This window comes from Lycium ferocissimum, chromosome 8 (genome assembly GCF_029784015.1).
Source record: "Lycium ferocissimum isolate CSIRO_LF1 chromosome 8, AGI_CSIRO_Lferr_CH_V1, whole genome shotgun sequence".
In the NCBI taxonomy this organism is placed as follows: Eukaryota; Viridiplantae; Streptophyta; class Magnoliopsida; order Solanales; family Solanaceae; genus Lycium; species Lycium ferocissimum.
Genome location: NC_081349.1, coordinates 37,373,089 through 37,445,177, shown reverse-complemented (window position 1 = coordinate 37,445,177; position 72,089 = coordinate 37,373,089). Strand labels below are relative to the sequence as shown.

At 35.1% G+C, this 72,089-nt stretch overlaps 2 protein-coding genes and 1 long non-coding RNA gene across 14 annotated transcripts; 1 reads left to right on the top strand and 2 right to left on the bottom strand.

Moving 5' to 3' along the window:
* Positions 1-15,976: 15,976 nt before the first annotated feature.
* On the bottom strand, positions 15,977-36,717 carry LOC132068311 (scarecrow-like protein 14). Of its 4 annotated transcripts, XR_009417369.1 has the most exons (4): positions 19,934-20,128; positions 18,371-19,036; positions 16,263-18,241; positions 15,977-16,119 (listed from the first exon to the last, which is right to left on the bottom strand). XR_009417369.1 is itself a non-coding variant. In XM_059461875.1 (3 exons), exons 2-3 carry the CDS (start codon positions 19,029-19,031, stop codon positions 16,326-16,328), a joined length of 2,577 nt encoding a protein of 858 aa, XP_059317858.1. In that variant the 5' UTR covers positions 19,032-19,036; positions 36,694-36,717; the 3' UTR covers positions 15,977-16,325. The 4 variants fall into 4 exon arrangements, 3 of the variants coding, with proteins under 3 accessions (XP_059317858.1, XP_059317857.1, XP_059317856.1); XM_059461875.1 differs by lacking the exon at positions 19,934-20,128 and adding an exon at positions 36,694-36,717 and having other exon boundaries at positions 15,977-18,241; XM_059461874.1 differs by having other exon boundaries at positions 15,977-18,241; positions 18,371-19,031; positions 19,945-20,128.
* Positions 24,109-28,347, top strand: LOC132068313 (uncharacterized). Of its 5 annotated transcripts, XR_009417374.1 has the most exons (5): positions 24,109-24,305; positions 25,625-25,693; positions 25,986-26,099; positions 26,881-27,030; positions 27,560-28,347. It is a non-coding gene; the product is annotated as an uncharacterized LOC132068313 (long non-coding RNA). The 5 variants fall into 5 exon arrangements; XR_009417371.1 differs by having other exon boundaries at positions 25,625-26,099; XR_009417372.1 differs by having other exon boundaries at positions 24,109-25,693.
* On the bottom strand, positions 31,512-36,880 carry LOC132068310 (scarecrow-like protein 33). 5 transcript variants are annotated; one of them, XR_009417367.1, is made up of 3 exons: positions 36,694-36,821; positions 32,814-35,476; positions 31,512-32,028 (listed from the first exon to the last, which is right to left on the bottom strand). XR_009417367.1 is itself a non-coding variant. In XM_059461872.1 (2 exons), the coding sequence occupies exon 2, from the start codon at positions 35,469-35,471 to the stop codon at positions 32,877-32,879; it is 2,595 nt and encodes an 864-aa protein (XP_059317855.1). In that variant the 5' UTR covers positions 35,472-35,476; positions 36,754-36,880; the 3' UTR covers positions 32,578-32,876. The 5 variants fall into 5 exon arrangements, 3 of the variants coding, with proteins under 3 accessions (XP_059317855.1, XP_059317853.1, XP_059317854.1); XR_009417368.1 differs by having other exon boundaries at positions 31,512-32,003; XM_059461872.1 differs by lacking the exon at positions 31,512-32,028 and having other exon boundaries at positions 32,578-35,476; positions 36,754-36,880.
* Positions 36,881-72,089: the final 35,209 nt, after the last annotated feature.

Below are 72,089 nucleotides of genomic sequence, written 5' to 3'. Positions count from 1 at the left end.
TAGACAAAACCTATTTTTAAACTGTATTCGATAAAATCCCAGGGACTGGTAAGAACGATTTTTCCTTCATAAATGGACAAAAACCATTAAAGTAAAAACAGATCCGAACAGAGGATGGCGAAAGGAAACAAAATCCAAACCTTTTCAACCGTTGAAAATCTGAGCAAAGTTCACGTGATTGATTCGGGGTTACCGAAAATGGTTCGACCATTTATGGTTCGTGAGGATTCATCGGTTTTTAATATGCTGGGGTAAGTTTAGGGAAGTTTACACAAAAATGGGTGGTCAAAGTCTGCCATGGTTGAAAGTAGGCTCAGCTTTTACTGATAATGGAGAGGAGAAGATGACGACAGTGTAGACAAAAAATTTTTGCACGAAAATGGGATAACCAGCCTGTAATGGCGAAAGATTCATTGTGTTTTAGCCAAAAACGGTGGAGAGAGGGAGTGGAGATGACGATGAGAAGAGAGAGAGTAGAGAGAGGTGAGGGCGGCTGAGAGAAGAGAGAAGGGGGGGGAGAGATGAGATTAGGGATTAAGTTGGGAAATAAGATTGGGCCGAGTCGAGTATATTCGGGTGATGGGCTGGCCTGTTGGTTTTAAAAACGTGGGCTACAGATATTGTGAGCTAGTCATGAATTGGGCCTGCATTTGTGGCCGAAAATTTGGATCCTTTCCCCCTTTATTTTAATCACTTTTGGCTTCTAATTTAGTAACTAGTACAATATATGTGAAGATAAATAATAATTAGTATGTATAAAGTAAAAATTTAATAAAGTATAATTAATTTAACGAGCACAAAATCCTAAAATGAAGCGATGACGAAATATTTGCGATAAAGTAATACTAGTAAAAATAATGAAAATGGAGGCGGTGGTATTAATAGTAGTAGACATAAGAATAACATGGGGCGAAAATATTTAGTTTCGTTAGTAAATTTAAAAATTTCCAGGGAAATAAATTGGAATAAAGGAGGGGCAAAATTGGCTGTCAACATCTTTTAAATTCGTTTCAATTTTGAGGCATGTTGGCGAGAGAGTTCTTTGCTTGTACACTTACCGTGAGTTTCGAATTGGGTACCGTGTCAAGATTCTGTCCGGTAGTATAAAATATAAGTTAGGTTCGACGTCGCAAAGAATAAGAAATCATATATGTCTTTTGGTAATTGTAACGACCCATTTGGTCGTTTAGCACTTTTAGGCATAATATTCCTAAAACACCCTTTTCGTGGTCAAATCTTGTTGTCTATAGTCTGCGATAACGGGTGATTCGGTTATTTAATTGACGAGTTTTAGTCCTCATTTGACATGCGAGGACGAATGTTCTAAAGGAGGGGAGAATGTCACACTCCATAATAATCCTTGCTACTTGTATTAAAACAAGAAAGAATGAGTTAAGAAGGTTCAAGGAAAGTTAATCGAGTTAGTAAGAATATCGTTATAAATATGGTTGTCTTAAGTATCTCGAGGTGACACGGTAACCTAAAGGATTTGAAATCGCGTTATGAGTATGTATATGAGGTAATGTGAGTGACCTTTTAAAGTATTTGAGATTATTAGTAATGATATAGAAGATGGACAAAAGATAGGAATATACTTTTTCGATTGGAGTTTCGTCGAAGCTTTGTGAGTTCTACTTATGGTTATTGTGATTCTACGGACCCTTCGAGACATGTATATGAATTGTTATGGATGTAAATGACTGTGTATATGTATGTATAAGAGGTTACATGAGGTTGGAAGAGGATTAGAAGTTAAACGAAATGAATCGGAACAATTTCAGTAAAATCTCGGACCCGATTTTAGCCTATATTGTAGGAGGCATATCTCCTAGTATATGAGGAGTTTTAAGGTGTTTCAAAAGCCTAAAATTAAGTTCATCGAGTCTAGTTTGCAACGCAACAAACAGATCGTCAAAATGATATCGGGGTAAGGAGATATGGATGATTCAAGTCGGGCTGAGTATTAAGACTATCTCAAGATACAAAGTAGAGACTTTAACTTCCGATTTCGTTTGAAGTCACAATTTATCTACAAATTTTGTTTGGTATAGAAGCATTAATGGAAATTAGGAACTACTTAATCGTGGTGTTAAGTTAAAATTAGTGGCAACAATGAGCCAATATGAACATTAACATGACATGTCCAAAAGATGACTCAAAGTCATCTTAAATAAGACTACTATGGGAGACATACAAATATACATTTAAATGTGATTCATCCACTACACTTACATTATATTGTGGACAACCAAATTGAAAGAAAGGAGTATGGAATTCAGCCAAGTGACTGAAAATAAGGCATCCATGTGAGGCATGCATTTGAATATTTAAGCATCTACTACTTTATGAAAGTATACATTGTTTTAGGAGGACATAACATGGTGGAGGGATCATTTCACATTAAATATTGCTCATTCATCTTGGCATAATTACAATGGACAAAGGGTGGTGTATGAATCATTCACCACACATACAATTGTCTTGTAAACAATTGAAAAGAAAGAAGAAAGGAGAAACAAGAAGGTGAGGTTGGCCAAAAGTTGTAGAAAACAAATTAGAAAATTTAAAGTGTAAAGTTAATGGAATGAATCATGCCATAAGTGGAGCATGTGACCAACTTGTAGGCATCAAAGTTGAACCAAATAATGACCAAGAAATCAGCCATCACAATTCATTTCAACTACACAACACAAAGAAAGAAAACCTAAGCCTAGAGAGAGAGCATTCGGCCAAGGGCTGATTTTTGAGACCTTTGAGTCTTGATCCAAAAATTATTTTCCAAGGTGTTTCAACCCTTTAGAAGGTCCCTAAAACGTGAAGATAGTCTTTGGAGCAACAAGAACCATTTCTATCTCAAGTCACAAACTCTAGCCAAGTAGAGAAGTCAAGTTGTCAAGGTAAGGTCTAACTTTCTTTTCATGTATTAAGGGTGATGTAGATGTGTGAATATAAGTTGTATGCATGAAATAAGGTGTGTTGATGTTGGAACATGATAGTAGTTATGGGGTTATATGTGTTGATGTTGAAGTATGGTTGTAACTTGACGAACATGAATCGCATGCATAAAATCATGAAAGTTTGTGTTGGAATGTTAGTTGGACGTAGGGACTGTTTTGGTGAAATTAATGGACTGATTTTCTTTAATAAATATGGTTGTTACTATCATAGATCTCATGGTAAAAAGAATGAAAAGAATTGGAAGGTTAAAGGTGAAGTTATGTTAGTATGAAAATGGTTGAATCTATGATTTTATGTGAGTGATGTTGAAGCATGGTGTAGCCGTGTGTGGACTGTTTTGTGAAGAAGTTAGTGAACTGTTTTTACTTGATATTTTGATTGTTATTATCATGAATTTTATGATGAAAATGAGGTGTTTAATGGTTGGAGTTGAAACTAAAATCATTAGTGAGTTGTTATAAGGATTATAGAAATGACGATATAGCATAGTTGCGTATGAATTGATGTTGTACTTGTCGTGTGGATAGCTGGTCATAATTTACTGAAATTATATGAAAAGAAGACATGAAATGATGTATAAAAATCGCATGTGGTTGGCTTAGTATGTTCGTAAACGTTTGCAAGAATTCCGAACATTATTATGTTATCGGTTAGGGACTGTTTTGGACATGTTGTGGTAGTGGACTGTTTTGGACTTGTGTTTTCATTAAGTTGGAAAGAATAATTATAAGTTAAGAGTATACATCATATTGTATGTTGGATGGGCTGTTATAAGTTGTTACATGAAAACGTTAAGGCTACAAACTAATATAAGTAACTTGAGAATGTCGAAGCCGTATGTGAATCGTTATTGCATGTTATGAATGTGGGTTGTTTAGAATATTGTGTGGGCTGTCCGGATTGGTATTGAACACATAATTATTGATGTTGTATTGGTAGTATGTGGTTGGTTTAGATACAAGACAAAACATCGCCTAAACATCTAGAAAGGAGTTACTAACGTTAGAATACGTTTGAATCTCCCCGTAGCTTAACCATAGTTGTTGGCGTCTTAATATAGGTTGAAGTATTATTGGGTAGCGTACACATATTGTGTGACGAATAAGCACTAAAGACCTTGTCCGATCGGAAGCACTTCGTAAGGAAAAAGCTTTGGCATGGGAGTTCGTGACACCTGGTCGGCATTGAGGTAGGTTACGGTTTACCTTATGGTGAGACTTTGATTAGCGAAGCGTATGTTTAGATGATATTGTCGGAGAATGCATATAAACCTGCGGGTATCAAGTTGGGTTAGATATTTTCTTAGGTTGGACCTTGTTGTATGATTTGGGGGATACACATCCCGTTGTGTTGTTGACTTATCTTGATCTATTTTTTTTTTTTGTGCTCGTTGCCACTTGAGACATTGAGTATCTGTGACTAATGATATATCATGACTATGATATTGCGGTGCTTTACTTGATTGATATGGAGATGAGAATGGTGATCCCATCGTGGCTTTTTGTGTAGCCTTATTGCTGATATTACTTGTATTCCATGTGTGGTACCGTTTCGGATTGAATTGGTTTTTTTAACATTACATTTCATCATACTCATATGCATTTCCATGATACATTGATATATGCATGGTTATGGCACTAATGATGATATGTGAGAGAGTGTAGCCTCCGAGGTCTTTGCCGGAGAGGGTAAAAGAGAGATGAGTGTTTGTTGCCCGAGGTTTCTTGCCGGGAACGATGGAGTGTCCGATGCCCGAGGTCTTTGCCGGGATCGTGAGAGTGTGCTCGTGATCCGAGGTTATATTCCGGAGCGAGTGGTACATGGACTTCGCGGGTCCCCCATGGGTCATGATCGCCGAGACGTGGAGTTACTCCGTCCGGGACATGTTGTACAAAACTGCATATGCATTGCATTCATCCTACATACATTATTGCATTGCATTATATCTTGGTTCCCGTTGATTGTTGTGATACTACCGTGATGTACCGATTCGGATTGATTATACTAAGACTTGGCACAATTGGGTTTAGATGCTATAACATAAAAGATGACTTGTTCGTGGATATGGATTCATATTGACTTGTACTTGTTGGTTTATATGTTTTTCTTGCTTGTTGTCTTTATATACGTTATCTAGTCTTAGTCGGCCTATGATACCTACCAAGACTCGTTGTTTGTACCGACCCACACTTGTCGCATTCTTTTATGAATGCGAGTACCAGCTCGAGATCGATTTCTACTCTTCGTGGCTAATATTCGAGGATTTCGATTCGAGTCCTTCGGGATGACGAGCACGAGGACGATCGATGCCGATGACTCTTTTTATCCTTATGTCTTGTTTCATTCGGGACATGATCTTTTAGGCTACTATGTATTATTATGATTCGGACTTATAGTATTTAGTTAGATGCTCTTGTATGACCCGACCGTACATCGGGGTTGGATTCTCATTATTTCTATATTTCTTTATATTATTATCTTGAGACTTACGTTATTTTATCTTCTTCCGCTTTATTTATATATTTTTGATTGTTGGAATAAGGGTTCTCCTACCGAGGTGGGAAAGGTAGGTGCCCGCACGACTTAGTGAAAATAGGTCGTGACAAGTTGGTATCAGAGCTTAGGTTACCCGGTCTATAAGTACAAGAGCAATGTCTAGTAGAGTCCTACTTATGGGTGTGTTGCGCGCCACACTTATAATTGGGAGGCTATGGGACATCTAGGAAAATTCATATTCTTTCATTATTTCGTGCTACTTCATTCAAATTGGTATCAGTTGATCCCAATTGGTATCCGAACTTCTCTCGTTTTACCTTCTCCGGATGATGGGAACTCATCCTTAAATTCTTGCGCGAACGGTTGTTTCCGACATGTGGTACAAGACGAGTTGTGTTGTCCTAATTTAGATGCGTGACTAAGTTCGGTTTCTAGATATGACCCAAGGTTTCGGCTGTGTGGAGTCGTGGTTAGGCTCGTTATTAGTGAGGTTGGTTGAAGAGATGGGAGAGGCGATTCATAGGCATTACAGGATCTCCATAATTATAGTATGGGTTTTTCGAAAGAGGCAAGAATGCATTTATGGCTTAATAAGAGCGATTTGTTCGATGATATGATCGGTTTTGGGAAGCGTAAAGCAAAGTAAGAGTTCTTATGGTATTTTGGTAAGAGTGTTATTGTGTGACAAAGGCGTAAAAAAAAAAAAATATATATATATATATATATATATATATACACGGTTAGTTAGATGTGTACGGTTCGGTATAGTTAAGTAAGGGTTGGTTATTCATATGTGAGCACCCTTTTGAGGACTATTGAATAAGGCATGGGTCAATGGAATTATTTACGGTAATGTAATGAATGATGATGGTGTGACTAGCACTAATGGTGAAATACTTTTAGATATCGTTGATCACGTTAGTGAACTTATGAACTAAGGAGAAAGGGGAATTATTTCCATTAAGGATTTTTGGCAAGGGTACTTCGACGAAAGAATATGAGAATATTAAGGTTTGAAAGAAGCGGTCGTTTGAAAATCGATTATCTTTTTGACGTATCGTCCATTCTAGAAGCTCCATAGTATTTATTTTGAAAGCAAAAATTGAAGATATCATTTGATCCACTTTGAGAGAAGGTTTCATTATGAAAATTTTGGAATTCAATTATTTGGATAAATTATTTATTTTGGGGAAACATGTTCGATTGGCGGCCAAGATTTCGTTAGATTTGAAATATTATTTATGACCTGTAGAAATTGGGGTTTATCCATGAAAAGTGGGTTTGTGGATTCCGTTGAGTTAAAGTATGATTAAATTAATGGGTTACGTTAGTACTTGGTAGTGATTTAAGGTACTATGGTCGCAAAGAGGTTATAGGGTGATCGGATGGTGTCCTACGAAGAGTATTCGGTGGTATGCTTCCCGCATTGTGATTTGGAGGTGTAAGTAAGACTTAGAATTAGCAAGGTCGGATTGAGTGGATCACCTTGTTGGGATCGCAAGGTTGCTCCGCTAAACAAGGAGTCTTTCGTAAGAGATTATGTTGTGGCTTCGGTTGGTCTTCATGTATTCCTAAGAAGTCGTGGACGAAGAAAATTTAAGAATGGTGAGAGAAGGGTTAGTGAAATCAATATACTTTACCGGTTCCCGAGTGGGCAAGGTTTGTGTCTTAATCTAAGGTTGGTGTGGTTCTAAGGAAAATTGTGGGGCCTATCGATAACGTTCATAGGTTTGGTTATACGAGCGGAACATTTCCGCTTATATTCGAAAACCGAGGATGGGGAAAATTTGAATTTGGAGAAAATTAGGTCTTTTATCTAAGTTAGAGGGAGTTCCGCTAGTAAGGCGAGAAATGTTTATGATGCACCGTAGAGGTTTCCCGCATTGTCCTATTAAAGATTCTTTAGTTACCGTCGCCGTTCATTCTTCTCTTGTCGCTCGAGGACGAGCGATTGTTTAATTGGTACTAATGTAACGACCCATTTGGTCGTTTAGCACTTTTAGGCATAATATTCCTAAAAACACCCTTTTCGTGGTCAAATCTTCGTCGTCTATAGTCCGCGATAACGGGTGATTCGGTTATTTAATTGATGAGTTTTAGTCCTCATTTGACATGCGAGGACGAATGTTCTAAAGGAGGGAGAATGTCACACTCCATAATAATCCTTGCTACTTGTATTAAAACAAGAAAGAATGAGTTAAGAAGGTTCAAGGAAAGTTAATCGAGTTAGTAAGAATATCGTTATAAATATGGTTGTCTTAAGTATCTCGAGGTGACACGGTAACCTAAAGGATTTGAAATCGCGTTATGAGTATGTATATGAGGTAATGTGAGTGACCTTTTAAAGTATTTGAGATTATTAGTAATGATATAGAAGATGGACAAAAAGATAGGAATATACTTTTTCGATCGGAGTTTCGTCGAAGCTTTGAGAGTTCTACTTATGGTTATTGTGATTCTACGGACCCTTAGAGACATGTATATGAATTGTTATGGATGTAAATGACTGTGTATATGTATGTATAAGAGGTTACATGAGGTTGGAAGAGGATTAGAAGTTAAACGAAATGAATCGGAACAATTTCAAGAAAATCTCGGACCCGATTTTAGCCTATATTGTAGGAGGCATATCTCCTAGTATATGAGGAGTTTTAAGGTGTTTCAAAAGCCTAAAATTAAGTTCATCGAGTCTAGTTTGCAACGCAACAAACAGCTCGTCAAAATGATATCAAGGTAAGGAGATATGGATGATTCAAGTCGGGCTGAGTATTAAGACTATCTCAAGATACAAAGTAGAGACTTTAACTTCCGATTTCGTTTGAAGTCACAATTTATCTACAAATTTTGTTTGGTATAGAAGCATTAATGGAAATTAGGAACTACTTAATCGTGGTGTTAAGTTAAAATTAGTGGTAACAATGAGCCAATATGAACATTAACATGACATGTCCAAAAGATGACTCAAAGTCATCTTAAATAAGACTACTATGGGAGACATACAAATATACATTTAAATGTGATTCATCCACTACACTTACATTATATTGTGGACAACCAAATTGAAAGAAAGGAGTATGGAATTCAGCCAAGTGACTGAAAATAAGGCATCCATGTGAGGCATGCATTTGAATATTTAAGCATCTACTACTTTATGAAAGTATACATTGTTTTAGGAGGACATAACATGGTGGAGGGATCATTTCACATTAAATATTGCTCATTCATCTTGGCATAATTACAATGGACAAAGGGTGGTGTATGAATCATTCACCACACATACAATTGTCTTGTAAACAATTGAAAAGAAAGAAGAAAGGAGAAACAAGAAGGTGAGGTTGGCCAAAAGTCAGAGAAAACAAATTAGAAAATTTAAAGTGTAAAGTTAATGGAATGAATCATGCCATAAGTGGAGCATGTGACCAACTTGTAGGCATCAAAGTTGAACCAAATAATGACCAAGAAATCAGCCATCACAATTCATTTCAACTACACAACACAAAGAAAGAAAACCTAAGCCTAGAGAGAGAGCATCTGCCAAGGGGCTGATTTTTGAGCCCTTTGAGTCTTGATCCAAAAATTATTTTCCAAGGTGTTTCAACCCTTTAGAAGGTCCCTAAAACGTGAAGATAGTCTTTGGAGCAACAAGAACCATTTCTATCTCAAGTCACAAACTCTAGCCAAGTAGAGAAGTCAAGTTGTCAAGGTAAGGTCTAACTTTCTTTTCATGTATTAAGGGTGATGTAGATGTGTGAATATAAGTTGTATGCATGAAATAAGGTGTGTTGATGTTGGAACATGATAGTAGTTATGGGGTTATATGTGTTGATGTTGAAGTATGGTTGTAACTTGACGAACATGAATCGCATGCATAAAATCATGAAAGTTTGTGTTGGAATGTTAGTTGGACGTAGGGACTGTTTTGGTGAAATTAATGGACTGATTTTCTTTAATAAATATGGTTGTTACTATCATAGATCTCATGGTAAAAAGAATGAAAAGAATTGGAAGGTTAAAGGTGAAGTTATGTTAGTATGAAAATGGTTGAATCTATGATTTTATGTGAGTGATGTTGAAGCATGGTGTAGCCGTGTGTGGACTGTTTTGGTGAAAAAGTTAGTGAACTGTTTTTACTTGATATTTTGATTGTTATTATCATGAATTTTATGATGGAAATGAGGTGTTTAATGGTTGGAGTTGAAACTAAAATCATTAGTGAGTTGTTATAAGGATTATAGAAATGACGATATAGCGTAGTTGCGTATGAATTGATGTTGTACTTGTCGTGTGGATAGCTGGTCATAATTTACTGAAATTATATGAAAAGAAGACATGAAATGATGTATAAAAATCGCATGTGGTTGGCTTAGTATGTTCGTGAACGTTTGCAAGAATTCGAACATTATTATGTTGTCGGTTAGGGACTCGTTTTTGGACATGTTGTGGTAGTGGACTGTTTTGGACTTGTGTTTTCATTAAGTTGGAAAGAATAATTATAAGTTAAGAGTATACATCATATTGTATGTTGGATGGGCTGTTATAAGTTGTTACATGAAAACGTTAAGGCTACAAACTAATATAAGTAACAAGAGAATGTCGAAGCCGTATGTGAATCGTTATTGCATGTTATGAATGGGTTGTTTAGAATATTGTGTGGGCTGTCCGGATTGGTATTGAACACATAATTATTGATGTTGTATTGGTAGTATGTGGTTGGTTTAGATACAAGACAAAACATCGCCTAAACATCTAGAAAGGAGTTACTAACGTTAGAATACGTTTGAATCTCCCCGTAGCTTAACCATAGTTGTTGGCGTCTTAATATAGGTTGAAGTATTATTGGGTAGCGTACACATATTGTGTGACGAATAAGCACTAAAGACCTTGTCCGATCGGAAGCACTTCGTAAGGAAAAAGCTTTGGTATGGGAGTTCGTGACACCTGGTCGGCATTGAGGTAGGTTACGGTTTACCTTATGGCGAGACTTTGATTAGCGAAGCGTATGTTTAGATGATATTGTCGGAGAATGCATATAAACTGCGGGTATCAAGTTGGGTTAGATATTTTCTTAGGTTGGACCTTGTTGTATGATTTGGGGGATACACATCCCGTTGTGTTGTTGACTTATCTTGATCTTTTTTTGTGTGCTCGTTGCCACTCGAGACATTGAGTATCTCTGTGACTAATGATATATCATGACTATGATATTGCGGTGCTTTACTTGATTGATATGGAGATGAGAATGGTGATCCCATCGTGGCTTTTTTGTGTAGCCTTATTGCTGATATTACTTGTATTCCATGTGCGGTACCGTTTTCGGATTGAATTGGTTTTTTAACATTACATTTCATCATACTCATATGCATTTCCATGATACATTGATATATGCATGGTTATGGCACTAATGATGATATGTGAGAGAGTGTAGCCTCCGAGGTCTTTGCTGGAGAGGGTAAAAGAGAGATGAGTGTTTGTTGCCCGAGGTTTCTTGCCGGGAACGATGGAGTGTCCGATGCCCGAGGTCTTTGCCGGGATCGTGAGAGTGTGCTCGTGATCCGAGGTTATATTCGGAGCGAGTGGTACATGGACTTCGCGGGTCCCCCATGGGTCATGATCGCCGAGACGTGGAGTTACTCCGTCCGGGGACATGTTGTACAAAATCGCATATGCATTGCATTCATCCTACATACATTATTGCATTGCATTATATCTTGGTTCCCGTTGATTGTTGTGATACTACCGTGATGTACCGATTCGGATTGATTATACTAAGACTTGGCACAATGGGTTTAGATGCTATAACATAAAAGATGACTTGTTCTCGTGGATATGGATTCATATTGACTTGTACTTGTTGGTTTATATGTTTTTCTTGCTTGTTGTCTTTATATACGTTATCTAGTCTTAGTCGGCCATGATACCTACCGCACTCGTTGTTTGTACCGACTTCTACACTTGCCGCATTCTTTTATGAATGCAGAAAGTACCACCGAGATCGATTTCTACTCTTCGTGGCTAATATTCGAGGTTTCGATTCGAGTCCTTCGTGATGAGTACGAGGACGATCGATGCCGATGACTCTTTTTATCCTTATGTCTTGTTTCATTCTCGGGGACATGATATTTTAGGCTACTATGTATTATTATGATTCGGACTTATAGTATTTAGTTAGATGCTCTTGTATGACCCGACCGTACATCGGGGTTGGATTCTCATTATTTCTATATTTCTTTATATTATTATCGTGAGACTTACGTTATTTTATCTTCTTCCGCTTTATTTATATATTTTTGATTGTTGGAATAAGGGTTCGCCTACCGAGGTGGGAAAGGTAGGTGCCCGCACGACTTAGTGAAAATAGGTCGTGACGTTGCACGGTGCTACGTCATACGTATGCTCGGTGTCTCGTTCGAAATGAGGTTTAAAACATTGCTTTAGGAGTTATCTTAGTCTGGTCTGTCTATGCTAAGCATGTATTACATATTGGTTTAACCATGATTTATAGGCTATTTTGTTAGTGTTAATTGTCCAGTCGTTGTATAGTGAGATTTAGATGTTGTCATTTTCAAATCTGGCTGCTAAATGAAGGATTGGTTTAAGTTCTTGTATGCCATTTGTTTAAATGGGTGACCTTGTTATCAATCTTGTTAGTCTGGGATCATGATTCTCATGATAGGTAGGTGATACCATAGATAAAGATTAAATATGTGAGAATCTTGTTTGAATCATGCCGTTGCTTACGATAAGTCGTTCCATGATTGAAACTGTTACCCTACCCCGTAATACTTTATGTCTTTTTTTCCATTTTCTATTGCATTCTAGGTGTTTTGTGCTCTGTTGTTTCTTTTCTCAGCATGTGTATCTGGAGATTAGCTCAGTTATGTGTTTGTTGTTCAGATTCTGTTTAGTTTATTGACCATGCCTAAGTTTAGTTTAATGTCATTATTTGCTTAGCTTAATATTCTCGATTTGCTTAGCATAGTTATTATATGGCTCAGTTTCATTTACTTATCTTGTTCGAGAATGATGCTAGTTTCTTGTTTTAAATCTAGTGAACATATGAGTGAAAGGTTAGAATCCTATTAGTGTGTCCGAGTCCCGCTTTCCATTATTTTTGAAAGTGGTATGGATTTCTATCATTGTTTGTTATATGTTTGAATGAAAGGTCGGCCTCTCCCCCGACCGAGCTTTCGGTCGTTGTCACCCATGCGAGGTTTCTTGTTTAGTGAAAATGTTGATTTACCTCTCGTTAGCCTAGGAAATCGAGGTACAATCGTGTTTCGAATGCCGTTTAACGTAAATCATCGTGGTATCTAAATTTTGGTAGAATGCTTTTTTTTTTTTTTCGAGTTCAAATTGAATGATGACCTTCGTAATAGTTGATGTTTCGGTGGTTAAGTGTTGAATTCAGTTTCTTTACGTATTAGTGACTAGTTTGTCATGTTGAAAAATCTGATCCTATTCCTACTTTTCTCTATGTCAAGATTTCTATACTCGCTTATGAAAATTATATTTCGAGGTCCTGTTGTAGTCGAATCTGGCAGTTGTCTATTAGTTCACGATGAATATTATAAGTTTAATGTCATTTGCAATGGAACCGAAACTTAAGAACTCTCATTGACAAAGAATTAGATTTTCATGATTACGTTACCATGACATTTGTAAATATTTGTTTCGTCTGCAGGTTTGCAAATTGCGTGTTTAATGTTCATTGATTATATACTAATCCTTTTCCTTTTCATTTTTTATGCATGAACATCGCGTATGAGTCCGCGGGGATTCGTCTTCTTTCGCATTCGGTGTTGGGCTAAAAGCCCAACGAAATCTCCTCGAGTCATTCCCATCAGCCCATCTGCGGCAATAGACAACAAACGGCTTTTCCGTCGAAGCCCAACGACGGGGATAATAGCAATCCTAAAATGGGCTGAGCCCACTTAGATCATTTTACTCTTCCATTTTTATTTGTGCATTTAACTTGCAATTACATGACTGACACTTTATTTGTTTTTATTTGCTTAGATTAGGTGAACCTTAGCAGAATTAGTAGAGTAGTACGATGGCGGTGTTAATTTAAAGGAGAAACCGGCAATTAGCCCATAGATTTCATTCTCTTTTTTATGATAAGATGATTCATAGTCTATAATATTTAGAATGATGGTTTTTCAAAATAGCATGACAATATATTTTGAGTAAAAGAATCAAGATTCACTCTTACTATTTTATAAATTCAAAATGTTACATATTTTACACTAACGTTAACTTATAAAAGGCAAACTACTTGTGGATAACATCTCCATTTTAGCTCTTTTCGACATTTGAAACATATTCCTTGTTAAAACAATCTTTACATAATCTACATTAAACTAGTGGCCTTTTCTATAAAAACTTTAAACTTTACCGGCATTAATCTTATGATAACGCTTTTAAATTGGTTAGTCATCATAATCTACCACACGTAAACGTGATAGATCTCACTTCTTTCAGTTTGTTTATAACTAAGCTTTACGCACATCATTTTTACAAGTTTTATTTATAATAGCATGTTTATATTATAACCTTAGCAATACTTATAAAATATTTCCTTAAATATTATAAAAACGTTACTTACACTTAGCCTAATTAGATTTAAGTCGGTCGTTAACCATTGTTAATGGATCTTAGAGGATACCTAATACCTTCCCTCTAGGTTAGTTGAACCCTTACTCGATCTTTTGGTTTCGTAGATTTTAAAACGAGTTGACTTTAGATAATTATTTTAATTAACCTTAGGTGCCCTAATTCACCATAAATAATTAGGTGGCGACTCCTTTACTTTAAAATAACCCGGAATTACCCGGATGTTGTAAACTATTTTGACCCGGTTAAAATAGGGTATGGCAAACGTTGCCAAATCAATAAATTAGCCCGGTTCTCACTGTACCCCACTGACCTTCATTGGTATTCCCTTAAACGAGTCTTACGTTACTTGAAGGCCACGTCTGAATATGGCTTGTTTTACAGTCGACACTCTCCAATATCTCTCCATGCATTTTCTGATGTTGATTGGGCGGGGAATCATGATGATCGAAGCTCCACTAGTGCAAATGTGGTATTTATGGGCCGCAACCTTATCTCGTGGTGTTCTCGCAAGCAGCGGTCGGTGGCTCGATCATCTACAGAAGCTGAATATCGATCAGTGTCCTCCACCACTGCTGAAATTTGTTGGCTTATTAATTTGTTTCAGGAGCTTTCTATTCCCCGCTCATCGCTCCCGTAATCTCCGTGATAATCTTGCGGCCACCTATGTTTGTGACAATCCAGTGTTCCACTAAAAAATGAAACACATTGAAGTTGACTATCATTTTGTTCGCTCAAGATTCGTCGCTAAGGTTCTTACCATGTGACACATATCTCATCTAAAGAGCAACTAGCACATCTCCTAATGAAAGCTCTTAGCGAAAGGATTTTGAGCGTCCTTCGTGTCAAGATTGGCGTTTCTCTGCGACCGCCATCTTGAGGGGGCGTAATATGGAAACCAGTACCAAGATTGATTCTGATTGATAGTAGCTACCTTAATTAGTTGATTCAATCTTGATTTTGATCTTCTTTGATTGCTTCTAGAATGTTCATATTCTGATTTTATTTCTTTCCTTTTCTTTACATTTCAATTATTATCACTCATTGTATTGTATATAAACACCACTTGGTTCCGTAGATTAAAGAATCCACACGTGCTAATCAATATGTAAGCAGTGACGACCCTTCATGTTAGCAAAACTATCTGCCTATAGCAGCTGGCATGACAAAATATACTTCTTTATGAAAATAGTCTTAATAGGCAGAGAGAGATCACAAATAGCACAGGTTCATGAGCTTAGCAGAGGAGATATAAACTGTAAAACCTAATTAATTTAGCCCTTATAGAACAGGTTCATGAGCTTAGCAGAGGAGATATAAACTGTAAAACCTAATTAATTTAGCCCTTATAGAACCTCATGAACCGGGCATACTATTTACGAAGTGTGAAGCCAGGTCGTACAAAAGAATGAAAAACAGTTGGTTCATAAGGAAGATTTTTTGTTTTGTGAAGCGGAATTCTCCTTTGACTCTATCGTGGCCTAAAGATTCTAGAACATCACAATATCACTACTAACGTATGCAATAAATCAAGAATTACAATCCCATTCCTAATCTCAAGAAAATTGACCACAAAAACCTTACAACCCACCAAATCTTGTTCAACATACTTGGTCATCAAAAAAATTCCATTATAGAAAGTAAACATTGGGCATCTAGTTAAAACATCTCGTGCACTTGTCCATCAATTAAGAAGCCACAACAAGAAAAATCTTCCCTGACTTCTGAGGAACAAGAAAATCATCATAGTTTTTTGCAAAATTCAAAATCAACATCAATACCCAAATGCAACTAATGAAATCTCATCAGGATTGAAAAGAATATGCAAATGAACAATCAGCTTGTTGGAACTCGCCTTTATTAGTTAGAGATACCTATAGCACCTTCACAAATCATAACAAATGCTATATCTAACTAACATGGTTGATATAAAATACAAATGAAAAGAAACCAATACACATATTGCTTATTTGCTCAAAACTTTTAATGTTGTGTCCTGGAAAAATGAGTTGTACCAGACACAGGTGCTGCTCCAAAATTGTTGTCATTCCTCTAGAAGCAAAGCAGTGATATTAACATAGCATTCACTGTTGCACTTGTCAAATTAACACTAGAAAAAGTGACAATTTGTTGCAGGGTACTAGAAAAAAAGGTAGCCAGATAAATGAATAACTAGCACTTGGAAAAGTGAATACCATTCATCAGCTCATTGTTTACAAGGGGCAGAGAGATATCATGGCTGCTGGACGTAAACAAATTTAATAAGCTGCCTTCCATGTTGAAAGTGCACATCCGATACGACCCTTCCATCCCTGCAGTAGCCATTCACTATCTACATCAATCATGAAGTTCTTGTCAAACACCTTGAACCGTTCTGTTGTCATTCTCATGATCTCCTCATCCAAAGGAAGCTGTCGAAAACCAGCCTTCATAATTCGGACTTGCCACTGCTTGTATGTTTCTGGCCTCTCAATTCTCTCACCACCTTCGCACGCGATGACATTCATTGCCTCCTGACCAAGTATATTCTTTTCAACCAGCCTTCTCTCGGGTACTTCCCGGGGAATAATAGCATCAAGCATATCAAACATTGACGAGTAGTGAAAAATAGCCTCGCGGAATCGTGAGATAAAGAATGGGGCATTATAACCACCATTTACAATCCCCTGTATGAAAACATCTGGATTCAACCGCCTGATAAGATTCAGAACAACATCTCTTGGACTATTCACCACCACAGTCTCATCAAGTAGATTCTTAAAACGGTACAGACAGTTTACCACAAGAACCTCACCCTTATTGATCTTAAGATCCTCAAGTTTAACCGTTTCCCACTTCTGTGCTATAGCATTGAACTCGAAAGGAACATTGAAGCTGTCAGCATAATTAGCTAACCGTCTCCCCGTTTCCTCAACCCTTTCTGCTGGTCGGAAACCAGGATTTGGAAAATCAATCCCGGTTATACGAAGCTTTGGAGGTCCACCTGATCTAGAAGAGAGACGTTGTATGAGGCCAGGCCATTGAAAACCATACATAATGCCAATGTCTATAATATGTACTGTCGAAGCCTTTTCAGCTAGATTCATAATTGTCTTATTCGAGAAAAAGCTAGACATCGTCCGAAACGGGCAGGCAGCAAGCAGTAGGTGGTAAGCTTTCAATACATCAGATGCTGATACGGGCCGTGTAATAAGGGCTTTATAAATATGAGTACCGGAACCAGCCATCCGGGCTTCAAGCCCATCAGCGAAATAATGGGCCAGCCTCTGCATCCCATCACCCAAAGGAGAAGAACTTTGCCTGATCTGCTTCAGAAGCTCATTTGCTGTTCTTTGATTACCTGCAGCAACAGCTTGTGCACAATTTGTAAGGAGAGTTCTCAAGTCTACTACATCTCTTTTACCCCTTTTTTTCTTTCCTTGTAACTTCTTGCCATTAGATCCCTTTGAAGGGCCATTCTCTAATGCATTTTGCCTTGATATAGCCTGAAAGGTCTCACGAAGAGCAGATTCATTTTTTCCTGCATTGCATAAGAGCACGCTATCAAACATTTCTGATCGAACAATTGATTCAGAAAACACTGCAGATTGCTTGTTATTTTTCCCTTCTGTTGAATCTACTACATCTTCATGAAGGGTATTTTTCTTCCCTCTCCACCTTTCGGGAGATTGTTTTTGCCCATACTTTAGTACTGCATCTTTTCTCTCTTCATACTGCTCCTTTCCCGCTACATTATATCTCACATCAGCAAGCAAGCTATTGCCCGTAGGAAGGAACTTACTTGCCTCCTCCACCCCTTTCTTAAACTGCATAATAGACTCTCCATCTCCAAATATGTCGGGAACCCTAAGTGTGCTCACAGGAGAATCCACATGCACATCCGTGATAGTACCTGATGAACTGTAGGACGACCGAGAAGTTGAATGCAAAGCAACACGATCGGAAATATGTGACACATCATCCTCACCGAGATCAAGATTCCAATTTGGGTATAATAAGCCATCACTAGGACCATCATTTCCGCTACAGTAAAAACTGCTATGGTCCATAGTATAATGTCCATGTTGACCTAAATTGCCAGACGAACTATAGGATGACCGAGAAGTTGAATGCAAAGCAACACCATCAGTAACATGAGGCACATGTGACAGGTCATCACTACCATCATTTTCACCTATGTTACTCGAACTCTTCAAAAATATCGACGGGTGTGTGTCAGATCCTCCAAAAGTAGTGTATTTTTGGAGGATCCGACATGGGTGCAGCAACATTTTTGGAGAGTCCGAGCAACTTAGACTTTCACTATAGGAAGAACTGCTATGGTCAGTATAATGTCCATTCTGACCTAAATTGGATGGTTTCTCATGATTTTGGGGAGGAGGGTACTTATGTCCGATAACATCATAAAATGATCTTTCTGCAGCTTGAAGAGCTGCAGACTCTTGAAACATGCAATTCTTTTCTTCAATGTCCTCTTCCATAAGCATCTGACTTATATACTTAAGCACCACATCACTGAAATCATAATACTCGTGAAAGGCATCATCTGCAGTTGATGGGACTGGTTCCACATCAGATTGGAATGGACTAATATCACCATTCCTGTTGACTAGATTATCGCTATCTCTGAGATTATTAAGATTCGGATCAGGGAAATATGAATGGGCTTCAGTATTTGGTTCCATAACAGATTGAAATGGACTAATGTCAACATTCCTGTTGACTAAATTATCATTAACTCTGAGATTATCATCAGGGAAAAATGAACGGGCTTCGGTATTTGGTTCCACAACAGATTGAAATGGACTCATGTCAACATGATTCGTGTTGACTAAATTATCACTAACCTTGAGATTATTAATCAGATTCGGATCAGGGAAAAATGAACAAGCTTCATCCTCTAATTTAATTGTCGATCCTGCCTCATAGTCATATAGCCCCATGAAACCTTCATCAATTTTCATCTGATCTGCAAGAATCAAGTATTCAAAACCACAAAATGTCAACTCTAAATAAAATCTTCTTCTTTTATCGATAAAAGAAGAAATTATCTTATCAGCGTGCTAATAATACAAGAAAATACAATACCAAGAACTTAAACCCTGAAACAAATGACAATTAATTAAATTTAAGCTACATCACCAGAACTCAATTGACTATCAATTCAGCAAAAATCAAGAATTCCAAATCCAAAAATGTCAACTCCAAATAAAATCCTTTTTCAATAATAAAAGTAGGCTAAAAGAACAACTTTTCTGATCAACATGCTAATTATAAGTCAAAATACAAGCTGTAAGCTTTAAATAAATGAAAATAAATTAAAGTTTAAACTTCATCACCAAAACTCAATTGACTATCAATTCAGCTAAGACAAACTTTTTTATCTTCCCAAAAAAAAAAAAAAAAAAAACTTATTTAGAAGAATTCACCTAAATAGCCCACCACCCAACCGCTTAAACAAAAAATAATCGACAGATGTATAATAATATGTACACCTGTTACAAAAATTAATCGGTAAATTGACAGCTATATGGGTAAATATCCCAAGAAAACAAAACAATAAACAGAGGAATGTAAAGGAATCAAATTCAAGCAGAAAACTGAAATCTTGATAGATGAATTATTAAAGTGAAAAAAAAAAAGAAGCAAATTTTTATCTTTTTTCAGTATTTTCAAAAGAACAAAATTTCAGATCAGCATACTAATAATACATGAAAATACAATATCTCATAACTTAAAACCATGAAAGAAATGAATATTAATTAAAGTTTAAACTACATCATCAGAACTCAATTTACTATCAATTCAGCAAAAAACAACGTTATTTTCCACAAAAAAACGTTTGAAACAATAAACAGATAAATACCTAGTATTGACAAACACTTGTTTTGTTGTTAATAAATCAAATTCAACCAGAAAGCTAAAATCTTGGTGGATGAATCCTCAAGAAAAGGCATAGCAAATTGCTATATGTATATGTATTTCAAAATAGATGGACTTCGTTTACGTGTATGTACAAGATTAGTCGTGTGTGTGTTAGGAAATACTCCCTCCGTTCCATAATAAATGTCACCGTAGTTTCTAAGACATAAATTGACTAATTTTTTTCAACTCTACTCTTAGATAAAAAATGACAAATTAAAATAATATATTTAAATAATGATTGAAAAAATCACATAAAAATTTAATATTAATGAATTCACAATATCAAAAGATTTACTACTTCTACATGTTCCAATAAAAAAAAATTATTTTTATTATATAAGAATAATTTAATAAATTTTAAAAATTACATTATCCTGCAATTCTGGTCAAAGAAGAGGGCAGAACATAGGGTAAAACAGAAAGAGACAGAAATGTACTATAATGTTCAACTGTCCAGGTCTTTACAGGAAGGAATAAAAAAGGCAAAAAAGTGTCACGGTCACTATATTTTTCCACTGGTGACAAAAGTGTACCAGGTCTCTTTTTTTTTTAATATTATTTATTATCTGAAATAGTCATTTTATACGTTATTATGCACTTTTATACAGATTTATACATTATCTATCGTAAGTGTATGATGTTATATATCATATTTTAAAATACTATTGTGAAAAAAAAATGTTGGCTATGTGGATTGAAAATTAAAAATATAACTACGTGAATGTAATTTTTTATGCTGAATTATATATTATTGAAATTATCCCACTTTAAAAACCGATTACCTAAACCAAATCACCCGTATCGATTTTTAGATTTTTAAAAATTAAATCTTAAGTTTTTATAATTTTATAACCATAACGAAATGATTCGATAGCTTTTAATTATATTAAAATAAATCAAAAAATTATAGAACTGTACCGAATAAATTTATATATAAAACATGTTTTTATATATTAAGTTTAAAGATAACAAAATATTATTTTTTCTCCTTGGGCCTGGGTTTACAGAAATGTCTACAAGCCAACATGTAATTAACACCCAAAGTCCCAACTCCAAAATCTATTCTACTACTCCTATTGAAACCGAATTATTTCCGTCATTTTGAGTAGCAAGCCAGGTATTGGATATCTTTCTCTTTTATGCTTTAGATTTTTCTCGTTGGATTCTTAATCTTCTAATATACTCTATTCTTGAGTGATTCTAGCTCGATTAATATTTTTTCCACTTGTATAATATGTATCGCTATTGTCTCGGCTAATTTATTAAGTCCATTTTTCATGTTACCTTGATTCATAACCTTTCAAAAAACAAAAATGTCTACAGAGTTTTGCCAAAGCCTAATTCAATATGCATCTTATTGCGTTCTAACTTCTACTAGTGACTCTCACATAACATTTTTTAAAAAAGACCGAAAATAATCGAACCGTACTGATATCAAAGAGAAACCAATATGATTGAGATGGTTTTGAAAAGTCTAATTTTGATTATACAAAATAAAATAACAAAAAATTGATATGGTGTAAATTTTATAAATTAATCGGCCGAACCCACCCATGCACACCCCTAGTTTTACCCATTTGGACATAAACAATTCAAGTATATGTAAATATGGAATCTAAGCATTTATAAACAAGTATTTTAGCTATGAGTAATTTTTAAAATTGAATTTCAGCACATAAATATATTTTAGCTATCAATATTTTACAAGTTGAATTGCAATATTTGTCAAGTCATTTTGAAATATACTTGTTTCAAGGCGTATTTCAAATAACATACACCAATTTTCACTCATAAATTTTCGACAAATTACTAATTCCTTATCTATGTGAACGGTGTCAATGTTACGCTTTGACAAGTTATTTTTAAAAGATTGTATCATATTAATTTTTCGGTTACTCTACACATAATTCAATATAGACTTTTTAAAAGAGTCTCAATTATCTCGGTTTCTCTTCGATATCAATTTGTTGTGAATTCTAGAATGATGTGTTTCAATGGGAAGCATGACACTTCTCATTATCTTCTGTTGTCTTACTTGATCATGTTGTGTTGGTATTGGGAAAATATTCAAGTTTGACAATCTTAACGTTTAGGTCATTTGTTGAAAATCTTAACGTTGGACTTTATGCTGAAAACAATGAATGTCTTGATTCTTCCGACGAGTATGGTTTTCTTTGTGGTCCAGTTTGTGTCATGTACGCTGGAAATGTTTTCTTTATGGATTATGACAATATCATAAAAGTGATGTATTCGAGTAGAAGTTTTTTTTATTTTTTTTTATTTTTAATAATACTAGTCTCTGATCACGTGTGTTGCACGTGTATTCCATGTCAATGGGCTTAAACATTTTAAATGTTATATATATTATTAAAACTTGAAAATTACAAGGTCAAAATGATGAATGTTATCTTATTTATTTTACTATAATTAAACAATTAAATTAAAAGCATCAAATAATAAAATTTAAAGGAAAAATAGCAAGTATAAAATGATGAAATGTTGTCTCATTTTATTACATTTAATCAAAAATAATAAATTAAAACATCAACAAATAATAACGACGAACAAAATAATACACAATATTTCCAATTGACATAATCAACTATCTCATCTAACCCTTCGAAGAACAACAATGCAAAAGGGGTTTTTAATTGTAAATATAAACAAAGAAATATCCCTAAATTATGATCAAAGATTCAAACAATATCAATTCCATGCCACCAAGAGGAAGATTTAAGATCATTCATTAGGTTCCGAAGAGTAAAAGAAATATAATTTGATAATCATGCCTTTTATTGCTTTTTCAGCAGGTCCAGGATTTTTGCCAACCCTGGGTTTGCAGCTGCTACTTCTTCTTCATGCTCATCATGGGAGTTAAATCGTTTCCCGTATACTTGGATTCACGAGGAGAAATCTGGGCTTGATGATTCCCCACTCTAACTTCTCCTGTTGCCGGATTCCTTTCCTATGCATTAGTGTTGTTCAATACTCCATCAATATAATTTGCTTTTCAATGTTCGTCATCAAAAAACTACCTAGTGACAGAGATTAAAAAGTAATAAGTAAAGTACTTAGAGCAACAAAACAATATTACTATTATCCTTAGCCCCCACGGTGAGCGCCAAATTATTTACCCTAAAAAAGAGTACAGTTAAATTCATTTGTGGTCTAAATGATACTTGATTTGATTTGTTATAAATAGTGAATAATAAAGCCAATAATGACTAGAGAAATAGAATGAATAAATTAGTAAAAATTATTATAAAGCAATAATCTATATATAATATAAAACTAGGCATAGATAAGGTGATGTGGCACCTCTCTATGGCCAGCATTTACATTTATCTTTTTTCTCCTTTTTTTGGTTTTTTTTACTCATTTTTTCTGATCAATCATATTTATATTTATCTTTTTTCTCTTTTTTTTTTTTGGTTTTTTTAACTCATTTTTTTTTTAGGGGTGTTCTCTCGGTTATTATAAAACCTCGGTTTTTAAATATCTAAAACCATAACCAAACCAAGTAAAATAATAACCATCGATTTGGTTATTGTCGGTTTGGTTCGGTTTTTCTACAATTATATATCAAAAAAGCGGAAAGACATGCTAATGGTAATGTAAAAATGAAAAGAGATAGTAGGTTTTTACTTTTTATCCTTATGCTTACGACTTATTAGATTAAATTGTTGGACTTGTACATATTCTATAACTTAAAAATAAGTAGACTAAAATTAAATTAATAATTAAAAGGTATAAAATATCTTTAATTATTTATGAAAATAATATTATACATATAAATAATTATAAATTTTATGTATATAATTATCGGTTTGGTTCGGTTATTTATTCGGTTATTTTTTACTATAACCATAACCAAACCAAATATTTTCGGTTTTCAAATTTAAAACCAAACCAAACCAAAAAACCAAATGTCGGTTTTTTTATTCGGTTTGGTTAAATTTTCGATTTGGTTTTGGTTTTAACCAAATCGTGAAATGCCTCTCTTATATATATAAAGCTCTTCGACGTGGCACAACTATAACACAGGATTCACATTTATCTATTTTTACAGATTTTTGCTAGATTCACCAATTTTCAGCATCAGAAAAAGACAAAACCTTCCTAAAAACACCTCTTCGGCCCAATAAACACTGCTTTCACAATTTAAAACTCAGTAAGTCACGCCTCTTCCTCTTATATATTGGACTCTCTCGCTTTTCCGGTTGAATTTCACGCCTAACAAGTACTTCCTGAGGTTGGACGCTCTCACTTTACCGGTTGTTGATGTTGCTTTTTTATTTTGCATTGATTGACAGGTTGGTACTACTTACAATTCGCTTAGCCAGACTTATCTTCAACAATGATATTTTGCCTATTAAATGATGTATGAAGTGCAATTGGTTTGTTCTTATAGAAAATACGCTATGTCAATTGACTAATGAAAAATATCATTCTTGTAATGGTTTGTAGGACCAATATTATCGAATACCTAAGAGAAGGCTTCCTAATTACTTTTCAGGGTTATTATTTTGGGATTTTGGCTTTTTGCGGTACGATCAAACTTGGATGAATACTTGCTGTGTATTTATTAACATTACTCATACTGAGCCATGTTTTTTTTTTTTTTATTCATTAAGAAGAGATATTGAGCCATATTCTCCTCCAAAAAGTTATTTGACAAATCAGATTTTTTTGAATGCCGTATATTTTTTAGGAGTGAATTTATCATTTTCTTCCTCTGATCTTTGTCTTGAATGAGTTCAAGAATATTTTTTTTTGCTAATTAACACAAATTTTGATTGCCCCAAATCTTGCATTAGTAGTATTTTAGTGTTTGAAGTTTGAAACAATAGCAATATCTTTATTACTTGGTTAATTACTAAGTTGTTACTTTATGAAAACTTGGATGTGAATTGATTTTCTATCTTTCAAAGAAAATGGGTTAGCCTGCAAGTTGCATTATCTGTTCAAGTAATATATTACTTTGTGAATGACTATGTGGTTAATTATTTTTTCTGAAAAATCATGTGAACTCAGTGTAGAATCCATCTATTAAGAGAACCTTTGCATATTATCTCGAATATTTGAGTACCTGCTGAATCTAATATGACACTGTTTTTTCACCTTTCTGTAGGCACTTTATTTGATTTTAGGAAGAAAATTTTGACGGATATGGATTCTTACATGTGAAGTTTTTCCTAATGATATTTAAATCGGCTTTGTACAGTTAGATAAAGCATGTGATAAGCCAAAATACAAAATCTCCTGAAATCTCCTGCCAATCTCTATATGTATATATAACTGGAGGACATGAGCCCGGTGACGTGGCGCAACCCAAAAACAGGAATTGTATTTATCTATTTTTACAAATTTTTGAAATTTCCTCTGCTTTCCAGCGTAAAAATAAAACATAAAAAAACTGGAAAAACCAAACGACGCTTTTAATAGACTAATCGTTTTACAATTGTTCCTACTCTTCTCTCTCTCTCTCTCTCTCTCCCTGTTCTTCCTGCATTCCCCGTTCCATTTACCCCGAGTAGACTTACTTGCGTATTCCTTTCTTCCCTTCCTCTCTCTGTATTCTTCCTTCATTCTTAAGTCCATTTTCCCTCCTACCTTTACGTGCAATTTGCAGGTTTCAATTACTCTCCTCTCTGCATTCTTCCTCCAATAAATCTACTTAAAATACTACAATTCGGCACAGGTATGCAAATTTCCGTTTTTCAATCACTTTAGGTATGCAGCTTTTTGTTTTTCGACCAGTTTATTTTACTTTTGTTGCATCTCGGCCACTTAACTATTCCCTTGGAGATTTTCTTACACTTCTTTGTTTTACTAAAACATGGCTCTTTAACTCCCATATCACAGATAAAGTAGTATTTTTTGGTAAGAAAATTGACTCTCTATACCACTTTAACATTTCTCTGGAATTCTCTTACTCTGAGTGATAATATCTTAAGAATTTACACTGTTGGAAAACATGTTCTTTCTAATAGGTCTGAACTTTTTCGAGAATTATCATTTTCACTGTTGGAGAAGCTGTTCTTCCCAATAGGTCTCAAGTTATGCGAGAATTCTCATGGGAGGCGTAGAAAATAACTCCGGCACAGGTATGCAACTTCTCTTTTTAGCCACTTTATGTTACTTTTGTTGCATTGGTGTCTTGGCCACTCAGCCATTCCCTTGGAGATTTTCTCACACTTCATTTTTTCACATAAAAGTCATCTCTTATCTGTTCAAGCTCTCTCTTTGTTGTGAATGAATTCAGTTCGCTTCTCCAACGGAACACACTTACCCACAAAGCACAACACACTAAAATCCCAATTACTCTGTAGCAAAAATGCTCAGACAATAACTGACCCAATTTCACACTTTGTCGAATCCTCACCATCTTCATCTCTTTCTTCTAAATCTGTGAATAAACTCAACGAGGAAAATCATTTGCCTTTTTTGTTCAGAATAATGAAAAGACATTGACAATCATTATGTAAATACTTCGGCTACCAGGTAGTAACAATTCTCCTTTTATCATAGATGGCCACACTAATTAAACGACTAGATTATGGCGAAAACTCTTTCTTTTCAACTGACTAGAAACGTTGTTATGGTGCTTTAACTTGTCTGGATATCTTTTACCATCGATCATAAAGATCATAAAAGATTTTTCTATTTCCTTTCATGTTTGGTGGGAATGACTCAATATATGCTGCAGTTTAATTTAATGCACTATGATGGGTTTCTGCCTTCCCGGGTGTTTGCCATTGAAATAAAGTGTAAATGTAGCTCATACAGTTATCATTTCGTACACAGATTAATTTAAATTTAAACTGATTAATATAGCTGCCCATATGCTTATTATTTCCATAATACAACTTATCTTTTACAATACAGGATTACTTCGATGGATAAAAAAATTGTACAATATCATGCACATCAATTTTCTCAATGGTGACCCATATCGAAATGAATAACACTGGAACTTCCAACCGTTAGCGCAAAGAACAGGATAATTGTGACACAACATCACCATGGATAACTAAGGTTTGTGAATTAAATGCTAAATTGATTATATGGCGACTTTACTATTTAAACATATAGATTTCCTTATGTTTGTTGAGACATAATAAAAGCATGTCTAAGGTATGACAAAATTCCCACAAAATTTGCTTCAACTTTCTTTGAATATTGAACTGGTTACTCAAGTTTTTTAAAAAATTTGTGGAAACTTTCCATTGATCAGGCAATATATGAATGTAATTATATTCTCGGATGTAAACTTTTGTTCTAGCTCAATCTGGTTGGCTCTATTCCCTCAAGTTTTGGGCAATTACTGTCTTTACAAGTCATGTACTTCCGTCGAATTAAATGTCAGGTGAAATTCCAAACATTAACACTCATCAACAACATTTAACTCCATCTTGGCACCAGGCTTCACCTATTTAGCAGTTAAAATAAAACTTAATATAATTCCAAATTTAAAATTCTTCCATTGCATCTCGCTGATAAATGCAGATAAATATACAAAGTTATAGGTAGAAACTAATTGTAATTTCTATGATATATTATGTAGGGATTGCGGAAAACAAGTTTACTTGGGTAACCAAATGTCTTTGTTCATGAATTGTTTCTAAGTAACTATGAATTGTTTTAAGTGAACATTTTAATGAGAATTTGAATCTTACAGGGGGTTTGACGTTGCGCATGCTGCTGCTAGGTATGACATAGTAGTTAGAATGAGTTTTATTGTAGTAAAGATATAATGACACTATTTAAATGGAGAAATCGGACGGTTATGGTGTTAAAATTTTCTATTAATATCAGGGCACTTGATCGTCTTTGCGATTAAATTTAGAGGCCTGGATGCAGATATCAATATCAATTCAGTGATTCTCATAATGATCTAAAGAATCGCGGGTAGATAGCTAATTCTTGAATTACCACCTAAATTAGAAATCTTTTAATCCCAATTCGGAAGCTGATCTTGGCTTACTGTTATCGTCTTGTGACTTGGTATCTAGATGTCTAATTTCTCAAAGGAAGATTTTGTGCACATACTTCGACATCAAAGCACTGGGTTCTCTAGAGGAAGCTCGAAATATTGGGGAGTCATGTTGCACAAATGTGGACAATGAGAAGCTTGGATAGGGCAACTTCTCATAAAGAAGTGACTTATCATTTATCTCACCATAGCTTAGGAATGTCATAATATCAGTGATACAACTGTTAAAAAGCTTTCTTGGTATATTATCATGTCATTATACAGATTTTATAATCTAGAAGGAACAGAGTGAATACGAGTATCATTCCCACATGTAAGATGTACTTTTTGTCAAATTTAGTTGAACCATTTTGAATTATTGTCGATATCGAGCTTTATGTTGTTTTATTCACGAATATTAGCTAAGCATCCTTTGTAAGTTAAATGAGGTCATTTGTGACTGCGCGAAGCTCAGGCAAATTACCTAGTATTATATAATACACACATGGATTAAAGAAACATTAATCCCAATAAGGGCTGTTACAAAGTTACGACCTTTTATGTTCCATAGTAATTAATCATTACAGCCTTTCATCAATGGATCAGGCAAAATGTGTAATTGTCTTTTCCTCCTTTGTCTTGGTTAAATTCTCCATTTGAAATCTAAAGAGTCTAGCACTAAATAAAAATTTGAAACAGTTTTTCCTCATTAAACTGTCACCGTCACTATCTTCATTCTTCGCACACTCACTATAACGTGCATATCCTCTACATGGTTATCAAATATTAGGTATACTCACAAAACCAAAAGTTTCAACACAGTGAAAATCTCTATGCTATGTTCTGCATGGAGTTGTAATTTTTGTCCTTTTGTTTATCATTTCGGTGAAATATCAAGGATTGACGGTTGTATTAGATGTTGGCTAAATTTAATCTTGGAGTTTTTTTGTACGCTTATGTGTATTGTTCTCAGTAATCTTTTCAATTTAATATGTTACCGTGCTATGCTTGAGTTAATTGTATCAGTCCTTAAGTTAGACTAACTTTCTCTTTTCTAATAATCTATTACCATGTTCTGAAATAATTTAGCTGTATCAAATTTTAAGATAAGATTTTTCTTTTGTTTGATCTCAACAACAGGTACTACTCTCAGTGATCTTTTCTGTTTAATCTATTACTGTTGTATCAATTCTTAAAGTTGTCCCAATAATTTAAATGAGATATTTCTTTTGGATCACTGCATTATTTTCGTTCATTTGTAGTATGTGAAAGAAAATCGCATTTCAATTTTTTATTAGTGATGTTGAATCTATTGATTTTTAGATTTTTAAGATAGTGATAATGTCATACTCAGTGGCTGAGCCATCCTTGGTCATTGCACATTTTCATCGGTTTTAATTACACTGTGTAGATAGGTATCGTTTTTTTTATAATGTATATACTATATGTTGAATCCCCTAGATTTCTTTGTGTATTAACTTTTTTATATTTTGACTCTCCTTAGTAAAGTCATACTTGTGACCATAGGGATCTTCACTGTTAATTTTTTTAAGCAGAATAAATAGATTATATACGATTATACACATGTTATACATGAATTATACATATATTATATATCTGCTAACTATTTTTAGTTATATTTCATGTATTTAGCATTCATATCTAATCACTCTTTTAGATTTCCCATTTTACTGAGCATTTAAGCTGAAGTTGATTGATTAAGCGAATCAAAATGTGCTTGAAACTGAACTTTTAAAAATTATATATTTTTGTGACTTATATTTTTTTGCTTGATTTAATTATTATTCTTGACAACTCATACGATATCGCTTATTTAGAGCACTATGAACAAGTGCAAGTAGCTTTCCAATACTCAAATTAGTGAATTTAATTTATATTTGCAGGTGAGTTATAATTATGTCCTAGTAATAGATGATATTACAACTCTCTTAGACCGGCTCCAATCTATTTTTCTCTTTAAAATCATTTACTGCTTTTTGCCGTTTTTATTTCATTATGCTCAATAAATCTTAACAATTTTGGTAAAAGGAAAAAATATAGGATCAAAAGGACTTAACAAAAATGTAATTTTAATATCCACTAGATGGAATTCCTAACATTGCCACTCTTCTCAGTCTATTTTTTTTCCTTTCTGCTTTTACTTTATTTACTTTTCGTTTTACATTTTTTTAAATTGAATAGAAGATAGACAATAAAAGTTTTACTATTTAATGAAACAAAAAACTCAAATGCCTATATATTTGTATTTGATACATGGGTAAATTACATCTATATATATATATATATATATATATATACATATTAAGGATAAATATTTACGAAACGTGATGATAGTTTTCTATTTACAAAACATAACATTACAAATCCTATAACAAACATACTTTTAAAAAAAAATTATTTTTTGTTATTTTTAATTTTTTAATTTTTTTGGCTCAAAGATTTATATATGAAATGTGTATATCTCGCTCAAGACTTAAAAAGTTCGCTCAAAATTTAGTGTATAAAAGCTGTATGAAATGTGTATATCTCGTTCAATACTTAAAAAATCACCTCAAAATTGTATGTTTGAAAACGGTATGAAATTTGTATCTCGCTCAAGGCTTAGAATTTCGCTCACATTTCGTATATAAAGTTCATGTTAGATTTCTCTAAAATTAATACAACTACAACAATATTGTATAAAACTTTGATACAACATTCAAGACTTAAAATAATCGCTTAAATTTTTGTGTATGAAATGTGTATATCTTGCTAAATTTTGTGTTTGAAAAACATATGAAATGTGTATATCTCGATCAAGGCTTAAACATTACGCTCAAAATTTTATGTATGAGAATGGTATGAAATCTGTATCTCGCTCAAGACTTAGAATTTCATTCACATTTTGTGTATGAAAAACTATATTAAAAATTTCTCTTACACACACACATTTCATACACAAAAATTTGAGGTAATTTTTTAAGCGTTTGAGCAAAAAAAAAATTTTTTTTTTTAAAGTTTAAAATATTTTTTAAAAAAAATTATTTTTTGAAAATAAAATAAAAAAATGAAAAATATATAAAAATCCGTCATGTTTCGTAAAATATCGTTATGTTTTGTAAATAAGGAAAACTATCATCATGTTTCGTAAATATTTTGCCTTAACATATATACACAATTAGTTTCCCTTGATATATAGCAAACTAAGAGAATCATGTATTAAAAGCCCAACACACACTTTTATGTATAATATATAAAAGTGAAGATGTTTTATCTAAGCTCAAATTGTTATCTAAGCTCTAGTTGTTATAAAGTATTGATTAGAGCTATAAAAAAATTATAGTTCTTTACGACCGCATGAAGCACGGGCTAATACATTGGTGAATTAAATAAGTTTGGGCTTTGTTGATCTTTGGAGAGAATCCTTTGATAGGTTTTCCTCTATTAGAACTACTGTTTGCTTTGGCCTTGCAGAACTAATAGTAACCTAGTACAAAAGAATGATAAAATACACTTAATTGCTAAAAATTAAATAGTATGAATGTGTGTAAGTTGTTGTTATTTGATGATCTTTTTTAGAGGCCTTCAGGCTCCTTTTATAGTACAAAATACATCAGCACTTAATCTGTAATTAAATTCTAATAATGAGTAATAATAGATAATAAATGTTGTTGTAATTTTAAGTCGTAACGTCTGCTTTGAACCCCGACCGGTCACACAACGTTTATCTTTAATAAATGACCCGAAACAATTGACTTGACAAGTTTGCTCCGGGGTTAACCGGGGTCTCTCGTTCCAACCAAGTTAAATGACTAAGCGGCATTTCGCCTTCAAATGCCACGTGTTCCCTTCTCGTCATGCCATGTGTCAAGCTATATTTTATCATGTATACACTTGACAACACAAAAATCTTGTTCAATGTACTTGGTCATCAAAAAATTACATTATATAAAGTAAACATAGGACATCTAGTAAAAACATCTCGTGCACTTGTCCATCAATTAAGAAGCCAAAACAAGAAATTCTGCTCTGACATCTGAGGAATAAGAAAATCATCATAGCTTTTTGCAAAATACAATAATCAACATCAATACCAAAATGCAACTAATGAAATCTAATCATGATTGAAAAGAATATGCAAATCGACAATAAGCATGTAGGAACTCGCCTTTATTAGTAGAGATACCTATAGAACCTTCACAAATCATTACAAAAGCTATATCTAACTAATAGCTTGTTTGGCCAAACTTCTAAAAACAGTTTAATTTTAAAAGTACTTTTTAATAAAGGCAGTTTGTGCTTGGCCAATTAATTTAAAAAGTACTTTTGAGCAGCAATTAGTGTTTGGCCAAGTTTTTAAAAAGTACTTCTATCTGTATTTTTCTCAATTTGGGCAAAAGCTATTTTTTTTAGCTTCTGAAAAACTGCTTCTGCTACTCCCCCAAAACACTCATTTTCTCTCAAAAGCTTGGCCAAACACCTCACTTTTTTTTTAAAATAAGCACTTCTTGAAAAAATAAGTACTTTTGGGGAAAAATAAGCTTGGCCAAACAGGCTATAACATGGCTGATATAAAGTACAAATGAAAAGAAACCAACACACATATTACCTATTTGTTCAATACTTTTAATGTTATGTCCTGGCAAAATGAGTAGCAGCAGACACAGATGCTGCTCCAAAATCATTGTCATTCCTCTATAAGCAAAGCAGTGATATTAACATAGCATTCAGCCATTCACGGTTGCACTTGTCAAATTAACACTAGAAAAAGTGACAATTTGTTGCATTGGCACTAGAAAAAAGGTAGCTAGATAAATGAATAACTAGCACTTGGAAAAGTGAATACCATTCATCAGCTCATTGTTTACAAGGGGCAGAGAGATATCATGGCTGCTGAACGTAAACAAATTTAATAAGCTGCCTTCCATGTTGAAAGTGCATATCCGATACGACCCTTCCATCCCTGCAGTAGCCATTCACTATCTACATCAATCCCGAAGTTCTTGTCAAACACCTTGAACCGTTCTGTTGTCATTCTCATGATCTCCTCATCCAAAGGAAGCTGTCGAAAACCAGCCTTCATAATTCGGACTTGCCACCGCTTGTATGTTTCTGGCCTCTCAATTCTCTCAGCACCTTCGCACGCGATGACATTCATTGCCTCCCGACCAAGTATATTCTTTTCAACCAGCATTCTCTCATGTACTTCCCGGGGAATAATAGCATCAAGCATATCAAACAACGACGAGTAGTGAAAAATAGCCTCGCGGAATCGTGAGATAAAGAATGGGACATTATAACCACCATTTACAATCCCCTGTATGAAAACATCTGGATTCAACTGCCTGATAAGATTCAGAACAACATCTCTTGGACTATTCACCACCACAGTCTCATCAAGTAGATTCCTAAAACGGTACAGACAGTTTACCACAAGAACCTCACCCTTATTGATCTTAAGATCCTCAAGTTTAACCGTTTCCCACTTCTGCGCTATAGCATTGAACTCGAAAGGAACATTGAAGCTCTCAGCATAATTAGCTAACCGTCTCCCCGTTTCCTCAACTCTCTCTGCTGGTCGGAAACCAGGATGCGGAAAATCAATCCCGGTTATACGAAGCTTGAGGGGTCCACCTAGTCTAGAAGAGAGACGTTGTATTAGACCAGGCCATTGGAAACCCCACATAATGCCAATATCTATAATATGTACTGTCGAAGCCTTTTCAGCTAGATTCATAATTGTCTTATTCGAGAAAAAGCTAGACATCGTCCGAAACGGGCAGGCAGCAAGCAGTAGGTGGTAAGCTTTCAATACATCAGATGCTGATACGGGCCGTGTAATAAGGGCTTTATAAATATGAGTACCGGAACCAGCCATCCGGGCTTCAAGCCCATCAGCGAAATAATGGGCCAGCCTCTGCATCCCATCACCCAAAGGAGAAGAACTTTGCCTGATCTGCTTCAGAAGCTCATTTGCTGTTCTTTGATTACCTGCAGCAACAGCTTGTGCACAATTTGTAAGGAGAGTTCTCAAGTCTACTACATCTCTTTTACCCCTTTTTTTCTTTCCTTGTAACTTCTTGCCATTAGATCCCTTTGAAGGGCCATTCTCTAATGCATTTTGCCTTGATATAGCCTGAAAGGTCTCACGAAGAGCAGATTCATTTTTTCCTGCATTGCATAAGAGCACGCTATCAAACATTTCTGATCGAACAATTGATTCAGAAAACACTGCAGATTGCTTGTTATTTTTCCCTTCTGTTGAATCTACTACATCTTCATGAAGGGTATTTTTCTTCCCTCTCGACCTTTCGGGAGATTGTTTTTGCCCATACTTTAGTACTGCATCTTTTCTCTCTTCATACTGCTCCTTTCCCGCTACATTATATCTCACATCAGCAAGCAAGCTATTGCCCGTAGGAAGGAACTTACTTGCCTCCTCCACCCCTTTCTTAAACTGCATAATAGACTCTCTGTCGCTAAATATGTCGGGAACCCTTTCTGTGATCACAGGAGAATCCACATGCACATCCGTGATAGTACCTGACGAACTGTAGGACGACCGAGAAGTTGAATGCAAAGCAACATCATCGGAAACATGTGACACATCATCCTCACCGAGATCAAGATTCCAATTTGGGCATAATAAGCCATCACTACGACCATCATTTCTGCTACAGTAAAAACTGCTATGGTCCGCAGTATAATGTCCATGTTGACCTAAATTGCCAGACGAACTATAGGATGACCGAGAAGTTGAATGCAAAGCAACACCATCAGTAACATGAGGCACATGTGACACGTCATCACTACCATCATATTCACTATAGGAAAAACTGCTATGGTCAGTATAATGTCCATTCTGACCTAAATTGGATGGTTTCTCGTGATTTTGGGGAGGGTACTTCTGTCCGATAAGATCATAAAACAATCTTTCTGCAGCTTGAAGAGCTGCAGGCTCTTGAAACATGCAATTCTTTTCTTCAATGTCCTCTTCCATAAGCATTTGATTTATATACTTAAGCACCACATCACTGAAATCATAATCCTCGTGAAAGGCATCATCTGCAGTCGATGGGACAAAAGCATTTGGTTCCACATCAGATTGAAATTGACTGATGCCAACATTGCTGTCGACTAAACTATCACTAACTCGGAGATTACTAATCAGATTCTGATCAGGGAAAAATGAACGGGCTTCAGTATTTGGTTCCGTAACAGATTGAAATGAACTAATGTCAACATTCCTGTTGACTAAATTATCACCAACTCTGAGATTATTAATCAGATTCGGATCAGGGAAAAATGAACGAGCTTCAGTATATAGTTCCACAACAGATTGAAATGGACTAATGTCAGCATTACTGTTGACTAAATTATCACTAACTCTGAGATTATTCATAAGATTCGGATCAGGGAAAAATGGACAGGCTTCATCCTCTGATTTAATTGCCAATCCTGCCTCATAGTCATAAAAGCCCATGAAACCTTCATCAATCTTCATCTAGTCTGCAAGAATCAAGTATTCAAAACTCCAAAAAGTCAACTCCCAATAATACATGAAAGAAATGAAAATTAATTAAAGTTTAAGCTACATCACCAGAATTCAATTGACTATCAATTCAGCAAAAGACAAACGTTTTTATATACCAAAAAAAAAAAAAAAAAAAAAAAAAAAAACTAAATAACACGCCACCCAACCGCTTAAACTAAAAATAGCTAGCAGATATATAATATATGTATGCTCCATACATAATATGTGTATAATTGTGTATAATTTATATATATACCTGCTAGGAAAAGTAAACAGTGAATCGACTGGCTATTTGTGTAAAGATCCCAAAAAATTGAAACAAATAAACAGAGGAATACCCAGTATTATACTTGAAGAGTGTACAGGAATCAAATTCAAGCAGAAAACTGAAATCTTGATAGATGAATTATCAAAGTGAAATAAAAAATAGCAGAAAGAACAAAATTTCAGATCAGCATGCTAATAATAAATGAAAATACAATACCCATAATTTAAAACCCTGAAAAAATAGCCCGCCACCCAACCGCTTAAACTAAAAATAGCCGGCAGATGTGTAATATATGTATAATTCATATATAATATGTGTATAATTTTAATATATACCTGCTAGGAAAAGTAAACAGTGAATTGGCAAGTTATTTGTGTAAAGATCCCAAAAAATTGAAACAAATAAACAGAGAACTACTCAGTATTAACATACACTTGTTTTTTGTACTTGAAAAGTCTAAAGAAATCAAATTCAAGCAGAAAGCTGAAATCCTGATAGATGAATTATTATCAAAGTGAAAAAAGAAAAAAAAATTCAGAGCAAATTGCTATCTTTTTTAGCATTTTACAAAATTTCAGATCAGCATGCTAATAATACAAGAAAATACAATATCCCATAACTTAAAACCCTGAAAGAAATGAATATTAATCAAAGTTTAAACTACATCATCAGAATTCAATTTACTATCAATTCAGCAAAAAACAACCTTATCTTCCACAAAAAAAAACGTTTGAAACAATAAACAGATAAATACCTAGTATTGACAAACACTTGTTTTCTTGTAAATAAATCAAATCCAAGCAGAAAGCTAAATCTTGGTGGATGAATTATCAAAGTGGAAAAAAAAAAAACAGAGCAAATTCCTAGTATCTGTTTCAGTATTTCTTTTTGTGAATAAATGATGTACAGAAAAGAATTAATTACCTGTAATTCTGGTCAAAGTAAAGGGCGCAACAGAATGAAAAACAGAAAGAGAGAGATGACCTTTCTTGGTAATTAAATACTGCAAAATTTCCACTATTCTTTTTTGGCAGGCGTTTGGTCGTAGAAATAAAAAAAAAAATCATTTTTTTTTGAAATTTTTGAGTTAGAATTGAAGTGGTGTTTGCAACTTATTGCGGCTTTAGAGTTGAAATAATTTTTGTAAATAGTATTTTGGTGTTGAAAGATATTTTTTCAATAAGGTTTTGACTGTAAAAAAAAGTGAAAAATAAGATTTTAATTGTTTTTTTAAATTAATAGCCAAACGCCAATTTTTTAAAAAAAATTCCGAAAAAAATAAATAATTCTTATAGCCAATAGGGTCCTTACTCCTTAGTCTTCACTGAAAGTACAAAAAAAGGAAAAAAGTTGTCGAGGGTCTCAATCTGATTTTTGTTTTTCAACCGTTACACGAGCCTAGTCCATTTTGGTTAGTTTTCCCATTTGGACATAAAGCATTTAACTGGCAAACTATGCTGGTGCGATGTACGGGGCTCAATACGATTAATTTGATTATTCAATTTAGTTAATCTTTATGATTTGTATATTTTCAGCGATATCGCGATTTTTTCTTTAGTAGTCCATATATTTTTTTCTTTTCGTCTTATTTTCCCCCTTAATTTCTCAATTGTTGTTAAAATTTATCTTATTTCGGTTATTTCTGCCTCTTTTTATATTTAGTAAGTTAGCAATTCAAGTATCCTACATGTCAAGTTTATAATCACAAGATTCAAAGGATATTTTATTATATTATATACATTTTTAATTTAGAACCACAAGATTTGAAAGTCTATCTTTATTTCTTAAACCCCGTGTATAGCAAACGTAGACACTTGAATTGAGGCAAAGGGAGTATATATCAAATGAGGGAAATGAAAGGATAATTGAGACACTGCGGACACGTGGAGACATAAAAAGTAAACACACAAGAGGTAAGACTTCTGAAATGTACACGTTTAGTCCGCTAGTAAGTACAATTTCAGTTGCTTTTTGTACACTTATTGTTGTTGTGTTTGTCCACTTGGGCATTTGTTGTTAAAATAGAATTGTCTTATTTTGATTATGTCCGTCTCTTTTTATATTTAGTAAGTTGACAATTCAAATATCGTACATGTCAAGTTTATAATCACAAGATTAAAAAGATATTTTATTATATTATACACATTTTTAATTTAGAACCACAAGATTTGAAAGTCTATCTTTGTTTTTTAAATTACACATGTTAGTCCCTGCTTAGAATACAATTTCAGTTATTTTTTGTACAACTTATTGTTGTTGTGTTCGTCCACCTTAGGCGTTTATATATAAGAAGAAGAAAAATATAGAATAAAAAAATAGACATATATTTTTAGTAATGTGACCAAGCAATAAGGGACGAAGGGAGTACTTCATTTTTATTAATTCTTAAAGAACGTGAAAAGTCAAGTATAGTAATGTGGCCAAGTAATATGAGACGAAGGGAGTACTTCATTTATTAATTCTTAAATAACGTGAAAAGTCAAAAGTGAACAAGTAAAAGTGCACGGAGGAAACAAATATGTGTCGAAGAATTAAAATTGAAGTGCATACAGGTATACATGAGAAGAGAATAAATATTTAGCAAGAACGTGAAAAGTCAAAAGTGAACAACTAAAAGTGTACGGAGGAAATAAATATGTGTCGGAGAATTAAAATTGAAGTGCATACGTGTACACATGAAAAGAGAATAAATATTCAGTACTATGACATATATCCATGTGGGATTTATTAATTCTTAAAGAACGTGAAAAGTTAAAAGTGAACCATTGGAAAAATGACAGAGGTTGTCCGGAAAGTGTCATAAAATAGTCAACGGAAAATAAAATCAATCCATTGTGGAGCAACCAGCAATCAAACAGAACAACAACAACCCAACATTAACACCAATAAGCAAAAACATAAATAATAGCGAAAACGAGAATGACAATGGTAATGATCGGAGCAAGATAATCCCAAATAGAGCTAGAAATGAAGTTTGTCGGGATTCTGGTCATTTTTTTAGATAGAACAACACTGGGAGAGGTGGCACAGGGTGTTCGTGGTGGTGGCTGGTGGCGTGACTGATGGAGAAGAGTGGAATAGGAAGGGTTGTACGATGCAAAATGGGGTCGTGGTTAAGGTCAAGTCGGAGTTTGTGTGGCCGCTCCGATTCACCCGTGAGTAGCAAAATGAAGACGAAGGGGGGCTGTTTTGGTGGCGTTGTGGTGGTGAGGATAGCGGATTTCGTCGGAGTTGGAGTTGGAGGGGAAGAGGGCTGGTTTTGTTGTTTGGTGGTGGTGTTGTCAAGATGGAGCAGTGGTGGTTCATATTGCTCCGACGTCGTGAGTTCGCCGGAGCTGGGCAGTGGGGGCGGTGGTCGGCGTTAATGGAGAGAAGGGTGTGAATGGTGGTGGTGTTCTCAGTGTGGTGGTGGAGCTTGGTGCGTCGGCGTTAATGGGGAGAGAGAGAGAGAGAGGGAGACGAAGTGGGGCAGTGGGGGTGGTTAGGAGCGTCGCCGGAGCTCCGAGCTCCGGCGTGGAGGCGGCGGCGGCTGTGTGGAGAAATAAGGAGAAGGAGAAAAATGTTTAGGGTTCTTGCAAAAATATGAAAATTCAAGTTCTTTCTTTTTTGATTACCTTCCTCGCGTATGTATAAGACCGAATCTATTCGATTTCTAAAAAGGATTACTAATCCTTAACTTTTCGAGGAATCCTCCATCAGTGGGTTCTTGCAAAAATATGAAAATTCAAGTGTGTAAAAAAAATGAGTTCATCAAAAATAACCCCTTCTATTTCTTTATAACACAAATTAACCCCTTCTATTGTCCAAAAAATAAAAGAACTCCCCCCTTTGTCCCCTTTACCCCTTTTAACCCATGTTTAAAAATGTATTGACCAATGGATGAAGAACCCAAACCATCACCTCAAATGTCAACTTTTTAAAAGGTGAAGAGACCTTGACTTGATCGAATTTTTGCTCAGCGTTTAAAAATTAATTGCTCCAATTTTCTCTGCACTAACGGACTGTACTAAAATATAGTTAACTAATACATGTATAAATAATGATGTAAGTATAAAAATATAAATATTAATGTATAAAATATAAAAATGTACTGCTATAAAATAAAAAGACAATTATTAATTGCGCAAAATGTGGTAGTATTCAATGTACATGTGCAAAAGTAGTGATTCTTGAAAAATGACAATAAATTGATAAAACTCCTAAAATGAGGACAATTATCAATAAATTGTCAAAAATGTAAATAATGTGTAAAAAGTGTACTTCGTGCTCTTTTAACGATCAGGGCTCCCCGAAATGTTAATTTTAAGCACGGCGAGCCAAAATTAGGTGTCAACAGCTTGTCCCTCTTCGACCGGAGACGATGAAAGAGTTTTCGGATGAAGACGTTGACGTGTAGCCTATTTTGGCTCGGCAAAGAATTACTAAAAGGATAAGTACGGAGAAAGAAGCCAGACGTTGATAGAGCTTTGACAATACTCTCCATCCGTCGGCAAGGTTGTGATAAAAAGAAAAATGATAAAAAGGGAAGGATTGTTCAGGGCCGAAAATATTTGTGTATCCCACGTCATCGCTTCCAAAATTACCCCAGTGTCGAGCTACGAGACGCTGGGAGGGTGCAAGATTGTATACTTGCTGGGGAAAGAATGATTCTCGCCCCGATATGACCGAACTCTGCATAGAGCTTCCCACATATCTCGTCAACCATGAGAATCAGGTCAATGTAGTTCGAAAGGTGATAACTAATGGGTGTTGTGGCAAATTTTGATTATCCGATCAAAATTTTGCCCCATTGTTGTTAGAATGGTCCTAGCAGGTGTGGGACGAAGAACGGTCGTGCTCGAATTCGAGTTACTTACATATCCCTGAAATGGGAGTCAGACCGATTATAGTTCAGAAAAACTTGTTGGGGAGAAAAATGATTCATTGCTAGAGGGGCGACCGAACTCAGAGCCATGGATTGAAATGGACTACAAAGTTGTATGTCAGGACCCTAATGAAAACATCGGGTTGTGTGCCGAAGCTTTGAATGGAGAGGAGTCCTGGATTGTGTGTGAGGACCTTGATGCAGAGTCCTGGATTGTGTGTGAGGAGCTTGATGCATACTCCGATTTGTGTGCCAGAGCCTTGAAATGAAATGAAATCTCGTGTTGTGTGCCGAGATCCTGATGTATACTCTGCTTTGTGTGCCAGAGCTTTAAAATGGAATACCCCTATTTGAAGGTGGGCGCCTGTAAAAAAAATAAATTAAAATACCCGTATTGGAAGGTGAGTGTCTGACTGAAAGTAAAATACCCGCATTAGAAGGTGAGTGCCTGACTGAAATTAAAATACCCGCATTAGAAGGTGGGTGCCTGAACTGAAATTTAAAATACCCGCATTAGAAGGCGGGCGCCTGACTGAAATTAAATTATCCGCATTAGAAGGTGGGCGCCTAACATAAATTAAAATACCCGCATTATGAGGAGGGCACCTGGACTGAAATTTAAAATACCCGCATTAGAGGGTGGGCGCCTAACTGAATTTAAAGTACCAGCATTGGAAGGTGGGCGCCTTGACTGAAATTAAAATACTCGCATTAGAAGGTGGGCACCTGACTGAATTTAAAATACCCGCATTAGAAGGTGGGTGCCTGAAATGAAATTAAAAATACCCGCATTAGAAGGTGGGCGCCTGACTGAAATTAAAATACCTGCATTAGAAGGTGGGTGCCTGACTGAAATTAAAATACCCGCATTAGAAGGTGGGCGCCTGACTGAAATTAAAATACCCGCATTAGAAGGTAGGCGCCTGACTGAATTTAAAATACCCGCATTATGAGGTGGGCGCCTGACTGAAATGAAAATACCCGCATTAGAAGGTGGGCGCCTAACATAAATTAAAATACCCGCATTATGAGGTGGGCGCCTGAACAGAAAGTAAATACCCGCATTAGAAGGTGGGTGCCTGACTGAAATTAAAATACCCGCATTAGAAGGTGGGTGCCTGACATAAATTAAAATACCCGCATTATGAGGTGAGCGCCTGTAAAATGTACTTGAAATGAAATACCCGCATTAGAAGGTGGACGCCTTAATTTTTTTTTTGATGCATTTTTTGTTGGTTATTTTTTTTTATTTTTATTTTTTTTGTAAAGAATATTGGAAAATGAAGAAGTGAAGAGAATCGTGTCTTGACTTCAGTTGGTACCAACAATTAGTTTTGTGCATAAGAATTCCATCAATTTCTTCCCAGCTAGCTGAGATTGACTTTGGGATAATTCCTATAGCTTCAAGTGGTACCTCAGACATACCTAAGTATCGACAAGATTTGTTCATCTTGCTTCAAGCAAAGGTTTTGAACTATACATATCCTCATGTTTCAAGTGCCCTCACAAAAAAGAAAGTCCCCTTTTCACACATATTCAGTATTTTTGAACTTTTGGACGTCTAAAGAAGTACACTCATACTCAGAAAGATGTTCAATGCATGCAATTGTGATACCATAAGCTTGGCCGTCATGTAAGTATCCACTAATTTGAGAACCCTTTGCATGGGATCACGTAGGGCTTATTATGGGTTTGTAATGTAGGCTTGGGAAAAGGGTAGAATATCATTTGGGTAAGGAGTGACTAATCCTTCCCTAAGCGTTGCACTGTGGTTGTACTTTGTATTTGTGTGCTCTGATGCTAATCTGCTTCGTTTTGTTGTCCCTTTTTTTTGTACTTGTGCGACTTCTTTTGCAAGTTGGAGCTCTTTTTTTTTTTTTTTTTTTGGAGTTCGGGGTTGTATGCCCGAGGAGTCCGGAACCAAAATGCCCCCAAAAAAATCACTTTGAACCAAAATACCCCAACAGAAAAAAGTTACAAAACTATCTTTAGCGCAGTAATTTACTATGCTAAAACAGTTCACGGAGACGAAGCCGGGTTAACTGCTCTAGCGCGAGTATTTTACTGCGTTATAGAAGCTGTCAAAAAAAAAAAAATTATAATGCAGTAAAATACTGCATTATAGAAACAGTACCAAAAAAAAAAATGGCCAACTTTATTTTTTGCAACACTTAGTGTTTTTTTTCATACTTTGACCAATGATTAGTCGTGTGTCAAGACTCCGAAACGTCAATAATTTATATAGAACCAGATCTTTTTTTGGGTACAATAATGTAGGCTCAATACATCAAGCATACGTAAACGTTCGGATCGTCATTTTAGGGGTTGAAAAGGTGTCCCAAGTAAGTTTTATTTGTAAACTTTAAGTTTAAGTGTTCTATATACATAGACGTCCATTTTTATTTGAAGATTTGTTGTCATTAGCTTAAGGTTTTTTATTTTTAGGGTTTAGATTTATTGAAAATAAAGCCGTTGCCAAAAGGTTTTTAACTGCTTTAGCGCAGTATTTTACTGCGCTAAAGAATATTTTTTTTTGTTTGTATAGCGCAGTAAAATAGCGAGCACTAAAAAAAAAATTGGCAATTTTTTTTTTTTTTTTTTTTTGCAACACTTAGTGTATTTTTTCATACTTTGACTAACGATTAGTCGTGTGTCAAGACTCCGAAACGTCAATATTTTATATAGAACCTGATATTTTTTTTTTGCGTACAATAATGTAGGCTCAATACATCAAGGATACGTATACATTCGGATCGTCATTTTAGGGGGGTTGAAAAGATGCCCGAAGTAAGTTTTGTTTGAAAAAACTTAGTGTTTGACTATAAGGTTATTTTAGTCAACTTTATTTGTCTAGAAAATTAGTCAGCTTTATTTTCAAAAATTGAAACCGCAGAAGTGAAATTGACATTCACAGCTACATTACCTCGGGATTTTTACGTTGAAATCTATTGCGTATCATCATCTTATAAGTAAATAAAACTGAAAATTTCAGGCCAATTTGGAAAAAAATTGAAATTGAATGGGATAAAAGGTGTTTTTTTAAAAATCGGCTTGGCCAAACCGCCTTGCGGCGTTTGTCCGCATAGATCTCAAAAAAATACACAAGTTCAAAAAAAAAAAAAACGCGTAAAACGGACGTCCGAGCGCAAAGTTATGACTATCTAAAGTTTGACCACTTTACAACTAGTTTTTCTCCCTATATTTTTTAGAATTATATTTATATTCAAAATAAAGTTATGTCTTGATTAAAAAATAACACGCTTAAATCAAACCCTTAAAAAATAAAATACTTAAACCTTAAACAAAACTTACTTCGGGTACCTTTTCAACCCCTAAAACGATGATCCGAACGTTTACGTATCCTTGATGTATTGAGCCTACATTATAGTACGCAAAATAAAAAATAAAAAATCAGGTTCTATATAAAATATTGACGTTTCGGAGTCTTGACACACGACTAATCGTTGGTCAAAGTATGAAAAAAACACTAAGCGCTGCAAAGAAAAGATTTATTAAAATAAGATGTTGCGATCTTTTTATTGAAAAAAACACTAAGTTCCTTAAGTGTGTTATTTTTTAATGCGTAACTTTCTTTCGAATATGTTGCAAAAAAAAAAAAAAAAATCGCATAAATCGGACGTTCGAGCGCAAAAAATCGCGTATATTCGAAATAAAGTTACGCTTTAAAAAATAACACACTTAAATCTAAACCCTAAAAATAAAAAACTTTAAGCTAATGACAACAAGTCTTCAAACAAAAATGGACGTCTATGTATATAGAACACTTAAACCTAAAGTTTATAAACAAAACTTACTTCGGGCACCTTTTCAACCCCTAAAATGATGATCCGAACGTTTACGTATCCTTAATGTATTGAGCCTACATTATTGTATGCAGAAAAAAAATTAGGTTCTATATACAATATTGACGTTTCGGAATTTTGACACACGACTAATCATTGGTCAAAGTATGAAAAAAAACACTAAGTGTTTCAAAAAATAAAGTTGGCCAATTTTTTTTTTTATCGTTTTCTATAACGCGCATTTTCTTGCGTTATAGAATATTTTTTTAACAAATTTTCTATAATGTGCAAAAATCGCGCTAAGCAACGGTCTGCCTCTCCGTGAATCGCTTTAGCGCAGTAAATTACTGCGCTAAAGGTAGTTTTATAACATTTTTTTTGTTGGGGGTATTTTGGTTCAAAGTGGTTTTTTTTGGGGGCATTTTAGTTCCCGACTCTATGCCCGAAACTCTGTGGGGATTAAGAGAATTGACCTGGGTTGTATGTCTGAAGTCTTGATGCTAATTTCGGGTTGTATGTCGAATGTGAAAAATAAAAAGGAATAACGGATTGTATGTCCGAGATCCCGAATGACTGATTTTTTTTGTGGGCTCCTTCTTGCTTTGGAGGTCGTTCTTCGTCTTTGTTTTTCTGGGACTGTTGAATCTTTTTTTTCTTTGGAAGCTTCAGCTTGGATCTCTATCCGCGGTTGCACGTTTCTAGTGCGCTCAGGGAGGTTGGGCCAAGAGAGGGATAGTGCGTGTAAGCACTCAGAAATGGTATAGTCTTATGATGTGGTTGTCAAAGAAAAGGCTTTAGGCTCAAAGGGGGAATGCTAGGGATAATGTCATTTGATAGGCTAGAAAGGCTCAAACAAGTCAAAGAAGGCCTACGATCCTTTCCTATACCGAGTGTTACTCATTATTTCGCCTGAACAGACATTCAGGCCAAGTTCTAGATCATAATGCAATGCAATTGAATGTTGTCTAAAGCTCACCACACAATGCACATAAAACAATGAGGTTTGTTTTGTTCTTGTCTTACAAGCATGCAAGAGAATTTTTCAAGTGTCACTTAAGGTGTGAAGAGAGGTACTAAAAAAATCTATGGTTTACCACGAAGTCAGTCCTTTCCATCATATCAATTGTTATTTGTTCCTTTCCTATGCACACTCCTAACTATGTTGGTACCAACCAATTCAAAGATATAATTCTATAATTTTTTTTTTGTATTTTTTGAATAAGGGGTACCGAACCCAAATAGGTTGCCTACGTACCTCATCGTTGATGAGAATCAGGTGCACGTAGTTCTTTCAGATAGGATAGAAAGAAATAAATAAAATATTTTTGTGATTTTTCAAAATAAAGTTTTTTTTTTTATTTTTTTTTATTTTTTGAATAATGAATACGGAACCCAAAAGGGTCGCCTACGTATCTCATCAAAGAAGAGAATCAGGTGTGCGTAGTTCTTGCAGATAAGATATAAGAAGAGATGCGGATTAAAGGTGGAGTTTTGCAGGTACTCCGATAGACGGCAGAAGGGTGTGCCAATCGTAGGTACGGGGCTTTGAAAATTATCCAGGAAGGGACCAATCGTAGGCTCAGAGCTTTGGAAATATCTTGACAGGCGGTCAGAAAAAATAAGTCGATTGCAGCCAGAGCTTTGAAAATACTCTAACAGCGGCCGAGAAGAAGGATGCCAATCGTAGATGGAGCCTTGACATTACTCCAGTATGTTGACAAGATGAGAAGGTCAGACGTTGGAAGAACTTTGAGACTACTCTACATCCATTGGCATAGTTGGCTATGAAGAAATGCCAACGTCGATGGAGCTTTAAAAATATCCGCTGGCAAGGTGATAAGAGGGGATGCCAATCTTTACGGAGTTTCTAAAAATACTCTGCGCCTATCGGTAAGATTGTAATGATTGGGTGCCAAACTGTTTGTGGAGCTTTGACATTACTCCTTGTCAGTTGGCACGATTATTGTATAGTTGAGGGGGAAGGATTTACTTATGTTGAACCCTCAGGGTTGAAAAATAAAGGCCGCTACGCCAAAGTTCCAGGGCCTGCGATGCTTGGTAGAAGAAGAAAAGCTTATATCCCATATTTTGAGACCAAAGCTAGGTGATGGTTTGGGTAAGGCTGGTATTGGCACTGTTGGGTTTTGGGTTTCAAGGGGTTGATTGACGCTCTTAGAAGCCTTTTTGGAGAGCATCTTTGAACCGCTCAAAAATAATTGTCCCAGTTTTTTATTCTGGTGAATTATTCTGAAACCTATGAGATTCTAGATAAGGGTTTTATTTACCCTGATGGGAAGGTATTAAGCATTCCTCAGAGCCTGTCCCAAGACAATCCTTAAACTTAGTTTAACTGAACACTAGAGGGGGGTTATCTATCCGTTTATCATTATTATTACATGTTTTCAAAATATTATGATTTCATGAAAAGCTACACTAGGTGATAATATACTAAGTATATACAGTGTATAAAAATGTATTTATATCAAGTATCAAATATATATAAAGAATGTATATAAAAAAAAAAAAAACTGGAATGTATAAAGGAGTATAAAAATGTACCTTGTAAGTATAAAAGTGTATTTGTTGGTATAGAGAGTGTACATGCATCTATTGGTATAATGTTAGTGTAAAGAATATAAACAACTATATAAAGAATGTATAAAAGAATATGAAAGAATATTTGTATATTAAACATACAAAGAATGTAATGTGTATTAAACATATATATAAAAAAAAAATGTGTAAAAGGTTGTATAAGAAGTATATAAGGAGTGTATATTGTTAGTATAAAGAATGTATATTATAACAAAAGTAAAATTTTTATGTAGAGTAATGTATCAAAGTATATAAAGATATAAAAAGTTGAATATGAGCGAATATAAATCGTATAGTGTAAAGAACTGTATTTAAGGAAAGTGTTTGAAAAATGACGAAGTTAATTGAGTTGTATCTTCCTTCATGTAAAGGGATGATTTTGTTTTAAGGGCTGATCAAAGAATAGAAAAAGCGTATTTGAGAATTAAAGAATACTTATGAAAGAATTACTTGTAAAAAAAGTTAAATATTTAAGGAAAAACTAAAGATATATGTATGAAAAGTATATTTATAACGAATGGACTTTGAAATAAAGAATGAACTAATGTTTTTGTCAGTGAGTTAATTAACCGAGTGTTTATATCTCAATTTATGAAAGTGTAGACGGCCTAAGTCTTGCCTAAAGCGAATAACAAACTTTAAATTAAACATGGAAGTGACAAGTAATTAAATATCCCCGCCCAACATTAAAGTAAAGTTTTCACTACTCCGAGTTTATGTTTTGTACAATTTTAAATAACGCGCGAAAGCAAATACAAACAAGGATTCGATGAAGTCTTCGGGTTCCTTCCGAGTGTCGTCTTCGGGATGCGTCTTCGGATACCTGGATAAACACTTAGTAAAAGTGTTAGTAAAAGAATAAATAACTATCGATTGAAATAAAGAAATAATGAATAAACTTAAAATAAAAACCCGTCTTTTGTACATGGGAGGCCTTGGAAATCGATGAAAATTTCTTCATCGGCCATTTGGGTGTAGTATTCACCCAAATGAATTAAATAAATGTGACAAAAATATAACAGTATAGTTGGCCGCCGGAAGTATTTTCCGGGCGCAAGACCAACAATTAGCAACAATGCGGCAATAGATGAACCATTGGAAAAATGACAGAGGTTGTCCGGAAAGTGTCACAAAATAGTCAACGGAAAATAAAATCAATCCATTGTGGAGCAACCAGAAATCAAACAGAACAACAACAACCCAACATTAACACCAATAAGCAAAAACATAAATAATAGCGAAAACGAGAATGACAATGGTAATGATCCGAGCAAGATAATCCCAAACAGAGCTAGAAATGAAGTTTGTCGGGATTCTGGTCATTTTTTGAGATAAAACAACGCCGGGAGAAGTGGCACCGGGTGTTCGTGGTGGTGGCTGGTGGCGTGACTGATGGAGAAGAGTGGAAGGGGAAGGGTTGTACTGTGCGAAATGGGGTCGTGGTTAAGGTCAGGTTGGAATTTATGTGGCGGTACGCTCCAGTTCACTGGAGTAGCAAAAAGAAGACGAAGGGGGGGACTATTTTGGTGGCGGCGTAGTGGTGAGGCTAGCGGATTTCGTCAGAGTTGGAGTTGGAGGGGAAGAGGGTTGGTTTTGTTGTTTGGTGGTGATGTTGTCAAGATGGAGCAGTGGTGGTTCATATTGCTCCGACGTCGTGAGTTCACCAGAGCTGGGCAGTGAGGGCGGTGGTCGGCGTTAATGGAGAGAAGGGTGCGAATGGTGGAGGTGTTCTCATTGTGGTGGTGGAGCTTGGTGCGTTAGCGTTAATGGAGAGAGAAAGAGGAGAGGGGGCGGCAAGGGGTGGTTTTGAGCGTCGTCGGAGCTCCGAGCTCTGGCATGGAGGCCGCGGCTATATGGAGAAATAAGGAGAAGGAGAAAAATGTTTAGGGTTCTTGCAAAAATCTGAAAATTCAAGTGTGTAAAAAAATGAGTTCATGAAAAATAACCCCTTCTATTTCTTTATAATACAAACTAACCCCTTCTATTGTCCAAAAAATAAAAGAACTCCCCCTTGTCCCCTTACCCCTTTTAACCCGTGTGTAAAAATGTATTGACCAATGGATGAAGAACTCAAACCATCACCTCAAATGCCAACTTTTTAAAAGGTGAAGAGACCTTGACTTGATCGAATTTTTGCTCTGCGTTTAAAAATTAATTGCTCCGATTTTCTCTGCACTAACGGACTGTACTAAAATATAGTTAACTAATACATGTATAAATAATGATATAAGTGTAAAAATATAAATATTAATGTATAAGATATAAAAATGTACTGCTATAAATAAAGAGACAATTATTAATTGCGCAAAATGTGGTAGTATTTGCTGTACATGTGCAAATATAGTGATTCTTGAAAAATGACAATAAATTGATAAAACTCCTAAAATGAGGACAATTATCAATAAATCTTCAAAAATGTAAATAATGCGTAAAAAGTGTACTTCGTGCTCTTTTAACGATCAGGGCTCTCCGAAACGTTAATTTTAAGCACGGCGAGCCAAAATTAGGTGTCAACACATATGTCTATACATGAGAAGAGAATAATATTCAGCAAGAACGTGAAAAGTCAAAAGTGAACAAGTAAAAGTGCCACGAGGAAATAAATGTGTCGGAGAATTAAAATTGAAGTGCATACGTATATATATGAAGAGAATATATATTCAGTACTATGACATATGTCCACGTGGGATAAAGAAGTAGTTGATTAAAGTGTATAATTTATAGAACTTTTGGTACAAGTATTCATTGCTGTGTTAAAGTGTACAATTTTTAAAGCTTATGGTAAAACTTTTCAATGTTGTGTTAGTCCTCTTATGACACTAATATATAATAGAAAATAATGTGAAAAGTCAAAAGTGAACAAGTAAAAGTGTACGGAAGAAATAAATTTGTGTAGGAGAATTAAAATTGAACTGCATACGTCTATACATGAGAAGATAATAAATATTCAGCAAGAACGTGAAAAGTCAAAAGTGAACAAGTAAAAGTGCACAGAGAAAATAAATGTGTCGGAGAATTAAAATTGAAGTGCATACGTGTATACATGAGAAGAGAATACATATTCAGTACTATGAAATATGTCCACGTGGATAAAGAAGTAATTGATTAAAGTGTACAATTTATGTAACTTTTGGTACAAGTATTCATTGCCGTGTTAAAGTGTACAATTTGTAATGCTTATGGTACAACTTTTGTATACATGAGAAGAGAATACATATTCGATCTTATGACATATGTCCACGTGGAATAAAGAAGTAATTGATTAAAGTGTACAATTTATGTAACTTTTGGTATAAGTATTCATTGTTGTGTTAAAGTGTACAATTTGTAATGCTTATGATACAACTTTTTGATGCTGTGTTAGTCCTCATATGACACTTATATATAATAGAAAAGTGTATGTATGTAAATATTGAATTTTAGTATTATTCTGATTTGAGTTTATTTGTCTTAGTTTAACGATATAGAGTTTAAGAAAATTAAAAAAAACTTTTGAATTTTGTAATTTTAAACTAAAGATATGTGTGGTGTACTAAAATACACTTTAAAACTTGTGGTATTAAATCAATATATATTATAAAGTTAGGCATACACGATATGTCAACTTTCTATGGCCAAAAAAACCTATTTATCTTTTTTCTCCTCTTTGGCCTTTCCTCTAAATTTAAAATGAAAAACTCTAATTATATCTTAATAAGGGATAGCTGAAAAGACAGCTTATTGAATTTAAGCTTGACATCTTCTGTGTGAAAATAGGAGAGTGCGAAGGAGTACTACTTATGAATAATGTATACCTTTGAATACAATCACTAATAGATATCGTTATCTACAATAATTAATACTACTCTGTATTATTTATGAATAACATTTTACCTGATTCGAAGGCTTACGTTACTTTTCTTCCTCTATAAAATGAGCCTGAACTTCTCAATCACCTTGAGAGCAGTGACGGAACCAAGATTTTTACTAAGAGGTTTAAAATATAAAAAAGTAACACGGAGAAACTGAAGGGAGTTCAACGTCTACTGTATATACATAAAAAAAAAAAATTATAAATAGTGTAATTTTTTACCAAACCTCGAACCCCCTTGCCCTTCCTCCCTCCGCCCTTGATTGAGAAAATGACTCTTCAAAAATCATTTTGTTATCAGTTTTGAAAAAAGGTGATGTGATGTTTTCATTTTTTCCATATGTATGTATTACATAAACTTTTAAATTTTTTGTTGGTGTTACAATTTATTTTCATCTCTTTTACCTCAATAGTTAAAAAAAGATATATTAAAACCACTTCGTAATGCATTGATCTCTAACTGCGCGAAGCGCGGGCTATTTGACTAGTGACTAATTATTTTAACGTCTTTGATAAGAGAGTAATAACAAACTTAAAGATGATAATTACGGAGAAAAATTCTCTCGAGACCAACCAACAATGATTTAATTGGAAAAAGAAGAGCACAAATGCACAAGGATTTCTTAGTCACTGCTTGACAATGAATGTGAAAAGATCTTCAAATTAACCTATTTGCGCTTTGTTATATATTGTCTACTTGTGTAATTTTCTTATTTTTCATGTTTCTTAGTCATCGATTTTGTCATTGTTAGAAATCATTAACGGGGCAAGAACAACGAATTATGTACCTTTCGATTGCAGCGGAAATTATTGAACTCGTCATCAAATAAAAAAATAAAAAAAAGTTACCCCAAGGCGAACTTTGATTCACCAGGAAGCAAAGTTTAATTACCACAAACTAGATGTCTTTACTTGTGTGTGTTTTGTGGGGAGAATTTGAGATTGCTGGAGCAAGAAGTTTTTGGAAGAACTTCCAAAATTAATGCAGCACTCAATTACACGTTCACGCTCTAAAATAATGTAGTGGTAGTTTTTCTTTAGGAGTTAAGAAAATAACTGCCCTAGGTAACTCCCTACATATTTATCTTCTTTAAATGGGCCGGGTCAGTCCACATGGGGGACCCGCCCTAAATAAATAGCCAACATCTCCCACTTCGCACATGGTGGAATAGACCCAAGCCAACACCATGTTAGCAACACACACAATTCATACGGCAAATAGTTCGTGCGACCTACGAGCATCAAGAGTTATACAAGAGTTCTTTGTAGGAATCCAATCACATGCGGAAAGAATTCACTACTAACATGAGGATCTTATTACTCGCAATATCCCAGACATCATCCGCTACACCAGTAGCTAGTTATATCCACGATTACACTTGACACCCTTATGGTAAGTGTGTTGGACGGCCTATGAATACAAGTTAAATTAATAATATCAATCGTCTTCCCTTTCTACTCAAATCTGTCTGTTCCAAATCAATTTGCTTTTCTGAGACATGCCGCATTGCCGAATCACTCATGGCTATTAGTAACATGCTAAAGTAGCAACATTGATTGAAACTTCAAGAAACAGTCAAAGGTCAAAAGGTATTCCATTGAAAAGTTAATGTAACTTTCGGGGTCTCACACAATGAAGAAACAGGGATCCGTTCTTCCATTAACCCATTGGCCGCTTAGCACACGTGGTATGAAACACGTGCTACAATGTTCTCACCTTATAGTGGCGTGTGCGTCTCATTCATTTACTTATTCAACACCATACAGATCTTGATCTAGACACCTCCAGATGTCTAACCCGAACTTCTCTTTTCAATGATCCTCAAATCCATCTTATTAAAGAAACTCATATCTGGCTTGCAAAACAATTCATAACATGGTGGTGGAACTCATCTCTTCATGTTACTCAGCGTAAGAGGCGATTGCTCGTGTGAGAGAGCCAATCTCGCGACTTGTTCGACACACTTTATCAATAAAATTACATCATCACATGCATATAAGATATGAACACAAATTCAAGAGTCGAATATTGATGAAAAAATTATAACAACCAAGTCATTTTACAATACAGAAATATAATCGTGTCCTATGCAAATCTAGAGCCATAATATGTTTCTCAAACAGGTCTCTAGATATTGCTTTTGTAAAAGGATCAGCTATCATTTCTCGTGTAGGTATGTATTGTCAAGTTACTTCTCCACTTGCTACTGTGTCTCTTACAAAGTTATAATTGATGTCAATATATTTGGTTTTGCTGTGATACTTAAGATCCTTTATGTATGCAATAGCCTCGTGACTATCACAATGTAAAATCATTGATCCATGAGAATTCTTTGCTACGTCTAAATGCTCAAAGAATCTTTTTAACCAAACAGCTTCTTGTCTCTTGCAGATGCACGAGCCACGAACTCAGCTTTAATAGTTGAAAGAGCCGTGCAAGTTTGTTTCTTACTTTTCCATGAAATAGCACCACTACTAAGTAAGAAAGCATAGCCGGATGTCAATTTTCTATCGTTCCGATCACCACCCCGATCAGCATCTTTATACCCTTTCAGGTGTAAATCATTTCCACTATAACATAGTGAATAATCAACGGTTCCTTTCAAATATTGATTCTGATAAATATATGCGCTATTAAGAATTTGTCAACATTTATTCTGGTAAATATATACATTGTTACGAATTCAGCAATGTTGGTTCTAGTAAATTGGACTTGAGTTTTTTTTATTTTATTTTATAAAATGGGGGTCACGCGCTGTTCACGTGCATCTTTTGTTACTTTTATCATTAATTCTCATATGTAAAGTTAACTTTAGACTAAACTTATAATTTATGAATATGTTAGAATTTTTTGTTCTCGTATTAACATCTTTTTCCTTTTAATTTTCGTGAACATTGTGCCCCCCTTTAATAGTTAGCTCACCTGATAGATAATGAAAACATGAAGCTTTGGAAGAAGCTGCTAGTCCAGTACCAACTGATATACATGACCCAAACTGAAGGACCATGACGGGCACCTGACCGTACTAGTCCAGTACCAACTGACATACATCTGTGATAACAAAATAAGCATAGGTGGGCCAATAAGGTCGTCATATGACTTCCAATAAACTCATAGAAACATCGTGTATCAAGCGTCCTAAAAGACCCGTGTGTGACAATGTTTGGACATCTTGTATGAGCAGTAAGGCTATCATAATCATCTGTAATGACATATGAAATCTCAAACCTAGACCTCATCTGACTATACATAACTGTCTACAAGCCTCTACTGGAAACATGACATACGTGGCTGGGACACGGCCCTGCCATACCCATAAACATATGCGTGTACATATCTATATGTACATAAGACCATGCTGACTCCTAGCATCTCCGAAACAAACGGAGTGCATTAACTTCATCCGCCAAGTTGACATCCTAATAGATGGATCACCGACCTGTATCTACAAACCTCCGGGCAAGAAACGCAGTCCCCCGAACAATAGGGGAGTGAGTGTGGATAACATACTGAGTATGTAAAGCATAAGAGTAACATATACATAAGAATCATGAAGAGAATCTGAAACTCATAAGCTAAGAGTAACATCGGGATCATCGAATGCATCCGTAGCGACCGAGTATCCTCGAATATACGAGAACGTATCTATATAACTACGCTGGGCGAAGATCCGAGGCCGTATGATATGCATAGGTCATAATATAACTGTTAGTGCTGTGGAACGTACAACCCGATCCATATACCATATGTTAGTGCCGAGAAACGTACAGCCCGATCCATATATCATATAATAATGCCGAGGAACGTACGACCCGATCCATATATTATAATCATCATCACTATGCACCAGCTGATCAGGTGGTAATGTGTATATAACGTCTATCCCTTTTCCCATACCCCATATACATATAATATACGCGTATATAACGCCTTCTGATCAAGGGTCAATATGCATATGCATAATAAATACAATGCATATGCATAATGAGTAACTAGAACTCTCAGAGTGACATAAGGTCGTACTACCTCCGATAGACATCTTTTGAGCTAACATCATCAATGTATGAAATCTTAGGACCCAAGAACAGAAGGAACAATCATAAAAAGGGTATAGGATCATCAAAGACTAAAGTACTCCTAATGCTTCTAAGAGTAGAGTAATATAGAAGCTCGCTCATTCGTTTGTTCATTCATATCATAAGGATCATGCCAAAATGAAAGAAGAGACAACCTTAACATACCTGGTCTTAGCTTAACGACTCAAGAACTCAACTCGTATCTGCTCCACTATCTATATCTAACAACAATGATACTATTGTTAATTATACAAACGATTCTCTTAATCGTATAATGAAAATTTTAACTTATCCTAAAACAAAACGGGCAGTATCTCCCCCGTTCTTCTCATTTTCCTAAACTTCATATATCAACAACAATAACAACCAAAACAATCCAGCAAGTATATACATCAATAACAAGATACCATGTAGTAACAACAAGTCATAAACATTTCACGACGAGCGACAAGCCTAGATACGATTATCAAACATACTTCTCCAATCTTTTCTTTCCTTCAAAATACTTATCAATGACAAAACAACAATATACTCAAGTTACTCCAACAATTTCCAGCCACAACACAACTTAGAATATTATCAAACAGTCGATACAACAATAACAACGTCAAAATATAATTTCCCTCTATTAACTCCATATATCTCATCCCACAATTTAGCTATGACCTGGATAAATTTAAATGTATCTAGGAGAGAAGAATTCTTACCTTATATTCCAAGAACTACTCTTCTTCCACCTTACTTTACTTTGAAGAAATCCTGGATTCAACAACGCGACAAAATGTAACAACGAGATTGAGCGGTGAGAAAAACCCGTATGTTGTATTTGTGAATTCTACTTCGATCTCCGTTTGACATGAAAGGAATGTTGCTACTGATCCCATTAATAATAATTTATGTTGAAGATGGGCCCTATCTATTTCACATTACAATACTAGGACAAGAGACACTTCCTCCTAAAAGCATTTTTCACGATAGAAACTATTTTGATGGAAACAAATTAGTTTCGGCCCTGAAGGCCATTCTTTGGAATTCTCGGCTAAGCCCCCATTTGGAGAAGTCCAATAAACATATATGGTAAGAGACCATTAATTGTTGTCTAGTACGGGAGTTTTAGAGTTCAACGAACAAGTTCTATATATATATATATATATATCTTTTCACACTACATCAAACTCCCGACAACACTTGAATATGGAACTCGGGACTTGTCTTCTTTTTCTTTCTCAGTCTTTGGACACATTTCAAGGCTTAAAGTCTCACCTCTTGATATAGGAGTATCCATGGGTTTGCAACTATTCATTCGAAAGCGTTTCAAAATTTTCTTTATATAAGTTTCTTGACACAGACTCAAAACTTTCTTGGAACGATCTCTTTGGATCTTAACACCTAATATATAGTCTGCTTCATCCATGTCTTTCATGTCAAATGACTTTGAAAGCCATGCCTTGATAGTTTTGACATACTTCAAATTATTTTCGGCTAATAAAATATCATCCACGTAAAGGGAAAGAATTACAAATATTCCATTGGACTTCTTCACATAGATGCAATGGTATTCATCGATCATGGTGAAATCATATGAAATCACCTCTTTGTGAAATCTCAAATACCACTGCCTTGAAGATTGCTTCAGGCCATAAATAGATCTTTTTAATTTGTAAACTTTTTTTTCTTGGCCTTTAACGATGAAACCTACATGTTGTTCCATGTATATCTCCTCATTTAATTCTCCATTGAGAAAAGCTGTCTTCACATCCATTTGGTGTAATTCTAGATCCAAACGTGCAACAATAGCCAAAAGTAACCGAATTGAGGTAAACTTCATAATTGGTGAAAAGGTTTCCTCATAATCTATTCCAGCTTGTTGGGTAAAACCTTTTGTGACCAATCGTACCTTGTATCTTTCTATTGACCTATCCGCTTTGCATTTAACTTTGAGAACCCATTTGTTCCCAATAGCTCTACACCCAGAAGGAAGGTCATTCAGATCCTAGACTTTGTTGGTTCTCACAGACTCCAATTCTTTTTTCGTTGCTTTCATTCATTCATCTTTTCCAGGGCTTGCCAAAGCCTCGGTAATAGAATTAGGCTTATCTAATTCTGTGGGAGATACCAAGAAAACATAATCCTCAGTCTCGCATGATCGTTTAAGAATACCTTTTCTAGTACTCTTACGCAATTGAAGTTCAGATTCCTCAATAGGATTTTGGGATGCAAAACTCCCACTTGGATTAGGAACCGATCATTGATCTATTTGACTATCAAACATGTCTGAAGACATTGTCTGATCATCTGAATTCAACATTTCGTAAAGAGGCTCTCCTTCCTTTATTTCACTCTTTTCGGGAAAATCATTTTCTTGAAATGTGACATCTCGGGATTCAATTTCAATTATACTTCCATCTTCTAATTCACCAATGAACACGTACCCTTTGTAGTGTTCTGAGTATCTTATAAAGTTACATTTCTTCCCTTTTGGACTCGGTTTTCCAAACTTACCAAAACGATCTTTTATATATGCAACACAATCCCAAGGTCATAGATCAACCAGGTTCGATTTATGACCAGTTCATAGCTCATAGGAAGTGGAAATAACTGATTTAGAAGGCACTTTATTTAGTATGTTGGCCGTAGTCAATAACGCATCTCCCCAGAAGGAGATAAGTAAATTTGCCAACGGCATCATGGATCTTGTCATATGCAATAATGTTTTATTCCTCCTTTCTGCTACACCATTCTGTTGAGGTGTGTAAGGAGTAGTTAACTGTCTCGTAATGCCTTTTTCATACATAATTCTTCGAACTATTTTGATAAATATTCACGGCCTCTATGGGTTCTTAAAGTCTTTATACTTTTATCTAATTGATTCTCAACTTCATTCATATATCTTCTAAAGCATTCAAGTGCTTCAGATTTGTGAGAAATCAAATAGATGTAACTGAAGCATGTGAAATCATCAATAAACGTAATGAAATACATAGCATCAGACCATACCCCCATATTCGTTGGACCACAGATATCAGAATGGATTAATTGCAATGGGGAATCTGCTCTCTTAGCCTTCCCAAATGGTTTACGTGTAATCATTCCGGGAAGACAATTTTTCCAAGTTGGCATTTCGATTTTGGAGAAAAGACCTAAATGCCCTTCATTTGCCAATCTATTCATCCGATCTTGCCCTATGTGACCTGATCTTGCATGCCATGTAATAAAATCAACATCACTATTACTAGAATAACATGTCATTACACAAGGGTCAACATAATAGTCATAAGTTGAAGGATTACAATATAAAATGATAAAACCATCATAACGAAGTTCAAAACCATAAAACATATTGTCTTGAGTAATTCTAACGCCATTGCGACTAAACTTTAAATCGAAACCAAGATCTAGAAGAGTAGACACAGATACTAAGTTACGTCGGATCTTTGGAGCATATAGAACGTCATGCAACATCAAAGATCGGCCACCACACAAGTCTATTTTACAAGTGCCTATCCCTTTGACTTCAAGCTTTGCATGATTTCCTACATATATCCACCTTGATCTAAGTGAGACTCAATGAAACTCCACAAACCCTTCTCGATCACGACTCACATGGTCAATGTCCCCTCCACACATCACGATAAGATTCGATTAGTAAACTTCTACATATGTAAAGACTTAGAGATGCGTTTTGAAATGCTACATTTTTCAACTCGGGACACTTATGAGCAAAATGCCCTGGAACATGGTAGTTGTAGCATTTCATCTTACTTTTGTCTTTCTTCTTGAAAAAACCATTTTCCCTTCTTAGGATTTGGCTTGTTCCTTTTCTTGGAGGGTCCTTCTCCGATCTCCTTACCTTTTTCGTCATTTTTCCAATTCTTCTTGCTTTTGAAGCTTGAAGACCTTGTGCTACTGGATTCTACCACATAGGCATTAGATACAGTTTTAGCAGCACCAAGTCGCTCCTCTTCAAGCTCGACATGATTTAATATATGACGAAAAAGTTTTGATGCTATCATTATGGGTTAAGTTAACCTTCAAATGTTTCCAATTATTGGGGAAGAGACCGGATCCGCCTTAAACCTCCGCTCGCTCATCGAGAACATGACTAGCACTTTTGAAGTTGAGCAAATCATATTAGACATCACCCTAAGGTGTTGCTAGACATTGTGATCATGACACTTCTTGTAAGTGTCAAGTTTGATAGTTAGCTGTCTAAGGCGAGTCACAGTGGTGCCCCTATAAGTCTCTCGTAAGTGTTCCCACATAGCATGAGTAGTTGGGTATTCTTCACATTCGTGAATGAGATCATCAACAACAGAATTCACAATAATTCCACGTGCAGTAGAATCTTTCTTTTTCCATGCATTGTAAGTTTTCAAATCTCTTCGTGTCAAGTGCTGTTACCCTCTTCGGGTGAACCAAAACATGGTTAATACCTTCCAGAGCATCTTGCTCTTCCAGTACATACCACATTTTACAACTCCAGATGTCATAATTTTCACCATTTAGTTTCTCACCCTTATTTAAATCAACAATGATGCTCTTAGATGTCATAACTGTTGATTGAGACAATTAAGCAAGTTTTTACTCATCAATATTTTTCTTTAAAATAAAAGCATGTGATATACACATTCAAGCAAATCAATTTTCATAAAAGGTTTCACATCTAGTGTAAAATCGAAAGGTCACAAAAGTTTCCAATCATCATCAATGAACTAAATGTTTAACCAAAATTAAAATCATTTCTTAATGTGTATTTAATTATATTCGTGACTAGAATCACACAATTCTTTTAGTCATATGCCCTTACAACATTCTGTTATACATATCAATTAACAATAAATAAATACTTATATGCATATATAACAGAAGAGATAAACAAACATATGTTCATAAAAGGAATTTACACAATTACAAGTCATTTACTACTCGTCTATGACTTTCTTCTCATTACACGGGTGACTAAGATCTAAAATACTTTCAGCCACGTATTTAGCCAATTTATCTATGGGAGAAAGTCTAGAAAGCTGGGATTTAGGAACTATCGGACTTAATCTGGGTCTAGAACAAGTCTTTAATAGCCAAGATTTCTTAATCTTAGTTGTTATTTCCTTTTCCTCCCACTTGGATTCAAGTTCTATAGTGTATATGGACCAAACTTGTGATAAATATCAGCCAACTGACCCTTCCAATAATCTGGTAAATATTCCTCCAATATTCCCAAGGCATCCCAATTCGAAACAATTTTAAAATGTTGAAACATTAGTTTTGATAGCTTCCCTCCCAAAAAGACGAAGATGACTTGGTATAGATGCAGATGGGTCCATTTTGAATTTTTGAAATTCTAGAAATTTTCTTTCTCCTTCTCTTCGCACGACTCTATCCTCCCTAAAGATATTTTGTGTCGTCCTTGGGACACTCTTGATGACTTAAGGCTCAGAGTCTGAATCATTACTGAATATAGTCCTTCGACGACGCATTCTTCTACGTTGTCCTTTTGCTCAACTTTTACCACCACTCCCACTTGGAGCATTTCGAGCATATGTTCCGTCCAAATTGTACGTATGCAATGGGAACAAGGAAACAAAATGATTGCTACCATTCAATGTGACAACATATGCCATAATTACTTGTAGAAGACAAAATTACATTTAAGGATCATCAGGACTAAACAAATACACTAAGGAGAGAGAGGTTATTCGAAAATTAAATTGCTCACGGTCAATAAAAAAATGAAGGTCACGATTTCACAAAAAAAAAAAAAAAAAAAAAAAAAAAAGGAAAACTCTCTCTGGCCTCAGCCTTGACACAGCACCAAAGTTTTATACCAAGAGTATAATATTTCATATGCCAAAAGTAGTATATTTGACATGTCTAAAATAGTGGTTTCACAATTCCACTCTACAAATTTTAAAAAAATTATAAGATATCTGCTATCATGCTACAGTTATTAAAAAACTGTAAACGAAAAAAAAAATCTTGGTATAAACCAAAACCGTGACTTCATTTCAAAAGAAATCCATATACCTCATCACATTGATAAAAGCATCCATGACTCAAATCATGATGTGTGGGTCCACTAATTTAACAATATATTACTGCGATGTTTGTAAATTCTTACACTAAAATAGCTTTAAAGATCAAAGTCATACCAGAGATAGAAAAAAAGATCAACTTAATCTTAAATGGATTCTCAATAGTATGGGTGAAGGCAACGTGTGCCTTTAAATGCCACCAAAATTCTTTCAACGGTGAAATATATTCTTACTATGACCAAGTATAAACTTCACTTTGAGATATTTTGACATCATCCAGTATGAAAACATACAAAATTTCTTTTTCACTGCAAAGAGAATTCCAATTATCCTTAGTTCTCTCTTCTATCAATTCACAAAAAAAAAAAAAAAAAAAAAAAAAAAAAAAAAAAAAAATTGCAATTACTTTGTGCAATTCGGTTCACATAAATTCAGCCAAACAATAATTCTTCCCATACTTTTCAACACATACAAGAGAAAAAATTAATTAAAACACGAACAACAGCACATATGATTGCTCTGTTTTTCACGTTACACAACATACAAGACTCACAATTGTGGTTTTCAAGAAGAAAGATCAAGACTAGGAGTGAAATAACCTGGCTCTGATGCCATTGTTAGACATCATTAACTAGGACAGAAAAGAATAAACGCTTTCGATTGTCGAGAAATTGTTGAACTCGCCACAAAAAAAAAAAAAAAAAAAGTTACCCCAAGTCTAACTTTGATTCACTAGGAAACAAAGTTTATTTACCACAAACTAGATGTCTTTACTTGTGTGTTTTGTGTGGAGAATTTGAGATTGCTGGAGCAAGAAGTTTTTGGAAGAACTTTCAAAATTAGTGCAGCACTCAATTGCACGTTCACACCCTAAAATAATGTAGTGGTAGTTTTTCTTTAGAAGTTAAAGAAAATAACTGCCCTAGGTAACTCCCTACATGTTTATCTCCTTTAAATCGGCCGGATCAGTCCACATGGGCAATCCGCCCAAAATAAATAGCCAACAGTCATGAAGATCAAGACCATCATTTAGCAAGGAGGTTTTCAGCTTTTTTTTTTTTTTTTGGTCGAGAAGAGATTTTCAATTGCTGTCTAAATACAAGATCCACATTATTTTCCAGATTTTTTTTTCTCATTTTTGGATTCTTAGATTTGAAATCCTCAACATATAATATTGCTTTATTCCATTATTTTTTTGCAAAGGTGCGTGTGCTTGAATTACTCCATTAAGTTTGCATAGTAAGTTTTACATTCAATTGGCTCTGTTATGACAAGATTAATTTGAAGAAACACTCATACTTCAGTTAAGAAGTCTAGGACTTTTACAACATATCAACACCATCAACCATAGTGTTAATCAAGGTATGATATCTTAAACTGTGAAAATATTATTCTCCTATTTTTTCTGTTTTTAGGGTTACGTAAGTTATTAGATGTAATTTTCAATGTTTGATGGTGAAAGAAGTATTTCATGTCCCTTGACGAACAACGAACAAAGCAACAGAGAAGTCAAAATCAATAACCTTAACAAGTCTCAAAAGAGAGAGTCGAGGCTATGTTACGAATGATAATCAAATTTGAGGCATCTCATGAAAAATTACCTTTATTCTTTCTATTGAATGCCTTTGTATGTTTAATCATCACGAGAACACGTCACGGTTATTTAGTGAATGTAATCAATCTGTCTTTTTTATGATCTATTTTTTTATTATGTTATTCTCTTCTCTTTTTTTTACTTTTAGTGATTCTTCATTAATTAGAGAACAAATGCTAAGATTCTAATGATGATCTCAAGGGTGAAAATGTTATGTTCTGATGGATAATAATAAAAATCACACCTTTAATCATTACTGGAGTAGTAGTACTGGTTTTATATGACCATTTATTTTTCCTTTTCGTTTGGTAATTGCCAGGTAATTTTCATTATTTTTATTAAATTTATTTATTTTGTCCTTGGGTTGTAATTGTTTTGGAATTTTAATTTTATTTATTTCTGTATCAAGCTGATGCAAGAGAGGTTTAGGCTAACAAACACTTGCCATTTTCTTTTTCTCATTTTTCATTTTTCTCCATATCTTTTTCTTTCATTTTGTAAATTTACAACTTTTATACTTATTAACATGTTAGTTCTACTTTTTGATCATTTATATTGTTAAATTTCATTTCCTTGATGGAAACCAATACATGAACTATACCTTTATTCTACTTATCTACAATAATTTTTATTGTAGTTTTGCTTATTCTTCCATCAAAATTTTGTATTTGTAAAAAAAAAAAAAAAAAAAAAAAAAAAAAAAAAGCCTATCGAAATATCCGAAATAGCTCATTCATGTCACTCGTTAATAGTTGGGTCTATTTATATCATCATCGCGATCCGACTCATTCACATATTCCGGTTTTATATATAGAAATACAAAAATAACAGGAATAAGTCTCTTAAAATATCCATTTTTTTTCGGTGTGGGCCATTCCTATTCTTAGACACTTTTGCACTATGGAGCAAAACCAACGCTGTCTTTCCCTACGTGGATAAGTCATCGTGTTGGCTCGTTAATCATTTAATTGTAAATTCATTAATTTGTCTATTTATGTCATCATCGTGGTCTATTCTATTTATGTCATCATCGTGGTCTATTTATTGAAGGTTTATGTTAAAACCCAACTTCTCAGCAACCTCATTTTCCACGATCTTTCTTCTTCTTTTATGGAAATGGAGAATTCTCCTTCGTCCTTCATTTGTGGTTCAGCTTTGGAGGAGGGAAAAATTAAAGCTTCCAGGGCACGAAAATTGGGTTAAATGGGAATAGGTCGGCTTAATTTAATTTGGTAGGACCGAAAATTGATGTGGATCAATGTAATACTCCCTCCCTCTTGTCTGAAATCATTTGTAGTTTTAAAAGTCAAAAAACAATTAAATATTTTTCTCCATTTTATCTTTAATAGAATTTTTCCAGATGACGATCTATTTAAGCATTTAATGAAGAGCGATTATAATTTAGATATAAATAAAAATAAAAGTAGTAAAATACTCTTCCTAATTAATATTTCTCAAGCGGTTTGTAAAACAAAAAAGTGACAGATAATTTGAGACGCGGAGGGTAATGTAAATATTGACTTATCAAAAGAAAATGTAAATATTGAATTTAGTAATTATAAATCTCAAAAGGGTTAAAATATTTCTAACGTATTGGAAATAGGTCAAAAATACCTTCCTTTCACATATTGGATCATAATTGCTCTTAATGTTGTGTGTAAAGTCAAAATTTGTCTCTCCTTTTAACATAATCTGATATGAAAAATATGAACTTCCTAATTAAACATGTGACACTGATTTATCGGTCCGGATATCACATAATTCATTTCCAATACGTTAGGGGAGTTTGGACCCTTTTCTGTTTATAAATATGGTAATTGGTCGCCCCATTTAATTGATATCGTCTTACATTTTATTTTGCATCACATCACACAATATTACTATTACTACTACTACTTCTTCTTCTTCTTCTTCTTCTTCTTCTTCTTAGTTATTGTACAATAGTATTTTCGAATTTATAGCAATTGAAATATAATTCTTTGAAGAAATTCAAATATAAAAAGTGAGTTTAAATCAAATGGATTTTGAAAACAATCGCAAATCACTATTATGCAAAATGAGTCTGATAGATTTATCGTTCTTTTGACAAATTTATTATTGAAAGTTGTTCTTTATGATATATGAAACTATGATGACCGATAAAAAAAACATGTTCGACCCTTAACCATTTTGTAAAGTTCATGGGTAAATTTGAATTATTTTGCATAGCTCAAGAAACAAGTTTTTCCTTATAAAAGAAGCTCGCGTGTAGAAAAGTTTCTCTCGTTAGTCAATATAAGAAAAAATTTAAATTACTTTAATATATCTAACTTTAATGGTGAATCTGATGAACCAACTATTTAGTGAATGACAAAAACTTGAATCATGTCGCAAAATGAATTGACATTTTTTCTTTTAAAAATAAAAAATATCAAAAACCCCATGAAAGAAGTTTGCTCAGGTGGTAAACGCAAAAAGGAAAGCTTAAAAACAAAAACAAAAAAAGTTAAGTACCACATGGTGCACTTTAGTTGCGTGCCACGTCACTGTTGTTATCCACTGGACTTATCTCCATCTTTTCATCTAATATCTCACTGTCTGAATGTCCACTACATTAGTTGCTCCAACTCAAAACTGACATATAATCTCGTCACTATCAACGTTAGATAAAATTCTATTTTTTCGTATGCAAATATATAGCATTTGATCATATTTACTTGATTCTTAACTAGATTTATTCTGATTTGTTTTTTTTTTTTTTCAAGTTTTCTATTCCATAAAACATTCAGAATCGTAAAAAAAAAAAAGGAAATTCATCTTGAAATGCATTCATCATCATCATCTTCATCATCATCTATGTCTCTATCTTTTGCTCCTCCAAATTGTTCAGTACTTAAAAGATCACATAAAAATCATATCGAGCAAATTTCTGTTAAGCCCTTGAATGTTCCATTTTGTTGAATGCGAAAGGATGCTTTAGCGTTTTCCTTTTTGCAAACTTAAACGATGTGAGACTCAGAGAGGGAGAACCCAATTATTAATGGAGGATAAATATAACTCATTTCACAAAGTGCACCTGACAAATTTAGATATTTCCTTTCTTGAAAGACAAAAAATTAAAGGCAAATTAAATACAGCAAGGAGGACTTTAGTTGCATGCCACGTCATCATTGTTATTCAATGGACTTATCGCTTTGGCGAAGAGGGCGGGCGCGGTACAGACGTTTATGCGGCGTAGGGCGGGCGTAAGTGCGAGACACGGGGCGTAAGTCCATGATCTACTGAGCAAGTATCAAGTTCTCATTTCTTAGCTTTATAATTTTATTACTAAAAAAATAAGCAAAATTAAAAATTTCATTAAAAATCTACAGATATATTCAAATAAATCACCAATAATATAAAAAAACCATTACAATTATTATTTGAGAAAGATAACAACACAAAATATGATAATAGCCTAGATAATCTTTAAAATGAAATCTCCATCGACTTCATCATCAATCTCCACATCTATTAGTCCTTACCACTCTCAACTAATATTTGCACTGATTTTTATTCATATATTTCAAAGAAGGAGAAGGGTAAAAAGTGTGAGAGCCATAATAAAAAATGGATAAAGTTGCTTTAAGAACATACTGCTATAAAATCTCTAAAAAGGTATTTATGACGGTGTTATTTTGTATGAGAGTTGCTTTCTTTATTTATACTTTTTACGAAAAATCACTACGACATGATAACCTGAATCATAATTATAATTACACCAATAATAAAAATCATAATCATAATCTTTGCTATTGCTATGGAATATCTTAGTAGGAATCTGAATGACCTCAAGGCAAACAAGTCTTTCAAGTTCCATCCACAATGTGCCAAACTGGGTGTCACACATTTATGCTTTGCTGATGATCTCCTATTATTCTCTAAGGGTGATGTAGCCTCTGTCGTGACAATGCACCAGTGCTTTCAAAAGTTTTCAGCTGCATCTGGTTTACTAGCAAATCTAGGTAAGAGTTCAATTTATTTTGGAGGGGTTGCTCCAGAAATCAGATCACAGATCCTACAGGAATTAGGTTTCTCCCTTGGCGAACTTCCTTTCAAGTACCTTGGTGTTGCGTTGTCTACCAAAAAACTGTCTATTCGCAGAAAAGTATCCCCTTATTGATAAGATTATAGCTAAGATATCATCTTTGGACAAGAAAAGAAACTATCCTATACCGGCAGAAAGTGCAATTGGTACAAACCGTTCTATTTGTGTCCAAGCCTGTCAGCTAATTGTTTCTAATTCCCTCTAAGGTATTGAAGCTTATAGAAGGGCACTGCAGAAGCTATATTTGGTCAGGAGAAGGTGTTATTACAAAAAAAGCACTAGTTGCCTGGGAAACAATGTGTAGTCCTAAATCTGCGGGTGGACTGAACCTGATAAATCTTCAAAAATAGAACAAAGTCATTGTGGCTGGGACAGCTAGGATTTAGCCCATAAATCTGACAAACTATGGGTTAAATGGATTCATGCCTATTATATAAAGGGGCAACAGTTGAATGTGTGTCCTGTCCCTCAATAAGCTAGTTGGATGACGAGGAAAATTTTGGCCTCTAGGGATCAAATACTACATCTTGTGGTTCCTCCTAATCACAAAAAGGAAAGTATGTCAGTGAAATTGTATCTTAGCTGATGGGACTTGCCAAGAATACCATGGAAATGTGTAATGTTTGCTAATCATGCCAGACCAAAAGCCTGCTTTATCATGTGGCTGTGTTTGCACCAGAGGATGCTAACTTCGGATAGATTGATTAAGTGGGGGCTGGAAGCCACCAAAACATATGTACTGTGTCAACAAGTTTCTGAGAATCATGAGCATTTATTTGTCCAATGTCCTATGGCCAAGGCTTTATGGACAAGAGTGCTTCAGTGGGTCAAAAAAGTAGGGGTTGCTGCTAATACCTGGGCTGCATTTATGCAGTGGATCATCAATAATAGCAAGGGTAAAGCTCAGTCTGGTCAGCTCTTCAAAATGGTTGCTGCTGAGGTTATCTACTCCCTGTGGATGGAAAGAAATCAGCGAGTCTTTGAGCAAAAGTGTAGCACTGTGGACAAAATGGCCAAGGATCTAGTTTATGTTTGTTTAGTTAGAGCTCCCCCTAGAATGCAAAAACTGGTCCATAGCTTCCAATTTTAACTAGCCTCTATACTGATCCTTTTTTATGGTTTTTTGAGTTGACCGTAGACCCTGGCAAGCTGTGTTGGCTTTGCTAAATTTGTAATTTTCTCAATGGTAATTAATAAAATGATGTTAGTTACCAAAAAAAAAAAAAATCATAATCTATAGCACAAATTCTTTTAAAACGAAAATAATCCAAGTTAACACCCCGGATGTACGCTTTTGCGCCGGGACTTACACCCCAAATTCTAGGGCGTACGCCCTATGGATCTACGCCTTTCAATTGCGGCCTGGAGCATTTTTTATACGCTTGTCCCGAGACTCGCTCCGAAAACGCCTTTGAAAACACTGGGACTTATCTCTATCTTTTCATCCATTATCTCATTGTCTGAATGTCCACATCATTAGTTTTAGTATCGCGAACTCAGAACTAACACATATGATACAAAATCTCCTCACCCATGTTGGATAAATTACAAGTGAATTTTTGAACTATACTAATATTGTTTACCCTAAAAAATAGAACAGTTGAATTTGTTTGTGGTTTAAAGGATACGTGACTTGATTTTTTATAAATAATGAAATAAAGCCAATTATAATTATTAAGATCAATCTCATAAGAGATGTATGAAACGGCAAAGAAGAAATAATAAGAATGATCCTTAGAGCAAATCCCGGGTTTCGTTAGAACCTTGGCTCTTAAAAAAATGAGAACTATTTTTAATAATGAATATTAAATGCGTTACTGCTTTAATTCTAAGAACACTTGATGCCTTTCGGACCGATCCTCTTAACGTTGTTCTGAATATTAAATGATTCTAAATTGAACGGTATCCTAACGTTGTTCTCCAATTAATGACCCGGTATAATTGCCTTTGGGGATTTACTTCCGATGTCTCCGGGGCTTCTCACTCGAATTAAATGAGACAATTTGTAATGTTTCACCTCCTACTGCCACGTGTTCCATTACCATCCTGCCATATGTCGAGTTGTATCTTGCCATGTATACATATAGTCCCCTCCACTCTCCGGTGGAAAGAAGTGATACCAGAGAATGGATTTGAAACAACATAGGTCTTATCCTTACTTAATGGCGGGAAAACGAATCGTCCAATTGATTCATTCGAAAAGGCAACCGTCAAACCCGAAATCAATGCTCCTACTGTGAAACGCCGACAACCCTTCAATCAAAATGATTAACATAAAGCTGCCACTCATTGAAAGTTGTGTCCCTTTGAATACCAAACGTTTCATCTCCCCTATTTGGGTTATATATAAGGCAAGAGATCAAACCACATACTGAATCAAATTTTTTCTATGTTTTAGACTAGTAAACCTCCTTTTGTAACCTTCCTTTCCTACATTTTTTCCTTTCTTGCAAAAAATCAATCATGTCTACTCTTTCATCTTCCACCCATTCTTCTCATAACGATACCCCATCTCCTGGGCGCCGTTATGGAGAAGCTCTAATTTCGTCCAGTAGTTGAGAAATCGACCTGAACTCTCATGCTGCTGATATCCTCCCTGCTGGGTTTAAGTACCATGAGGATTTTAGCGCTGTTGATCACCACCAATCTGTTGAAATTGAATCGTTCATTACTGCTGAAATTATCCCCGCGGTTCGCGCAGATTGTAATTTCACTCCTGAAATTGCAATTGCTTCCGTCGATACCGACGCTAGGATGAACCACCACTCAGAAGGTTTTTCCACGGTTTATACCTATCCTTTCGCGATAGGTTTCAGCTTTCCTATTTCCCAGATAATTGAGGACTTCTACCACCGGTATCGGATTTGCATCGGCTAAGTTGCTCCTCGAATCTAGAGCCTTGTTTATTACATACAATTTCTGGCAGACCAGGCCGGAGTTCCCTTCTCACTTGATCATTTGATGCATTTGTATGCTCCTCGGGTTTTTCGAGAAGGGTTAGTTCACCTGTAGCCCCGCGATGCTCGGTTAACCCAGAGGATGACTTTGATCGGGGTTGGCTTCACAGGTTCATAATGATCCGGACCAGCCATCTCCATCGATTCGTGCCCAAGCCATTTCCAGAGGCATGGAATCTTACTCGTAAGTCTTCCTATGGATTTTCTCTTCTATACCCTTTTGCATTATTATTAAAGGCCACATTTCATTTACCTCTTCTTTGGCACTTTACTTTTTTTCTAGCGGTTCCTGCTGAGCTGGAACTTTTGGTCAGAATCTTCGAATGTGTAGTAGCATTATTTAGCATTTCTCCTAATTTTACTCGATATCTCTCTGGTGGAGTGGGAAGAACCATAGTGAGAAGAACCATAGTGAGATACATTCCTCCTTACGACATCTCTCTGGTGGAGTGGGAAGAACCATAGTGAGACACATTCCTCCTTACGAACTTTTAATGACTTCTTATTCCATTTTTTTTAACAGTTCCTTCTACAGGTCTTCCGGTGCTAAAACCTACTCCCCGGAGAGTCCACACGCCGTAAGACCGCACATCCAAACCTCGTCAATCCGCTTTCTCCGGTAGAGATGCCTCTATTTTCCCAGTGGGGATCGATTCTAGCTCAATAGGAAGTTCACCCTGGGGTGGTTTGAATTGATAACGATGATGAATAGTAGCGAGTTGGTGGTTTCCTGATCATTCAGCACGGTGTCCGGGGAAGCCAAGGTTTCGTACGCGATTTGCGCCCAAAGTCCGAATCCCCCGGTTTGCAACCATCGCAGCGCCCGTTCCTCCGGTTGAGGGTGGAACCTGAGTTCGTCTTCGGCGTTCAAAACCTCCGATTTTCAACTTAGAATCCTCTCTGGCTCATTGAGCCAATCTGTTCCTCCAGATGCTTATTTCGCTTTCTTGATTAATTCCCTCGCAAGTCCCCAGTGTCTTCGATTAACCTTCCTATTATTCGTGTTTCAGGGTTATGTCACTGCCACTTCTACCGCCGAGCTTGCACACTCCCTTGCTCCTTCCCGTCGTGAGGTCAAGCTCCAGGAAGACAATGACTGCCTAAGGGCTGAGGTAGAGAAGTTATAGGCTGAGGTTTGGGATTCCGATTCCCTCCAGGTTTCCCTGAAAATTCGCTTGGAAGACACGGTCAATTCGCTACGGGACTGAGAGAATTCCCTCCAAACTCTGACTTCCTCATATATAGGTCTTCTTCGAGGATGATTTGAACAGCATCCGGGGCTATCTTTTAAGTGTTGAAGTTTTTCGTGATCGCCTTAGAGCCTGATGCCAGAAATTACGACTTTATCGTGATTTAGCCATTCTTAAGACTATGAGGGATAGGCTTGAAGATGCTAGCGCTACTGATTTTGATCTTCCTATATCGCTCCTTGAAGCAGAAATCGACTTGGAGGCTGCGAAAATGGCTCTCGAGGACATCCAGGATCCTGAGGTGAATGGGCCGGGAAGTGAAGACTTTGGGTCACCACCTGACGTTGGAGTTGCTCCGGATAATTAGTCCTTGTACTTTCTTTAAACTTTCTATATCAGATTGTTATTTCCCTTTTTCATTTCAGACAATTGCCAACTCCTGTTGTGATTCTATCACGTTTTGATTATTAACCTCACCGGACCATGAGACCGGCTTGGGTTTGCAATATGGCTAGGTCGATTTTTGCGACTTGTTGGCACATTTTATCCCCTAACAATACAACTTGTTCCTGCTTCATTTTCATTAAATATACGCTTTCTTTTTTACTTGGTTTTTGAGCAAACATTCCCTTCACCGTAGCTATCTCTATTCCTCATGCTTTTCAGTGGAATGCGAAGGCTAGGTTGTTGGACAGCAACCAAAGAAGAAAACGTTTAAGAAGTTTAGCTTCTTGATGCTCTTCTTGATATCCCTACTGATGACCTTGCCAAGTTATTTCTTGCTCGTCCTCGCAGAAGGTTCCAGAGAGGTTTGAAGAAGAAGTAACCCATAGGTTTGATTCTGCCATAACCATATAAGAAGAGTTCTTTGAAGAAGAAGTAACCCATAGGCTTAATTCTACCATAACTGTACAGGAGGAGTTCTTACTACAATTTTTTAGAACAGTAGATGCTATGAATGTTGATTAGCTTGACACTAGCAACTTACTGGCACATTGTAGCCCCTTGTTGTACTTACCTTGGGATTTTTGTTGTAGTCAATGGGTACTTCTCATTTTACGGCTAAATAAACATGACTTTTCTATTTATTTTATTGTCATGCCCTTCTCTATCGTTCCGGAAATTACTTATTATTCTAATGCAAGACAAGTTAAAGCTATGTAAATATTCAATGCTTACCTAGATACGTTGCTCCTGAAAACGTCTCCGCTCTTTCATCCTTTTCCATTGAAAAAGTTGTACTCGTGCAATACTTTTTGCTGAACTTCGAGCAAATAACAAATTCTTGCTTG

Coding starts and splice junctions, on each gene's coding strand:
- LOC132068311 (XM_059461875.1), bottom strand. CDS start 19,031: ATGAAAATTGATGAAGGTTTCATGGGGCTATATGACTATGAGGCAGGA. Junction 18,242..18,370: donor CCATAGCAGTTCTTCCTATA/GTGAAAGTCTAA, acceptor CGAGTAACATAG/GTGAAAATGATGGTAGTGAT.
- LOC132068310 (XM_059461872.1), bottom strand. CDS start 35,471: ATGAAGATTGATGAAGGTTTCATGGGCTTTTATGACTATGAGGCAGGA.